The sequence below is a fragment of the Cucumis sativus genome, chromosome 4 (assembly GCF_000004075.3).
Source record: "Cucumis sativus cultivar 9930 chromosome 4, Cucumber_9930_V3, whole genome shotgun sequence".
NCBI classification, from domain to species: Eukaryota; Viridiplantae; Streptophyta; class Magnoliopsida; order Cucurbitales; family Cucurbitaceae; genus Cucumis; species Cucumis sativus.
The window spans coordinates 14,949,859-15,012,003 of NC_026658.2; the positions used below are offsets into that span (position 1 = coordinate 14,949,859).

The 62,145-nt window shown below is 31.4% G+C and overlaps 7 protein-coding genes, 1 long non-coding RNA gene and 1 other non-coding gene across 9 annotated transcripts in view; 3 read left to right on the forward strand and 6 right to left on the reverse strand.

Moving 5' to 3' along the window:
- LOC101209447 (uracil phosphoribosyltransferase) overlaps positions 1-4,053 on the forward strand; it is a 4,081-nt gene extending 28 nt beyond the window's left edge. The window contains exons 1-12 of the mRNA XM_004142004.3: positions 1-215; positions 309-404; positions 568-646; positions 1,445-1,503; positions 1,746-1,823; positions 2,005-2,086; positions 2,210-2,258; positions 2,500-2,561; positions 3,106-3,173; positions 3,452-3,507; positions 3,598-3,645; positions 3,749-4,053. The exon at positions 1-215 is cut by the window's left edge and continues 28 nt beyond it. Of these exons, the coding sequence (XP_004142052.1) occupies positions 75-215; positions 309-404; positions 568-646; positions 1,445-1,503; positions 1,746-1,823; positions 2,005-2,086; positions 2,210-2,258; positions 2,500-2,561; positions 3,106-3,173; positions 3,452-3,507; positions 3,598-3,645; positions 3,749-3,800 (870 nt within the window). The 5' untranslated portion in view covers positions 1-74 and the 3' untranslated portion in view covers positions 3,801-4,053. The remainder of the gene's footprint in view (positions 216-308; positions 405-567; positions 647-1,444; positions 1,504-1,745; positions 1,824-2,004; positions 2,087-2,209; positions 2,259-2,499; positions 2,562-3,105; positions 3,174-3,451; positions 3,508-3,597; positions 3,646-3,748) is intronic.
- An 11,253-nt stretch (positions 4,054-15,306) lies between these two features.
- Positions 15,307-15,380, reverse strand: TRNAV-CAC. The gene has a single exon. It is a non-coding gene; the product is annotated as a tRNA-Val (tRNA).
- A 945-nt stretch (positions 15,381-16,325) lies between these two features.
- On the reverse strand, positions 16,326-18,416 carry LOC105435369 (glycine-rich protein DOT1). Its single transcript, XM_011656070.1, has 2 exons — positions 18,158-18,416; positions 16,326-16,570 (listed from the first exon to the last, which is right to left on the reverse strand). The coding sequence occupies exons 1-2, from the start codon at positions 18,414-18,416 to the stop codon at positions 16,326-16,328; spliced, it is 504 nt and encodes a 167-aa protein (XP_011654372.1).
- A 2,488-nt stretch (positions 18,417-20,904) lies between these two features.
- Positions 20,905-22,845, forward strand: LOC101221626 (protein NRT1/ PTR FAMILY 2.8). Its single transcript, XM_004142138.2, has 3 exons — positions 20,905-20,995; positions 21,067-21,284; positions 21,391-22,845. Exons 1-3 carry the CDS (start codon positions 20,905-20,907, stop codon positions 22,798-22,800), a joined length of 1,719 nt encoding a protein of 572 aa, XP_004142186.1. The 3' UTR covers positions 22,801-22,845.
- A 3,230-nt stretch (positions 22,846-26,075) lies between these two features.
- LOC101221385 (protein MIZU-KUSSEI 1) lies at positions 26,076-27,207 on the forward strand. The gene has a single exon (XM_004142137.3). It carries the CDS (start codon positions 26,196-26,198, stop codon positions 26,940-26,942), a length of 747 nt encoding a protein of 248 aa, XP_004142185.2. The 5' UTR covers positions 26,076-26,195; the 3' UTR covers positions 26,943-27,207.
- A 6,476-nt stretch (positions 27,208-33,683) lies between these two features.
- Positions 33,684-36,795, reverse strand: LOC101209201 (proteasome subunit alpha type-4). The gene is made up of 2 exons (XM_004142003.3): positions 36,604-36,795; positions 33,684-34,712 (listed from the first exon to the last, which is right to left on the reverse strand). Exon 2 carries the CDS (start codon positions 34,699-34,701, stop codon positions 33,952-33,954), a length of 750 nt encoding a protein of 249 aa, XP_004142051.3. The 5' UTR covers positions 34,702-34,712; positions 36,604-36,795; the 3' UTR covers positions 33,684-33,951.
- A 1,525-nt stretch (positions 36,796-38,320) lies between these two features.
- LOC116403283 lies at positions 38,321-39,442 on the reverse strand. Its single transcript, XR_004215963.1, has 2 exons — positions 38,999-39,442; positions 38,321-38,824 (listed from the first exon to the last, which is right to left on the reverse strand). It is a non-coding gene; the product is annotated as an uncharacterized LOC116403283 (long non-coding RNA).
- A 715-nt stretch (positions 39,443-40,157) lies between these two features.
- On the reverse strand, positions 40,158-43,570 carry LOC101208711 (mitochondrial substrate carrier family protein B). Its single transcript, XM_004142002.3, has 7 exons — positions 43,093-43,570; positions 42,604-42,780; positions 42,344-42,490; positions 41,512-41,613; positions 41,356-41,426; positions 41,177-41,244; positions 40,158-40,905 (listed from the first exon to the last, which is right to left on the reverse strand). Exons 1-7 carry the CDS (start codon positions 43,333-43,335, stop codon positions 40,664-40,666), a joined length of 1,050 nt encoding a protein of 349 aa, XP_004142050.1. The 5' UTR covers positions 43,336-43,570; the 3' UTR covers positions 40,158-40,663.
- A 9,041-nt stretch (positions 43,571-52,611) lies between these two features.
- Positions 52,612-57,603, reverse strand: LOC101221147 (BEL1-like homeodomain protein 9). The gene is made up of 4 exons (XM_004142136.3): positions 56,737-57,603; positions 54,470-54,801; positions 54,332-54,392; positions 52,612-53,354 (listed from the first exon to the last, which is right to left on the reverse strand). The coding sequence occupies exons 1-4, from the start codon at positions 57,271-57,273 to the stop codon at positions 52,899-52,901; spliced, it is 1,386 nt and encodes a 461-aa protein (XP_004142184.1). The 5' UTR covers positions 57,274-57,603; the 3' UTR covers positions 52,612-52,898.
- Positions 57,604-62,145: the final 4,542 nt, after the last annotated feature.

Here is a 62,145-nt window from a genome sequence, read left to right on the forward strand (position 1 = left end):
AGTACCTCAGTATTATGCATCTTTCCTAAGATTGCGCGGAATCGAATCATTATTCATTATCATTACTTCCACCAATGGCTTCCTGCCCCATAAATCTTCCTCACCGGTGTTCTCCCGGAACGCCGCCCCTCGGCCCCACTTCTTCCCTCCTAAACCCTAATTCTCTTCTTAAATTACTTCCTCTTTCTCCTTCTTCTCTTCTCTATTCCAATAAGGTAACCCCTATTTCCTCTCTCTTCCACTTCCCCTTTTTTGTTTTCCCCATAACTTGTCCTCTTATTTCTCTCCAATCTTTGTTTTACCACTAGCTATCCTCTTCCAGAATCCGCCACCGCAGCCTTGTTGCCATGAACAACGCTCACATGGCCACCGAGGCCAAGCCTGTTTCACAGGATAGAATGCTCGTTAGTACTTTCTCCCTTGTTCTTATCTTATTTTGTAGTCTTTCTCCCTTACAATTTGGTTAACGTATACTTTTAGATTGCTTGCTGATTTGGATCTTTTGGAAGGATTTACATTTTTTTTTTAATTTAGTCCATTAATTTAGTGTAATCAATGGATTAATAGGTTTATGTGCCGCCTCATCCGTTGATCAAACACTGGGTTTCAGTTTTGAGGAATGAACAAACTCCTTGCCCCATTTTTAGTGAGTACTGATGCAGTTCTTGAAGATATTTTCTTATCTTACTGTTTTGTGTATTTTTTATTGCCAATACGCCTCGCAGGTTGGATTTTTTTCTTCTTAATGTCTGTTTTTACGGAATTCAACCATGAAGATATTAAATAAGTTCTGCTGTTGTTATGAAGCTTTTGGCATTTGGGAGTGATTCTAAGACAACCAAAATCACTTTTGTCATTTTTAAAATTATTATTTGAAAAGTCTTTTTAATCATTCAAAATCAATTCTAATAGCATGAAAAACGTGTTTAAAAGTGTGAAATTGATTTTGATCGATTGATACTTGAAAGTTTGTTTCAAGGTGATTTTGAACATTGGCTGAAGTAATCTTAACCATTTAAAAATAAACCCTGTGCAGTGCTTAGTTGGGACTTGGAAGTTGTAAGCATCAGATTTCAGGGAATAAGTTCAAATCGTAAACATAACAAAGAGATTGCCATTTTAGTTATTCTGGTTGTGCTGTTGTTATAATTTAATTCTGTTGGGGCACTAGGTCTGTATAGCCTCTGCTCTGTCCGCAATTCTTGAGTTAATTAAATTATTCTTCTTTCATTTCTTTGATAAAGTTGTCGATAAATACGTTCATTGATGAGCCATGACAAAACCTCGAGAGGTGAACCTCTCAGTTGAAAAACTTTAGAATTAGGATGATAGACTTAGTTGAGTTGTGTGTTTTGAGTTGCGGAGGGCAGTTTTCTGCATAGAACTTTCTCCTTTTGCCTATGCCATCAAGAACTTGAGGAGATTTATGGTTTATTTACTGCAGAAAATGCAATGGCAGAGTTAGGGAGGCTACTTATTTATGAAGCTTCAAGGGATTGGTTGGTTAGTTCTTGTACAACTTTTAATATTAAGTTTTAGCCTTTCTTAGTAAAGTGAAATACTGACACGTAATTGTTTTTTTTAATGAAAACAACTACTTTAATTGTTTAGTAGTTCTATTTTTCGTATGCATGTAATTATAAAGCTATTCTGTTGGAAGAATCACAAATCTTCAACTTTTATTAACGTCAGTTTTTGCTTATATTTTTAGTTCACTTACATAGTTGTGTTTATATCCATATCAGCCTACTGTAACAGGGGAGATACAGTCACCCATGGGTGTTGCTTCAGTTGAGTTTGTTGATCCAAGAGAACCTGTGGCAGTAAGGCTTTTTTTCTACTCTCCTTCTGGCCTATTAGTTAGTGTTTATACTTACAGTTTTTTGCCACCACCCTCACCATTAAAAGGAAAGAAAATGACTGCAATACAGTTTTGCTATTATATTTCGTTGGAATTTCTTGCATTATAACCCAGAGTTGTTCGTTTTAATTTTTCCTTTTCAGATAATTCCCATCCTTAGAGCTGGTCTAGCTCTTGCAGAATATGCATCGTCTGTATTGCCTGCAACAAAATTGTACCATCTTGGTAAGGGAAGTAAGATAATGCAGATTGCAGAGTGATGTTCTGAACAGGAATGATATTTAGTGACATTGATATGAACTCACTTTTCATCCCTTTTTAATTTCATCTTTTTCTTTCAAATTAAAGGGATAAGCAGGGACGAGGAGACTCTTCAACCAACTGTATATCTTAATAAGTAAGATTTCTATGCCACTGAAGATGCTACTCTCTTATTGGCACCTGTTTGTTGTATTTTTCTCTCGTATTTTTTCTCTTACTTTATATTGTTATCTCTGTTATATGACCCCAAGATGAAGCCGTGTAAACTTTTCCTTGCTTCACTAATAAAGCTGTAGATGAATAATGCCGTGACCTCATTAACTATGACAAGAGTCTCTATTTAACTTTTCACTACTTCATGTATATTGTTTTGACAGATTACCTGAAAATTTTCCTGAAGGTTGTAGAATCTTTGTGGTCGATCCCATGCTTGCAACTGGTTAGTATTCTACTACTTAATGGAACTCCTTTTTTCTTTTTCATTCTTCCTATAATTTAGGTTGCTTAGTTTAGTTGATGTCTACCCCACTTATTCCACTAGATAAGTACTTGAGCAACCAAAATTTGTATTGTAAAGCTTATTGGACTGTATGGGTTGTTGCCATTCAGTCTAGTTCCATAGCTCTGAAAGCAACGTGGATTTACAGCTATGTAACCATGGGCCAGTTCGTGGTTATTTCTTCTTTGTTTTGGTTTTAATGCAAGTGCTTCAATTGATCAGAAAGTAATTCTGATATCTTTATAATTGTACTTTTCATCTTTTTTCTGTTGACCCAGTGTTCCTTGTTCCCTTGTCCTTACCTTCTGTTCGTACCTGTCAATTTACCTCACCTAGAGGCAATATTTGAGAATGCTATAGCAATCTGTTTAGGTTGTAAGTGTCGAGTTAAATATTATTGTGAATCATTATTTAATATATCGGTGAATTGACAAGTTCTTTCCTTTACTTTAATATGTTTTTCTGCGGATCATCATAATTTCAGGTGGCACAATTGTGGCAGCTCTTGATCTCCTAAAGGAACGTGGAATTGGCAACAAGCAAATAAAAGTGGTACTGGAATTAGCAGCAGATCTTTTGCTTATGTCATGTTTCTAGGAACTAGTAACTATCTTAACTGTGACTGGTGTGCACACAAAGTTCCATCTGTCATGGGCTTGCACTGCAGCTGCAGTCACCAAGGAATATTGTATATCCTCGATGATGGCTATCTAAATGAATCTCACGAAATCTCACATTCAGCTTTTAGTTCTCTCATTGTGATTATCTGAACTCTGAAGTTCTGAAGTCTAACTATTATATTGTACTATATTGGGATTGTCATATCACAGATATCTGCTGTTGCTGCCCCTCCCGCCCTTCAAAAGCTCAGCGAGAAGTTTCCAGGGTAATCGATCACCCATCCTTCTTGATTCAATCAATCACACAAAGTCAAAAGTCTTCTATTGATCCTTTGATATGTTTTGTGATCTTGTAGGCTACATATATACACCGGCATTATTGACCCGACAGTTAATGAAAAAGGGTTTGTTATTATTACCACTTGAATGAATCTGATGTTTGGGAGTTCAAAAGTAGGTTGAAATCCTTCTACTCGGTATTGAGGTCAACTAATTGGATCCTTGCAGGTTTATAATTCCTGGACTTGGAGATGCTGGAGATCGCAGCTTCGGGACATGAAATTTGTTTTGTCGAGCTTCAGTAATTCTCATCTCTTATTTTGACTTGGTAAAAATCAAGTTGATTATTAGGCGATTGTAAGATTGCGTCTAAGCATTGATAATTTTTTAAAGTTGCGTCAATGAAAGGAAGTATAGTAGAATTAGGCAAAAGCTATGTTCTCTGGATTGTGTATTGTACTTGTTCAATTCTTCGCCTTTGATATCTTACCCTATAATAAAAGATGAGTTCAATTAATGAGTTTCTAACTGCATGTCTGGGCCCAATTGATTTTAGTTTTATTTTCCCTTTTTTCCTTTATTTTAAATAATATGGCAGTTTATTTATAATGTTTTAAATGATTCTGAAATCTACACAAAACTATTGAATTGAAGGCCGGTTTCTGAAAATTAATTTAATTTTGTGAATTCTGTTTGTCTCTTTGCCTTTGGGACTGTGATAGATTAGATTCAAGTCTTCTTTATAGGCATTCGTTAATAGAGTGTTTTGTAATTTTAACATTAGAACTCCTTGTATGTAATATGTGGGTGGGGGTTGATTTTTTTTCAAGTTTCTTTTGTACATTTTTTCATCTTACTTAATGAAAACTTGGTTTATTAATCTAAGTACTTGTTGATTATTACAGAGACTATTAATGGAGAGCTTAATTTGTTTACAAATAAAAGAAATAGGATCTAGTTTCTTGAACGTATTCTTTACAAATCATATGCTTCTTTGCCGTGGTCAATATCTAGTTGAACCTCCACTGCACCCCCCACCACCATCACCACCTCCGCCATCATTTGCCGTTGAAACCTGAATCACCACCGGTGTCAACAGCTCTATCTGTGACGAAGGTGCTTGTATTCGTATTGTTCCTTTCATTAGTGACTACTATGTCAATTTGGCCCTCACCATTGAAGATGTGTCCCTGGATTTTAATTTTGCTATTATAAGCTCTTCTCAGGATAATAATACTTAACACAACCATAGCAATAAAGACGGAAGCCGAGACAAGGGGTAAGATGATGAATGCTGGTTGAACCATATTGTATTATTGTCTCTGAATTATGGAATATCTCTAGTTTAACATCAACTGTTGATTGTAATTGTAATTTATAGGGACGAGAAATATTGGAAATATTTGAATTGTTAAATTGAGAAGCCACATGGTTTGACCTTTCAAAAACTTGTACCTTTTGGCTACAACCTTTGACTGTGTTTTAACATTGAGCGATTTGGGTGTTTTGCTCTGTTTTTTACATAATGAGATGAGATTAGACCCATTCCAAGTTTGTGCTTTGGAGAAAAACCTGACTTGGTTTGTAGTAATAATATACGCGCTTATGATTATCATAATTTTGTTGGTTTGATATTCAAGAAGTTTGATTTCTACGGCTGTTTTGGTATATGGTCTTTTTGTTATTATAATGAACAATTTTCATTCCCACTGTTATGAGAAAAAAAAAAATATTTGGTATATGGTCTTACAAAGATAACATAATGATTCTTATTTGTACTAAACGATCTTTGGAGTTCACCAAATAGATGATCCTCCCCCTCCAAAATCAGAAAACCCTCCACCTCCACCTCCAAAATCAGAAAACCCTCCACCTCCACCTCCACCTCCACCTCCATCACCACCTCCACCTCCACCTCCGCCCCGATCATTAGAACTTGTTCCTCCACCTCCATAACTAAAACCTCCTCCATCCACATGAGAACTCACGCCAACTCCATGATCAGAAACCCCTCCACCTCCTCTATCACCATCACCACAATCTGTCTCATGAATACTTGCTTCACTGCCACCTCCTCCGCCGCCTCCAGTAAGGCCACCGTTTCCATCTCCAACTTCAAGACTATTCCTGCCACTTCCGCCGTTGACTGTATCTCCTACAGTGCTAAAAGTCCAATCCCAACCCCAACCTCCATAACTACTGCCGGAAAACATATTGCTGTCTGTTGTACTCGTATTTCCACCTTCAACATAAATTCCATTTTTATCTTTTCCCGTAGACATTACTTTCCTCTTCCGCCGAAGTAAACACAACAAAAATACAACAATATTAGACATTATAAAAACCCCAACAACAATGGGAAATATGATGTATGCTGTTCTAACCATTATCGATCTCTAAGATAATATTAGAAGACTTGGGGGATGGTTGGTTGTTGAAGGAAGCTCCAAATATATACTTCAGTACTGTTTGAAAATCTTGGTTTAATTTTCTTAATTTTGTACACAATCTTTGACCCTTCTGTTTCAGTTTTGACCTTTCTTTCTAATAAAAAAAATTGTGCTGTAAATTATAAATTTAAGTTTAATTTTCTTAATTTTGTAGTCACATTTGTTTTTCCTTTTGTTAAATTACAAATTCAATTCTGTGTTTATTACATCCATGATTTTTTAAAAATTATAAATTTGGTCGACTTTCTATTTTTCTTTCTTAGATTTATAAATCTATTTAATACAAAATTGAAAGTGAATTGGATTACTGTGTTTGTTAATATATATTTAAATGCAGTGTGTTACTGTGTTTGTTGATTGCACCGTCAAAATTAACAATTACGTGTTAAAAGAAAATTGTATCTCTTCATATTCCATTAAATATAATCTCTGGTTAGGTTTTCAATAATGGGAATATATATATATATAACTTCTATATTGTGAGAAAATGGAAATTCCAAATCATTAGTTGACAAAACTAAGGTTGACAGATTTGGGAATGAAAGACTAATTCAAAAACCATTAGATAATGAGTGAGTCAACTCTAGACCACAGTCTCTCTTAATGGGTTGTTTTGGTAATCTGTTAAGTTTCTTTTTTCGATTTCCCCAAAGAATTTAGGCAGACCAAACACCCCCCCCAAATAAAAAGAGAAAAACCTCTACCTTCACCATGACTAGTGCCAACCTTCTTCATGATCTCACGTTTGGAAAAATAAAAGGATTTCTCGATATTAATATGATAAATGAGTTACTCTTGAATTTGATTCTTATCAACATATTTGTTCTTTTTGTATAGGATTTTAGAAATTTTAGAAATGGTAATATTTTGAATTATAAGGATAAATTTAAATTAGGTTGCCCAAATATTATATGCTTAATTTTTAGAATTAGCAAATCATGATAAGAGAATCAGAAAATATTTCAAAAATCCCAAACAAAGAACAAAAAAAACTTTATTGTTTGACTTTGCAATTTTACAACTGAGTTTTTGGACAAAAAATAAAAATAAATAAAGATTTTAGTCTTTTTAAAACAACTTCCAAACATAGCGTAAGAGAAATGAGAGTTTTCCATTCTTAGGCAATTCTTTCTAAATTTTGCTGTCATGGTCAATATAAACATAAGTTAAGTAACATAAAATTACTTTTTATAACTATAAGATTGTTTTGATATGGTCAAGTTTATTATGTCATAAATGAGAAGTTTAGAAATTTTGATTAATAATTGAATTAAATAATAATTGACTCGACCGAACAATAGATGCACGTTAGAAAAAGTAGGGCGTTATATGTTATTACATCCCTCTTTATCTATGAATTTTGATCGTTGACCCATCACCATATTATATTTTCTATGATATTGTTCTAAAGGATTGCAGTAAAGCTAAATATACTAAAATTTAATTTAAAGTTAGCAAAAAAAAAAAAAAAAAGAACATTCAAAACAAAGTGGAAAGTAAAAATAAATATTTGGATCCCTTTTGTTGTTTATATGACATTGGTTTGGGATCAATTATGTGTAAAACAATTGGTTTGAGGTTGGCTCAAGAACTGACAAAATTAAACCGACTATCACCCCTAATTCTTACCCTTAAAATCAATTTTTAAAAATTAATTATATCTCAAAATTTTCTCACATACAAATATATTTATAACTTTTATAATTTTGTAATTTACTATTTAATCTTGATATTACAATATATTTTATATTTATGGATATTTTCAAACGCACCGAACAAAATTAAAAACTATTTACAAAATTGTTAATCAAGTTGTTGGATATAATCACACCTATATCGACTTTTAGGTCAAAATGTGAGAAAGTTTAGGGGTGTGAAAAGTGTTTGCAAACTGCAAAGAAACAATACTTGGATAATGTGATCAATTTTATACATATAACTGACTACTAGTGAATAGGTCAATCTCCTCTGATGCTGCTGAAGATGAGTATATGTAGATTCGGGCTGTCCACTAGAAACAGCTCACCTTCCTTTCACCCACCGTTGCACAACTCTCACAACTACTTCTTTTGCAATTAATCCATTGTTGTTCAATGTAACGACAGGTTGGAGAGATCAAACTTCACACGCAGAACGACATAGTCAATATCAACTCCTCAATCACAGTGACGTGCATAACCACATGGTTTTCTTTTTCAACCAGGGCGCCAAAAAGAAAGAAAATATCCACAAACACGGAAAAACCACCAAAGAAAAGGAAACCAGGGCAAGACAACAACCAAAGAAGGCAAAACTCCCATATAGTGAAGAACTTACAGAAAGTTGGAGACAACATAACCCAACACGAAGGATAAAAAAGAACATTGAATATGATAAAAAATATAACAAATACTCTCCACTCATAAAGGAGAGATCGCTTCCTAACACATAACAGCCACTGTATCGAATGAAGGCGATTAGTCGCCACCCCCACACCCACCTCCACCACCCCCACCTCCATCGCCTCCACATCCCCCGCCGTCGCCAGGACCCGCACCTCCACCTCCATAATTGGCTTCTATATCAGGACGGGGGCCTTCGGCACCTCCAGTGCTCTTTGAGCTGAGACAAGTCATGACAGTGCTAACGATAAAAATGGAAACACTAACCACTATGACTATAATAAGTGGCGTAGGAAACGACATTTTTGGTATGAACTTGAAGCTTTCATTTTGTTACGAACTTTCATCCTTTTTCTTTTTTATAGTGAAACAAAGCGACACACAATGAGAGAGATTGGATAACTGTGGAGTTGAAATTCAAATGGTTGCATTTCACACGTAAACGGGATTGTTTTTTTTTTCAAAAAAAAAAGAAAAGAAGAAGATATATATATTCAACATATAATTTAATCATTTCGACTTATAGGAAGTCATTATTTTTAAATTTCTGACATTTGGACCTTCAGTTTTCCAAGTTTTCTAATTAAATTAATAAGTTAAGCTAAATACCTATCTAATCATCCCTCATTTTCAGTATATGTATATATTTTTTAATTTGATCTCTCATATAATATTTTGAAATGATAATTTCGATCCTCTATGTACGAAATCTTATGAATCATGTCCTTTCGTAACTTTTCTTTTCTCTTACATGTTATGCTAATTTCTAAGAAAACTATTATTTTATCAACCTATTTAGACTGATAAACTTACAACTTGAATATATAAAGTCTGGTTGATTTATATGTCTAGCTGGTGTTCTATAATAGTGAAACGTTGGATTATATTGTGTGAATTGCAGTATTATACAGTGGAGTTGTCCACATAATAAAACAATAACGAAAATTATAGCAAATATCCCAATAAGAAAATAAGCCAAAAATATAACACAAGTTTAAAATATTAAATGTTACTAATCAACTTGTAAAATTTGTTAGAATTTCAAATTTAACCTAACAGTGCACATGTTTTCATCTTGATGGCAGCTAACAGCTATCAGCCTTTGTATGTTGAGTAAAGTGGAGAAATCTAAAGAATTCATATGATTGGCACTCTCATTCCATCAATCCGCACATACCCATTTGCCACTGTTAAAACTTTAATTTTTGTTCCTTTTAATTAAATTGGCTTCATAAACCAAACACTTTCTCTTGTTTGTGGCACGCAACCCAGCATATACAACCCCATTCCTTTGTCCCCTCCTGCAACTTCGCTAGAATACCTCTTTCCCCGTCTTTACCTCCAACCAAATCGGGTTGTACACACAAAGGAACCGCTTCTCACTATCGAAATTGGCCCTCAAGAGACCTTTCACTTTCCCTTTTCCATTTGAATGGAATAGACAACAGAAGAGATCGAGGAGGATGGCAAAGGATGTGATGAAGATGAGGGAGGAGAGAGAACAAGAGAAAAGGGAAGAGAGAAACCACAAATATCTACAAAATGACAAATGTTTTGACAAAGGGGTTAATTGCAACAATTTAAATATGTGAAGGGTATAATTGATCAAATTCAAAGTTCGCTGTGATGGTTACCAACTCCATGGTTTATGAATGGTTATTTCAATTTCTTCTTCTTTCTTTCTCTCTTCTTATTATTTTATCTTTGGGTAATTCATTTTTTTCTCTTTGTTGTCTCTAAACTTTTAAAAGTGTGTTTTAATTCTAAAATTTTTTAAACAAATTTTATATTGTTCATTGTAGTTAGAATTCGGTTAGCTCTTTAATGAATTAATGAATTACACTCTAGATTTATTTATTGTATTAATTAAATTAATAAATAATAAATAATAAAAAATATTGTTAATTTACTCCATGAATCTTACATGCTAACATAAAAATATAATTAGCACATTTAAATTAAATAAATTCAGATTAAAAATTAATGTTTTATTTTTTTCTTTAAAGCTTAAATTTCTCACATCTTCTTTTGACTCCTCCACCAATTATTTATTTATCTATTTTTCACATTAAAATCTTGAACCAAATCCAAAAAACAATATCGAGTAGAATAAAAAAAACTAAATAGAACTAATATCATCCAAAAAAAACAATATTGAGTAGAATAAAAAAACTAAATAAGTTTGATATCATCCATGACAAGGTAAAATAAACTAAACAAATAAAAATATGTAATGTTTATTTAAAATAAGCCGTATGAAATTGTAAACAAATATCCGCACACTAAATTATAAAAGCCCAAAAAGGAAGAAGAAATAATGGAGAAGAGGATTAAAAAGCACCCCTATGAATCACAAAATATCTCAAACTTGAGGTACTAAAAAATTTATATGTTGATGAATTATTGCATCAAACATATATGAGTCGAAAAAGTGAGGTAGAATGACAATGTACCAAAATGGTTACAAACAAAATCTAAAATCAAAATTTTAGTTTTGATACATATTTATGAAAAATTATAAAAAAAATAATTTTGAATTAATAAATAAATATTTTTATTATTTTCAAATAAGTAAACATATCTATTATTTATACTATATTTATATTAATCATTTTTTTGTGATTGGTGGATTTTTGTACGATATAATGTATTTATATTAAGTCATGGAAATGTGGAAATATACATATATTGATAGAGATTTTAAAATATAATTTTAACTTAAAATTTTGATTTTTATTTTCAAGGCTAAGAAATTTGGTGCAAAAATTGGATGAATGGAAATATTTTTAAATTATTTTATAAGTTTACGTGCATTTATGAAACTTTTTAATAGTTCAAACATATTTTTTAAACAAAACTTTAATGGATATTTTTGAACAATTTCCAAAAGTTTAAGGATATTTTTGAAAGTTTGAAAGTTTAGAGGTATTTTTTACGGGATATTTTTTTTGTAATTTAGCTTATTATAAATGGTATAAACTTTTGCTAAAATAATTTGATGTTTAATGTAGGGAATATTTCTTTTATTTTATTATTAAAAAACAAAAATAAAACTATAAACAATAAATAGCAAGTTTTAGCTTTTAATTTTCTTTTTCTAATCCAAAAATAGGAAATATAAATAATTATTTTCAAAAATAGGAAATATAAATAATTATATATAAAATAGATATTTTTAAATATAGAAAAAGATAGGAATCAAAATATTTACAAAATATATTTATATATACTATGAGTAAAATTTTGGTATATTTTGTATTTCAAAATTATTTATTTATCTTTGTCATTTCATAAAAAATTCTACATAAAAACATATTAAGGTTTCCAAGTTCTTAACAAATAGAAAAAGGAAAAACATAAAATAAAAACGTTATCGAAGAGGCTAACTACCACTACGGCTGCAAGGGGATCTACAAGATTGACATTTCTGAACTTCCTCTTCCGCCATACTTTCAATCAACCGAAATCCACCGCCAAGATTTACACAGCCCACTCTGCCAATTACTCCGCCCCGAAAGTAATTGCTTATTATTCCACCAATATGATTTCCGTCTTCATCAACCACGACGTAAGAATTTCCGCTGCCACAGCCTCTGCCGTTCACCCGATTCACATATTGTCTCCATCGATAATATAAAGTTACAATAAAAGAAACCAAAATTACAAACACACCCACATACACCAACACTTCAAAAACTATCGGAAACACTGTGAACATTATGCCAACGGCGTCGTGCACATCATCTCTATCAATTATCACCTCTGATCACCTGCTGCAATATTATTATTGATTCAATTCATGTTTCTTCTTCTCTCCCTTTTTAAAACAAATGAAACGTTTTTAGATTTTAACGTTCATTTTTTTTTTTTTTGGTTTAAAAAATTACATGTATATTGTGTGATTAGTTGACGTGGGAAATTTAATGAGTTTGACTGTTTAAATATAATATATATTATTGGTGTTACTCGGTCTAATAATTAACTAATGAGAAAAATGTTTGTTTCAACATAATTGATAATGTAATATATACAAGATGCTTGTGAGAAAATGTTGATATGGTCATCGAATTAATATAACTTTGGTAAAGTTCATGGAAGGAGAGGTTTCAAAACCACGATATGTTGTGTATTATTCATTCAAATGCTGACGTTGTTGATGCGGGAAAACAACCTAACTATTACCAGCAGAAAAATAACAGAGAAATTGATAACTAACCTGAACAAACTTCAAATCAAAGAAAACAAATCACGACGACAAATAAATTTCACCATGTACAAAATTATATAATCACATTAACAATCTCTTCTCTCCACCCTAATTACATAAGAATTCTCTCAAAGTAGTATACAGTATAAGCTACACATTGAGCTAGTATATCAGATATCAAACCTTTATTGATAATAATGAGATGATTTATAACCAAATGCATAAGCTTTCTTCTATAATATTCTTTCTTGAACCTCAACAATATTCTTTAATATTTTTTGTCAAATCAGTGTAAGAATCACTAAATTGATTTCGTAGAAATCGCTTCATTCTGTGAAGTTATAAAGGAGAGCACAGAAAGAAGCGGTAAGATTATCCAATTGGTATGTAGTCGAAAACCTAATACTTTGAAAGGTACACTATACATTGAATCACATTTTGGAAAATTTATTCATTTTGACATTTTCTAAAATTTTTACCTTCAATCATTTCCTAAGTTTGCTTTTCTAATAATTCTTTTTTGTTTCCTTGGTATATAATAAAATTAGATTTTAAAGTTACTTTTATACTAATTCCATTTCTTTTTTAATTTTACTTTTAATACAATGTTATTGATAACTGATTTGATTTTATATTATATATTTAACTCTTTTTAGCAAGATACTACCAGAAGAGATTAATAATTGCATTTAGACATCTCCACTACGTTGAGAGTTCTTGGCATATTCATTATATATATTATATTTAAAATTACTTTTAGTTTCTAATTTCAAATCTTTTAGTTTTGTTTATCTATTATTGTTGATGGATAATGAATGAATAAATCAAGTAACAATTTCTTTTGGCATGAGGTTACATGGGTTTTTATTTCAACAAAAAGGAACATAAACATGTATTGATCAGTATTTTTTTTTCTTCTTATTAACAATGAACTAATTATAAAAGATAAATAAGAAAAAAAATAGTAACAAAAAATAAACAAAAAAATCTCAATGACCCTCCATATACATTTCTCAAAAATAGATTTATTCACTTGTTAATGTGTTGCATCAACTTTATTATTCAACTTGAAAATAGATTTTTGAAGTAGGAGAGATTCAAGATTTTTATTTGATACGTGCTGTAATTTAGAATTCAGAAACGTATATGTCTTATTCTCATTGAGTCAAAGCAATGTTACATATTTATATAGAGAATAAACTAAACCCTAGAGACTAAGTAAAATTACAATAAAGGACATATGTATATATATATATATCATAACACGTGCATCCTTGCAACTTGAACATAAACACAAATATATCTTGAGATACTTTGGAGATTAGAAAGAACAATGATTTGAGAGAATAAAAATGATGAGATAATGAAGTAAGTGTTAGGTGGAAAAAATGGTGAAATTTTTCTGTTTTGTAGTAGTCGAAAACGATAGTTACAAAACTTGCCATTTGAATTCTAAAACTCTTAAATGAAAAAGGAGGTCTCGGTATCAACCGTTTAAAAGACACAAATTCTGCTTTGTTGTGTAAATGACTGTGGAGGTTTTATAACGAAAGCAACCCTCTTTGGAAGCGTATTATTTTGGCTAAATACAAACAATCCTTCTTGGGAGACATCCCGACAAAAGGAAAATATAGCAGTAGTAAGGCCCCTTGGGTTTCCATCTCTAAATTTACCGACCTCGCGGGACTGTGGACTAGTAGATCCAATCACTTCTCAAATTATCCCCCGAGCTCTGTTGCGCTGAATTTAAACGCTTTCGACTAGTCCTTTGTTTTGGATTTATTGTTGGGTCTATGGACTTTTCTCTAATCCTTTTTACCTCTTGTTTCTTGTAATCATTTTCCTATATTAATGAAACAGGAATGAAGGTGCTCTAGGGGTATCCACATTTGAGACACCTGACCCATTTGTATCTCTACCTTTTTAAAAAAAAGTAAAATAGAAAAGGGACAAAAGTGTTTAGAAAAAATTTTCCAAGGTCAATCAATCTTTTGATATGTTATAGAATATTATAAAAAGAAAAAAACAAATGAAACAACAAACAGAAATTGTCAAACAACTTTTTATTTTCAAGATTGAAACATAAACACTTAAAAAAACATATTTTTAGTTCCAAATCTTAAGAAGTTCAGAAATGGAGAAAAATGGAAAACCAAAAAGTTATGAAAGGGCTCCATAACGACCACTGCAGCTGCAAGACCTACAAGATTGTCATTTCATAACTTCCTCCTCCGCCGTACTTTCAATCAACTGAAGTCCGCCACCTCTGGCCAGAAAGTTATCGGTTCCACAAATATTATGAAATCTATGATCTTGATCAACCACTATGAAAAATTTTTCGCCGCCGGAACCTCTGCCGTTCATCTGATTCACATACTGTCTCCATCGATTATACAAATTAACATTGAAAATTTTCGTACTAGAAAAAACAGCATGAGAGACAATGTGAAAGGGTAACTTATAAAACATCTGGACAAGATTATCAACAACCACACTTCAAAACTATAGCCCAATACCAAATTTAAAGTGTTTTATATTAGAATATCTAAAACTAAACAGATGTCAACTAGTGCAATTATTGATATATCTCCCTAACTTAAAAATGTTTTTTATTTTCTATTACGTTTCAAATCCAACATTTTTTGTTTATTCCCACCACCCCCACTTTTACAATCGTCTCCGGTGTCCCTTTTCGTTATAGGTATCTTCACATATGTTAAAAAAAATAAAACAAAAAATGAAACCGATTGTCTGAGCCCGGGTTCGAACCGGGGACCTCTAGTGTGTGAGACTAGCGTGATAACCAACTACACCACCCAGACATTTTGATTATTTCCTTTATTTGTTTCAATTTCAATGCTCTTCTCTCTTAACCTCCTATCTAGTAAATGTTAATGTAGCAAATTTTGGATTCTACTAGTGTCTATTATTAGAATATGAAATTTTGTAAATATTTTTAACACTTTGATTATTTATTATAATTTCTTTTTAATATATGTGTGTGAAAATATGAATTTTAGTTATTTATGAGTAGAAGGTATGTGTAGGGCTTACTTGATGGGTAAGGTACTTAATAGTTATTTTAAAAATAATGTTAATATGTGGATGAAAATATGAGCTTTTCTAGTTTTCAAAGCATTAATTTTAATTATGTTTGATCATATTTTGTATATGTTAGTTTTATTTGTGTGTTATATATTATTATTTTTAGTTAGATTTGTGTGGGTTGAATTTATTAGACTTGGAGGATTTTTGTTTTGCTTCCAACCCACTCAATTAGGTTGCAATATATGCTGGGGCCGAAGATATAAATAATTGATTTTGGGAAACTGAAACTTCCAAGTATTTGCTCTTTAATACTTTCCAAAGAGATACATTTTGAGAATTCCATTCCTTAGATCTTTTTTTAAAAAAAAAGTTGTGGTCATCACTCATCAGTCAACCTCATATTTGGGAGTTTTTTCTCCATTCAAATTAGATCATATTTTCTAGAATATCCATTTATAATGGATAACAATATTTTTAAAAAATTATAAATATAAAAAAGTCCATCTATTATTAATAGATATACATAAAAGAAAAGAGAAAATAGTAAATAGTGTTGAAAACAAATTGGGAGTTATCCAAGCTCTCCAAACAATATATGCAACCGGCAATTTGTCTACCAGATTACTAACACAAATTCATTAAAATTTTATGAGATTAAAACCCCCTAATTAATTCTGTTTAATACATATATACAATCAAATGAACATCACCAGCCAGATCTACCCTCCGCCACCTCCCCCACCTCCGCCTCCACCTCCACCATCTCCTCCCCCACCGCCGCCTCCACCACTGCCACCTCCGCCATCATAACCGCCACCTCCACCATCATAGCCACCACCTCCACCACCGTCTTCTCCACCATCGTCTCCTCCACCTGGGCCATCAGCGCCTCCGAAATGAGCACCATCTCCGGTAGAACTGCCACCACCAGTCCACCGGCAAAGTAAACTCAGCACCGCGAAAACTACACAAATTGAAAGAAAAACTACCGGAATAATAATAAATGCAGCATCGACCATCTTTTTCTTTTTTAGAATATAGTTTCCTTTTTCCTATGAATATGTTGAAGCTTTACAAATGTTAAACTCCTTTCATTTATATAATAAATCCTGCATTGAATGAAAAAAGATTGGGATATTATATTTTGAAACATAGATATTATATTTTACGTCTCAGTTGTTTGAATTTTACACGTAAAAGAAATCAATTTTGAAACATTCAAACCCTTTGAATATTATATTTTCTGAAAGGTTTGACCTTTAATGACTTCCTTACGAAGGTAATCATCAACCAAAAAAGTTGCCACCATCGACACTGCCCTCACCGGGATTACGGCCACCAGGTTTCTCTTGATAATTACAAAAATAACACAATATATGACTATGAACATATTGTAATGGGAGTTAGAAATTATACTCAGAAGTAAGAGTATAATTGCCCGAACTGGAAAATCCCCCTTTGTTTTTCCCATGGACTTCTAGTTCTAGAATATAGTTATTTTTCGTTTTTTTTTTTCCTTTTTTTTTTATAGTACAAATGCATGCAGGTTGGGGATCGAATAATAAACTCCACTAGAGAGAGGAATTTTCTTTTAAGAAAATTTTTCTTCCCAAAAATGTTTCTACCTATCCCAAGTCAGGTTATTTATTTGTTTATTAACCAGAAACAAGAGAAGATGGATTAGTCGTGCCCCAGAATATTTTAACCTTGCTATATTTGTAGCACATTCGTCATCAGCCCAAAATATCATTGATGATCAAAACAAGATCAGTACAAAGGGAGAAAGGAGAGCTAGATAAATGCTCTCCCAATTCAAGGCAGTGGTGGATATATCGTTAATATATATATATATATATATATATATATATATTGACCTGGTACACTAATTAGTAATTAGCATCAAGAGAAATATGTTCCAAAAGGGCTAGCCGGCTTAGATTTTTACTTTGACAACTTACAATTGTTGCGCTAGACGGCTTAGCTGACTCTCATACTATACTAGAAGTGAATGTAATATTATAAGTCACAAATATACACACATTTATAGATTATGTTAATGAGTTTAAGTTTAATTTGACAACAAACAATTAATTTATATTTTATAAAGTTTGAATAAATATTTTGAATAAAAAATTTATTAAAAGAGAAATTGCATGCAAAAATCATTTGGAAAAAAATAGTTAGACATTTTGTTAATATAAGTTATGTAGAAGTTACTAGCGAATAATCTTTTAAATTTATTATTTTTACGATTTTGAGAATGTAGTAACATAATCCTATTATCATTTTTTTTATTTTCGTAAATACCTCTTATTAAAATTAAAAATGGATTATAGGAAAGAAATGTATAAGCCCCAGATTCAACCAATAACTTTCTAACACAAATTTTATTATTTGGACTTTAATAAATATACACAAATTTATTTGAATAAAAAGAATTACTAACACAAATTCATTCAATTGTATAGGGAGAGATTACAACCTGATTAACCGTTTAATTAAATTACATATATACGGCCACAATTGACAGGAAAAAAAAAAGGTCATCAACAGGCAGAGCTAGAGCCACCTCCACCTCCGGCGCCACCACCACAACCGTGTCCTCCACCTCCAGAATGGGCTACGGCCACGTGGTGAGCATGACCGCCGGCATGATGATGGAATCCTCCAGCATGGGCAGCGCCGCCGAAATGAGCATGTCCTCCGCCGCTGGAACTGGCCCCAGATGTCCAGCAAATAAAACTCAACACCGTGAACAATACAACAACGGAAACAAAAACCAATGGGACTATAACAAACGGGTCAGCCATTTTTTTTTGTAATGGTATGGAGTATGGACCCTTTTGTTTTTTAGAATATAATAATATTTTTTTTTTTTTGCTTTCCCTAAGAAGGTTTATTTTAATTTGCATGAATATGGATTTGCTTTCGTTTATTTATATAATAAATGAAACGCGACGTTAGACCTTAGAAAGAGAGATTGGTAGAACGCGTTTCAGTTATTTGAATTTTACACGTCAATGGAATATTCATTTTGGAACATTCAACGCTTCGGATATTTTGTAAAAGTTTGAACCATACTTTTCCTGGGAGCAAAATAATAATAATATAGATTTTTCAATAAACATGAGAGAGAGAGAGAGAGAGAGAGAGATACAATGGTTGAGGCGCGTGACATTTAATTTTGGGTCCTCTAATGTATACGAGACTAAAGTGACAAATCTTGACATTTAATTTTCTAAGAAAGTAATATGTAAAATCATTCTAAACATTTTTAAAAAATAGAGACAAAGAATAAATCTAAATAAAAACAATCGTAGAGATGAAAGATGGTCCTTCAACTTTTCTCTAGCATAGAACATCACGTCAAATAGTATTAAACTCCATTTTGTCAACAACAGAAAAATGTACATGCCAAAATAACTATTAATTTTATAACTATTTTTATCTTTTAATATTCTTTAGAGAATAATAAGTTGAATCGTCTAAAAAAAATAAATAGAAATATTTGACAGAGGCTCATATCAAGAACAAACAGTTTGTAGACTAGCATATGATAACCAACTATATTACCCTAAAAACTATTTTTGTCCCTAAAATTTATTCCTTTAGGATTTGTACTTTCACCCTCATACTATACAGAAATGGAGTGGGGAAAACTTCATGTTTGATCCAAGGGTTATTATAACCCTAAACTACTCCTTTTCTAGTTTCTTCTCGGTCACTATTTCTCACTCTTCCAAGAGTTATTATATATTTTACAAATTTTAATTATGTCACCATAAAAATTATCTAATGAATTTTGTCTATATATATCTTTAAAGATTTAGTTTAATTAAAAAATTAGATAAAAACATGCATATCATTAAAAAATTAAAAGATTGTAAGATCATTCATGAAAATTAACATGCCAATAGATATTATTTAACTATATTGACCATCAAATTAATTTTTATATTTTAAATTGAAACAAGTTTAAAGTTAAATGATATTTTTCTAGAACAAATTTAAAAGTTTGAAAAGGAAAATAACAATTTTCCAAAATTTTAAACAACGTTAATAATATCTCTATTATATTAGAATCAAAATTATTAAAATTTAAATAACCAAAACTTACCATCTTAGTAAAATATACCAAGTTTAAAAGTTTAAACATAAATTTTGAAAAACCTAAATAGTATAAATAAAAATATGTGCATTTAATTAATTAAAATAAGATTTAAACATCTGTAGTCTCGTTTTCACTTTTTTATGGCAAATTATTGTTTTTCATAAAGAAAAAAAAAAATATCATTATTTGAGTTTTTTTAGCATGTGTGTTTGTTGATCCTTTATCCGTCCAATTCTCGATACGAGCGCTAATCAGTGGGTCATGCGAGTGAAAAATCCAATTTGAAGCTAAATTTATTAAATGAACATTACTAATTAATCAGATTTGATAAAATTAGTTAAAGAGAAACGTACATTCATGTACAGTATATATGTAAAAAAGATAATAATAAAAATACATATTATAATAGTTTCCACCTCAAACAAAGATTATAATAACATACAATAACATGTATCCCAAACACATATTATAATAACACAAATTATAATAATTAACACTCTAAGCGCGAACTATTATAATTTCCAAACTATTACAAGTCACTCATTGTCTCAAACGCTCTTTAATTTTCTTAAAAAAATAAAAATAATAATATATTGAATCATTCTAATTCTTTTTATAAAAAAAAAATAAAGAAAAATGAAAAAGGAAATGTAACTTAGGGATCTCTAACATTAGGCTATTTGAGTAGTGTGATAATCAACTAGAGTGCAGTACTACTCAAACAATTGTTATTTTATTTTGAAGTATAACAAAAACAAAACAAACCTAAATAAAATGTTTGAGCTTGGATTCAGACCTAGCATGATAAGCTACACCACCCAACCTTTTTAGGTCAAAATCACTTCTTACAACATAATGTTGAGTTTATACAATTTTAGTTTGGAAAAGAAAAAGAAATTGGAATGCTATTGTTAGAACGAATGACATATGTTGTGTTCATATGGAAAACAGAAATTGAATCGTTTTTTCACTTGGCAGCTGGCAAAGAGAGATGGTATACACAAAGGCACTAAAAATAGCAAAATTACAACAAAACAAACAAAACCATCTTTTCCATTTAGTGAACAAACTTTCGAGTATCTAAATGGGAAACACAAACATTTTATATAAAGCTTTGAAACAAAAAAGAAGAATTTTAAGAGAGAAATAAAAGAAGAAGGAAAAAGAAAAAGAGAGGAGAAAAATTCATGGAGAATGGGAATCTTCTTCATGCTTCTTTGGATGCTTCTCGGAACAAGGAAACTCGCGGAGGATGGCGAGCCGTGAGATTCATCCTTGGTAAATGTTTATTAATTATTTGAATCATAATCGATTAACCACGTTTTGTAAACTTCTTGGTAATTTTGTAGGAAATGAAACGTTTGAGAAACTTGCATCGATGAGTTTGATAGGTAATTTGGTACTGTATTTGCACACAATGTATAATTTGGACAATGTGGCTTCGGCTTATGTGTTTCAAATCTGGGGTGGTACCACCAATTTTGCTCCTCTTGCTGGGGCTTTCCTTGCCGATGCTTATTTGGGAAGGTTTTACACTCTCCTCTTTGGCTCGGTCGCCTCTCTTTTGGTACTTTTCTATCACATAGTTTTCTATTACATGTTGTTTGTGAGTGATTTTAAAATTATTAGGTTCTAAATGTTGTGATTTACATATATATTATGATTGAATTTAGGGGATGGGAGTGCTGACCTTAGGTGCTGGGTTGCCTCAAATGAGACCCCCACCCTGCATCAGTGGTGAATCCAACTGCCCGCAGCCTCTCCCATGGCAACTCGGCTTCCTCTACCTCGGCCTTGGGCTCATCGTCATCGGAGCCGGTGGTATACGACCTTGCAACATCTCCTTCGGTGCTGACCAATTTGACACCAACACCGAAAAGGGCAGAGCCAAACTCGAAAGCTTCTTAAACTGGTGGTACTTCCTCTTCTCCATCTCCCTCGTCATAGCTCTAACCATCGTCGTATATGTCCAAACCAACATTAGTTGGACTCTTGGCTTCGGCATTCCAACCGCCTGCTTTGTCTTCTCCATCTTCATCTTCCTCTTGGGCCATCGTTATTACATCTGCAAAGCACCTCAAGGAAGTGTCTTTGCAGACATGGCAAAAGTCGTCGTGGCAACATGTCGAAAATGGCAAATCCCAAAAACAACTCAATTTGATCAATTACATAACCCTCCAATGAATTCTAGTAAGTTAGCACACACGAACAGGTTTTTGATATTCGACAAAGCGGCGACAGTGGTTGATTCGTCTGTGGAATTAGATGAAGAAGGGAAATCAAAGAATGAATGGAGATTATGTAGTGTTCATCAAGTTGAGCAATTTAAATGTGTTGTTGGAATATTCCCTGTTTGGTTAGCTGGAATTCCATGCTTTATGTCAATGCAACAAATGAGTTCATTTGGGATTTTACAAGCCATTCAAATGAACAGATCTATAGGACCTCATTTCCAAATCCCACCAGCTTGGATGAGTTTAACTCCCATGATTGCTCTGTCAATTTGGATCTACATTTACGAGAAATACGTCGAACATATGAAGAAAAAAACTCAAAGCAACAAACGTTTCTCCATGAAAACAAGGATCGAAATCGGGATCGTGATGTCGGTTTTATGTATGGTGGTGGCGGGAGTTCTGGAGAAGTTTCGGCGGGACGCAGCGGTAGAAAATAAGTCATTTATTTCACCGTTACATGTTTGGGTGCTAATACCTGAGTTTGCTCTGTCGGGATTGACAGAGGCTTTTGGGGCGATTGCGGTTATGGAGTTATTGACGACGCACTTGCCGGAGAGCTTGAGGACGGTAGCCGGAGCGATATTTTTCTTCAGTTTGTCATTGGCGAGCTACCTGAGCTCTGTTTTGACGGGGATAGTGAGAGGAGTAGAAAGAGAATGGCTTGGAGGAAATGATTTGAATAAAAATAGGCTTGATTACTTCTTCTCTGTAGTTGGTGTAATTGCAGCTTTGAATTTCTTCTATTTTAGATTCTTTGCTGTTGCTTTTTTACCAAAACCTGATGTTGATCCAAGCCATAAGGCACATCAAATGCAGTTAGAGGATGCAGAATTGGGTCGTAGATAATACATGGTATAGTTGCAAATTTACTCATTAGATTCAAAATAATTAAGTATATACAACATTTTTTAAATTTTGCAAATATAGCAAAATTTGTCAAATTCTATCAATGATACAAGTCTATCACTCACCGATAGATCATGTTGTAAATATTGGTCTATCACTAATAGACCATAAGAGTCTATTAATAATAAGTTTGTTATATTTGCAATTTTTTTAAATGTTGCTATATCCTTAATTATTATTCCTCAAATGGTCATCTATTACAATTACCTTAGTTTTTAGCTATGGTATGTTTATATAATATATTTATATATATATATATATATATATATATATATATAATTCATTTATTCTTTTCTATTGCACTTTTTTTCTTTAAGTTTTTCTTTTTTCTTTTTACATTTAATTGCATTCTAGGTACTTTATCTCTTTTATCGATTCGAAGATGATTGACACGTCAACTTAAGTTGAGTCGGGTTGATAAAAATCACTAATCTTGCTAAATTAATTATATCTTCAACCAACTCTTCTATTATATATATTGACAAGATGAGCAACCCTAATAATAAAACTAATGACTTTAGTGGCTTCCTTCAACAATAAGTGTCATCTCTCTAATAACTAACTATGGAAATCACTTCCGTAAGCTAATTTTGACGATATATAGTTCACCTCGAACAACGATCAATGTAACGCCAACCATCAATTATGTTCATAATCTCCAACAACAAACTTAATGGCCAAATGGGCCAAACTCCATTAGTAAAAGTATTCTAAACACACAATTGATAGTTTAATAGTTAATTTTTAAAGTAATTTGAGTACAAAAAAAAGTAATCAAAACAAACTTGTGTTTAGAAATAGGTTGGAGAAAAAATAATGCATGCGTAGCTTGTTAGCTTAATTATATGAGAAAATGATGAATTTTAATCAATCAAAATACAGACAAGGATTAAAAATATTGATAGGTCAAACCTTCTCATCTATAACATATATCAAATGTATCAATATGTACACATGATTGTTGCATATATATGATCAATTATGTCCAAATATCTAAGAAAAAAAGATCGTCATCGTTATATAAAGGAACGAAACATAAGCTATAGAATTTGAAAGGGTTATATCCATTTCTGATGGAACCTTTTAGGTCATTGGAAAGCTTGAGGTTTGTGCTCAGTCTAAGATATATTGGTGTAAAAGACAAAGAGAAGACGCGTTTTGAGTTTTAGATCCAAGATTGGCCCTCTCGTATATAATTTAACAGATTAAATTGTTTGCCCTTTGAGTGTTTGAAAGGGCTTGTTTTACTGATCTTTTATAAAAATATGTTCTACTATACTGTTTTATTTAATTTAATTTAATTTTCTTTTTTACTCTAATTAATGTATATATGTTTTTGAAGAAATGTTGATGATAGGTTTGGTAAATTGTCCATAACGATTAAAGAATATGTATTTAACATCTTCAAAAACTGAACAGTTTAATTTACTTTACATAAACAAGGTTTGGTTGGATTATTATCAAAGATTCAAATACTGATCATGCTTCTTGGTCCAAGGTACGTCTTCAACCTATTGAAGCAATAACATGTAGTTGAACTTAACTATAGTAATTAATTAAATTTCAGACTTTGAAGGAATTTAATAATAACAATTTTTTAAACTTTAATTTGATGGGAAAAAATTACAAATAACGGACAACAATGAAGTAAGTTAATACGTTAACAATTAGGTTGAGGTGCTGATATCTCAATCTCTTTTTTTGTTTTTTTTGGAGAATGTTCAAGTCCTCTGCAATGTATGTGCAATGTATGTTGTATCTCTTTATATATATCAACCACGGGTAGTACATGTATTGCCTATGATATGTCTTCTCCAAGATACAACAACCTAACTAAAATACTATGTAGTTCAAATCATATTACATTAAAAAGTCGAACTCAAAGCTGTATGACTAAGAACCCTCCTCTCTTTCTAAATTACTATCTAGAAGAGCTAAAACAGAAAAAGTAAAAGAGAAAATATATATAGAATGTTTGTTTCTTTATTGGTGTGGATAGAGGGAAAAGAAGAGTAGTTTTTAATAGTGAAATTTTACCAATATTTATTATACACAATAAATACTATTTAAAAACTCATTACATTTTCTTATTTATAAAACATGATATCATTTTGAACATTTAATTTTCTCAATTAAAATCTTAAGGCTAATTGAAATATTAAAAAGTAACAACAAACTAGAAGATGATTAAAAAGAAAGCCAAAATTGTTAAGTGGCTTCAAATTTTAAGGTTAGTTTCACTATTTCTAGTATTAACATTGATTAAGTTATATCCCCAAATAAATAAAACAACCATATTTTTGTGACATAGAAAAATAAAAAGAAAACCTTGACCACTGTTGATAATAACTATGCAAGGCAATGTTTAATGTTATTTTTTCTCATTACTCCACGTTGATTTTTTTAAAAATTAACTTTTTAATGTAAAAATGCTTTTTGGATAGATTTAAGTTATTTGTATATATGTACCCTTGAACTTGGACTTGGCTTCTTTTTCAATATAGCTCTTCCAACCAGAAGCTAAATTAATTGTGCATGCATGATAGAAAGTTGTAAAATTGTACTGAGGGAGTAAAATTTATCAATTTAATGATGTAGTTAATGTTTTTTAAAAAAATTCTAACCTTTAAAATTGTTTAAAAAGAACTTTTTGTTAGAGTGGTTCTCTTTAACATTAATATAAAAGTAGAGTGTGCCAATTATGGTTGAAAATATGAAAGTTATTATATGTGGTCTTTTTAATATAAAATGATCCCATTCCAAGATGCATATCACTTTCTTTCAAATTTGCTGGTTCAAAGATTTATATACTTGCTTGTTTTTTCTTGGTACAAAAATATGGTGAAAATAGAAAAAGGAACATCTAAACTCTAAAAAGATTACTATTCAAAACACTTTGATCATGGTAGTCAGTGGTGAGCATCCATCAATTTTTTTTTGAATTGATTCAATTTTTATGTCTATCATTATATCCATAAGCTTAGGGTAGTTCATGGTTTGAATGGTTACAATTTTGAAAAGGTAGAGAAATGAAGATAGTTTTTCATTAAATTTAAATGTACAAATCTGACAGTAATCAAAATTGTCGACGTGGACCATTCATGAGCTGACAAGTATAGGTTACTATCTGGCAACTAAAATTTAATCCCAACGGCTATTTCAGTTCCCGCGTCAGATATATAAATATATATATTTCCACACAGACTGTATTTCTGTTTTCTTTTTTCTTCGTTAAAATTCCCACCTCTTTCCCAGAAAACCCCTCTCCGATCAAACCCCTTTATATAAAAAAACTCCTAAAATTCCCTCTTTCTCATCCTAATCTCCCAATCCCAATGGCCAAGATCGACGCCCTTCGTCGGTTTCTCCTCCCCTGTTTCTTTCCCCCCACCGCCGCCACCGCCGCCGCCTCCTCCGCTGTTCCCAAGAAACGTCTAAGCACCTCGCTTCGCGACGACCTCGAAACCACCACCGCCACCCTCAATGAAGATCCAACCCATGGCCAAGATTCTCCCGCCACCACTCCCGACAGCGTCACACCCAAATTCGCTGTCTCTGCCTCCATTGTAGCCCCACCCCGTCCTTCGAAAACCATGGTCATCGGAACCATCTTCGGCCATCGGAGAGGACACGTTTGGTTCTGTGTCCAACATGACCGTCTCCGTAACAAACCGTTTCTCCTACTCGAGTTTCCGATTCTGACTCACCAACTCGTGAATGAAATGCGATTCGGACTGGTTCGAATCGCTCTCGAGTGTAACCGGGTGGAACTGGGGTTCTGCCCACTTCGTTCGATTCCTATTTGGGCAATGTCATGTAATGGGCGAAAACTGGGGTTCGCGGCTAAGAAAAAAGCCGGTGAACCGGTCCGGTCCATGTTGAAGACAATGCAATCGACAACGGTGGGAGCCGGAGTAATGCCATCCGGTTTTGGGTCGGGTTCAGAGGAGGTTATGTACATGAGAGCTAATTATGAACACGTGGTCGGAAGTGCTGACTCGGAATCATTTCATCTTATTAACCCGGACGAGTGCCCGGGTCAAGAACTCAGTATATTCTTGCTCAGATCTCGAAATGGGTAATTAATAACAATAGTACCTTTTAATTTATTCATCAACTTCATTTCTGTAAAATAAGATTTTTTTTTTTTTTTCCTCTTGTTTTTAGAACCCAAGAGAGGATTCTTTTTATATTTTTTTCTCTTTTAATTTTCTGATTTTTAATGTTAGGAAGATATAGATGAAAACTCTGGGTTTTCTTGTTATGGATATTCAATGTGCAAATTTTTTTTACCAAGAAAGATTTATTCTTTATGTGAATGGATAAAGATTTGTTGGTTTGGATTCATCTTGTGTGCATAATTTATCAATTATTTTATTTAATCATTTCTGATATTATTTACATAAACAAGGTCGAATTAGAAAAGATTTATTTTTCTTATTTTTTAAATCTAAATGAAAACTGAAGAAAATGAACCAGGAAGGGGAGATTCTACCTTATTGCTTTAATAAATAATCACCGAATTTATATAATAATAATATGATATAAAGGAATCATTTTGGGGGCTCATTATAGTAATATATATTATTAAACAAAATTCTAAAAAACACAGTCACAGCTATTATTGGAAGTAAAGCATTTAATGTTACAAATAAATAAAAGTGTACCCAAAGTAGAATAAGTAGTTAAAACCCAACTTCGTGCATTTATTAATTAAATAAATAGTTTGATATATAATGAGAGGCAGTGTGTAGTAATACTGTTTGTGGCACCAATCATGAATCAACCATCATGCTTTGTTCGAAATAAAATAAAAAAAATCTAGCCTGTCCAAGTCATATCAAGATTTAAAAATGTCTATTAGTAATATATTTATATTTTAGTTTTTAATTTATTTTGCATATTTTTTCATACATTTTCGATATAAAAAAATATTGAGTCATCGATCGTTTGTATCGATGTTAAAAAAAAGACATAAATAATAAATAAGCTAAATATATTATTTATGCATGCATGTAGAACAATTGAAAAGTGAATAAAAAAGGTTAAAAAATATCCATTGCAGATACTACATATGTATCATTGAGTCATCAAAGTGTATATCAACCATAAAATTTTATTTTTTATATTGTAAATCTTTAAGATAGTTTTGTTATTTAACAATAAATCTCATTTTCCATTTTAGTTATAAATTTTAATACATATAAACAAATAATACACATACAGCATGACTTTCCAAAGTTGTTGTTAGTCTAACGTAGTTGTAATTACATTTCTTATATAAAATAAAAATGGATGCATGTTAATCAATGAATAGATTAAAATAAATTTTGGTTTAATTAGAAGGGTGTGTGTATATATATATATGGTAAAATTGCATATGATTCCAGCAAAATAATGATTAAAAGAAATCAATGGAGACCATATCTTTGTTTATAAGATTAATATTATAGGAAAAGGGATGAAGGTTGTAATTAGTAGATAAAGAAGAATATAAAGTATATATTAACTAAAAAGATGGATTAAAGCAAACACACTAATCAGTAATCACTAATGTTACCTTCCAGGAACGTGGGGAATGATTTCGTCTCTAATTTCCTTTTTTTCCTCTCTCTCTCTCTCTCTCTAAATTGGAATATATTAATATTCCATTAAAAATTGGGGGATATACTTTCCACTAAACGTAAACATCAACCTTTCCTATATAATTAATCACACTCTAAAACACTTTTTTATTTTCTACTACATATAATAATAATCTAACCCACAACCTTAACCCTAAAATATATAACAATTTATAGATATATATCCACAATCTTCAAGTTGTGTATTAAATTAAAATCCTAAATGGATAATTAATTATATATCAATTTAAACTTTCAAATTTCGTCATCTATGTCATGTTTTAAATTTCTCTAAACTAATATTTGTGTAAAATTTATAATATAAATCCATTTGAATTTTTAAATTTTCGTAAAAACTTTTTTATGATTATCTTAAGAAATTACTCATACATTAATTTTAAATGTATATACATTTTTTTTTTTACAAAATGGAAGATTGTCGTAGGATGTATTCAAAGAAAATTGGGTTTGAAAGTCTAAATTTATTAATTTGTTTAAATTTAAGGATTTAATTGGTACAATTATAAGTTTTACCTATAGGGTTTTTTTCCAAATGAAATGTTAATAGTATAAATTAGTACAATTACGTAAGTTCATAATTTAAATTGATAAACCCCTAAAACTTAAGGGTATAAATTAATATTTTCTTTTAATATCTTTTTAAGAAAGATGTAACACAAGAACTTTTAAAGAGGTTATCCAACTTAGTATTATACTCTTTTTCAAATAAGATTAACTCCTAAGTTTTAATTGCCAGTATGATTGCATCCAATGTTACTCTATAATTATTAGTAAACAATTTTCCATTATTTTTTGTAATTGGTGAGAAAATAACGTTGTTTAAGAAGTTCAATATATATGATATCATCTCTTTTAGACATCTTTTTCCAAACTCTAAAAGACCTGAAAGAGAACGTCAAAGAAGCTAAGTTATGGCCAATTTTGTTCTCCATCTCTAAAGACCTAACCGAGAATGAAAGACACATTAAAAGAATCAACCGAGACCAAGTGCCTTTTTAACCCCAAAAACAAGTCATCCTCATACAATTAATTCAAAGTGACTTAAGTTCAAACTTTATAACTTTAAATGCTTACCGACTTAAACATTGAGTGATTCTAAACTTGATAAATTTGTTTTTTTATTTTCAAAATTATTTTCAAAGATTAAAAATTTGAAACCCGAGTGTAGACTTTTTTTTGTTGTTGTTGTTGTTGGATACAATTGATGTAGGAGGATTAGATTGAGTTATGTACCATTTAGGGCATTGGCCAATTTGATGTTTACTTTTAATTAACATTTTTTTTATAATTACAGAACCAAAATTTGAATTGTTATATATATAGATATATTTGTACAATATTAAATTAAAGTGGAACCATAAATATATAGCAGGTTAATTAAAATAAGTTAATTGGTGGTGAAATGGAGTTTAAAGTCATAATTGAAAATGGGAACTATAATAATGGAGACAAAATAATAGAGCACATTGAAATAAGACTCTTTAATTGATTAGCCAATAGAAATTAGATATATAGTCTTAATAGAACCTTACATTCTAATATTCTCTCTTATCTAATTAAGCATCGATGATGAGACTTAAGTACGTGTAATGCCTCCTAAATTAGTTTATTTAACTCTAAACAATAATATATATATATATATATATATATACACACACGTGGAAGGAAGCATTACACAACACAAAAGTCCTCATACCATATATATATATATATATACATACTATTTCATTAAACAAAATTATACATCTTAAATTGTGTTGAACTTCTTTTGTAAAATACAATAGTAATAAATAATTGATTTGTATTTAAAAAATGAATAAAAACGTTATAACAAAATGAATCCAAATATTTAAATAGAAGTCTATTATAAACTATAATATTTATAACCATTCTTATCCTATAATTAAATTTATACCATCAAATTAATTAATGAGAAGAGAGACAAATATATCCCCTAGTAGCCCTAAATATATAGGAATTAGGATAAGATACTGGCCAAATTATGTATATAAATATTAATTTGTTTAAACTTTTAAAAAAGAGAGAGAGGAGAATAAGAGAATAATTAAAGAGATATGATGCATAAAGAAAAAGAACAAAGTAAATTGATGAACCCAAACTCCTCGGTGGGATATGAATAGATATTGCCTTTTTTATTTTTTATTTACTTTTAATGGTTCCATACACTACATCAAAATATTTATAAAAATACAGTAAAATATCACCATTTATTGAATAAACGACGATAAACTAAGTTAAAGTATTATGGTACGTGTCTATCTACTTTATAAATAGATATAAATATTATACTACTAAGATTTGTGTTTATATTTTTATTGATAGACATAAATAGTAGTCTATCAAATATAAATGGTGATATTTGATATTTTTAGAAGTTTTATTATTTAAAATAATTAAATAATTTTGTACTCATATTAAAGAAAGCAATGTGATTTAGTAGGACTCTCTTTCGAGAGTATGCATGTTCCCTTCCCTCTTTCTTAATTTTGAGAGGCTATAGCCTGTGGACATTGTTTTAGTCATTCAATTGAATCAATGAACAAATCTATTCACATATTGTTTGTCATCTCATGTTACACTCCATATACAACTAGCTTACCAACATCAATGACAATGTTGAAATATTACATCAATAACTACATCATTAAAAATATGATTTGTTAGGACATTGATTGGCTGCAGTTTAATTCATACAATCTCATTTATTACTAAACAAAAATAAATAACCATTTAAAATGAAAATTTCTTACTATGCGGTATTTTTAATTGGGTAACTAGCTAGTGAGCTACATAAAGATAAATGCATACAACTAACACCAAGTAGATTCTTTTTTATCGTTGAAGTTTATCATATGGGCGTGCATATATATCACTAGCTAACACCTGTCACGATGATCACTTACCTCGTTCATAATCTTCCGATCATTTGAACTTCAGCCAATTCATGTTCTACTAGGCACTCTGAAGCAATAAAATTGTTAGTAAATATCATTAAATTCAAAGTCATCGGAATGTTTAGTTTGATTGGAACTCTACAAAGCTAACACTTTTAATGAACCAAACTCCTATACTGTTAATCAGGAAGAGATAATCTGCATCCCAAGGACTAGAGAAACACATAATCAGGGGAATATGTAAGCAAAATAGCTCAAAATGAATCAAAATCAAGAGCTTTGGCCAATAATTTGTTGTCTTTTTTGTTATTGGCTTTGTTCCCTCAAACCCTCCCATGATTAATATTTTGAACTCCCTAAACCTCAGGATGCAGATTACCAGATCCTAACTCAATCATTATACACCTCCATGAAAAAAAAAATGAAGATTTTGAGAAGAATAATAATGATGACAAAATGTGGGAAGTAGTAGAGAAGAAGAGAGAAAAGTATAAGGTCTTGTTGTATTATGATGAGAATTTATAAGGGTTTTTAAGACCATCGATTCCCCTTTAAGAATCTTTGGGGTTTAACATATATTTATTGCAATGTGTATTAAAGTGGATTCCCATGATAAGGTGGTGGCCATTGAAACAGAATGATGATTTGTTTTTGTTGTATTGCTGCCCAAAGTGAGTCATATGGGCCATTCTAATTTTCTTTACACAATCATTGTTCTTCCCTTGACTGCTTTTTCAAAAAGATCAGTATCTCTCTCATCCTTCTTTTTCCCGAAAGAATTTTGTTTACTTTCCTTTTTCTATTTAGCTTTCGCTAATCAGCATAGTTCAAATGATATAAAACTTAAACTAAAGTTTAGAGGCAGTCGAATGATCCTTTACTGACATCAAATTCGGGTGGATTACCAAAATATATTCACGTAAACAGAAAAAATGTGTCTTCTAGTCTCGTTCTCTATATCTCTCCTTGTCTCTCACTCTTTATATCTCTTGCTCGATCTTGCTCTCTCATAGTTGATTCCTTGCATGGTTTTTCAACGTCATCTTTACCAATGAGAAGGAAAGATAAAAAGAATAAAAGGCAGGCCATAGATTGTTCTAGTACTCTAAATTTAATAACTAACTCAATATTTGAAACGTTGGATCCTCTTACTAAAGTTTATGGTCTAAATTGATATTAAATATTAGTATATGGTATAGAAGGCAACTCCACATATTTAAAGGTATAAACTTCCCCTAATATTTCTTTAGTAGAGAAAGAGATGCTAAGTATTATACTAAGGGTATGATATTGTTGGATCTCTCCAATGAAGCAAAGATGCGACTTAGTGAGTACCTATTCTAGGAAATTAAAATGAGTGACATAGAAGCTCATTAATTTATATGGAGAACCCATAAAAATGGCTTTAATGAACATGTCTTCTACTTTTTTTCTCTTGTTTTTTTCAATGATTAAAGCAAACTAAAGAATTGCTTACGAAATTATATCCTAAATATAGATTAGATGGTCACCATCAGCTTTTGTTTACATAGTATAAAAGACCATTTCATTATTCTATTCTCTTATGCCCATTGAAAAAGTAGCACCAAATTTGCCTCCTCTTTATCTGATTGCTTCCCTGTTCTTCCTCTGTTATGCGCTTTCCATCATTGCTCAGAAGCCAAAAGACAGGGCCTCTGTCCCTTTCTCAAAATCATCAACCACATTCATGGTACATAAAAAACACTTGAACATAATAGCTTTAAAAATTTGTGATCGTATTTCGGCCCACCAAATTCACAAGTTGGTGTTGATTGGCATGTTTTCACCAACTTAGACAATAAGTTTGTCTAAACATATCTACACCCTAAACAGAAACTTCCTAAATGCAATAAGTTAACCATAGGATTCATAACTCTAACCCAAGCTCCAAACAACTTTAATGTATAACTATGAGTTGGATATGTTTTGAGCCAGGTAAAAGTCACTTCGAGCCAGGGGATCAGATGCTCTTCAATACGGCTTGCTAAGTTAGCATCCAATTCACGATTAAATGCTTCATGACACCTTGAAAGAATATATCTAATTGAAGCAAGTTCTGATCGAACAGATGGAAGATTATTGCTGTTTAAACACAAGTATTCCCCTTTCTTCTAGTTCTCTCTCTTTATTTCCATGCTAAGGATGGAACAGGTCCTCCCTTCAGATTCGTTTACAACAATGGAGCTTCTCCACATGATAACGACAGTCCTTGAGAGAGATAGAAGGGACTAACATCAAGCACTAGATAAGAATCATAAGATCAAATTCAGTGACATAGAAGGTTCCTTATAATGTGATAAAATAACTCAACTTCATAATTGTGCAGCACTAGTAAAGATGGTTGCATAAAAGACTAAGAAAATTGTAAATGGTAAAGATAATCTAAAATCCAAACAACATATCCAACGACCACTATTCAGTTCAAGTAATATGGAAATCATGTTGGGCCATGCACGATGAAGTTGTTCGACATCTAAATGAGACATAGAGTCTAGGATGAGGTGTTTTATTTAGGAAGCCTCAGCAGCTGGTTGAGTCAAACCAGACTTCACCAACAACCTGCTAACAGACTCGGGTGAGCAAACTTGGTACTTGACCTTTCCAGCAGAGAGGAAAACCTCAGCTAATTCGAGCTTTTCAGATGTAAGACTTGTGCTGTCCATGGTTTTGCTAAGCACCTTAAGTGCAAGCTGTATGGCCTCTTCTCTAGTGATATCATCCTTGTAATCCTGTTTAAGCATTGACTGTGCTGCCTGGTTGTTGGCACCAATGGCAGCAGCCTTCCAACCACCATAGTTTCCACTTGGGTCGCTCATGTATAGTTGAAAGCCATAGTTTTTATCCCATCCTGCAAAAAGAAAAGAGACGCCAAAGGGCCGTAGACCACCAAATTGGGTGTATCCTTGCTTTGAATCGCAGAGAGATTGAACCAGTTGCTCAACAGGCATTGGCTCTTGGTACGCATAAGTGTATCGTTGGGCTTGAACCCTTGCAGTGTTGATCAATATGTTGGCATCGGACATAATTCCAGCCACAGCACATGCAACATGGTCATCAAGTTTGTACATCTTCTCAGTGGAAGTTGAGGTCTGGAGGAGTTTGGATGTAACCTTCTTTTCACCTACCAAGACAACCCCATCTGTAGATAATATTCCAATTGCAGAGCCTGCATTTCCAATTGCCTCCATTGCATATTCAACTTGGTAAAGACGGCCTTCAGGAGAGAAAATTGTCGTTCGGCTATCATATCTTCGAGACATTTTTTGATGTACTGTTGTACAGAGGGAGAAAAAGAACAGAGTTAAGCATAGCTGTTCCAGAGGGATGATGGTTTTAATCTAATTAGCATGGACAAGGTGCTGGGAGGAAAACATGGCACGGCATGGAATGAATATGATGACACATCACATTTTCAAAAAGTTAATGCAAATTTCACAAACCACCTCTGTTCGACAATGCTTTTTACATTTGATTTGTACCCTCAAATTTTTAATAGAACAATTACACCACTATCACCACATAAGTTGAGCGAGACTCACTTGATAACCATATGGTTATAGATTTTTTTAATTTAAGCTTCTAAACACTACTTCCACACATAAGTAAGCTTATAAACACTACTTTCACACATAAGTAAGCTTATAAACACTACTTCCACACATAAGTAAGCTTATAAACACTACTTCCACCTATAAGTTTCTTGGTTTTGTTATTCATTATCTACCAATGTTTTCAAATGCCAAGCGAAGTCTTGAAAACTAAGAAAAAAATTAGTTTTACTTTTGGAATTTGACGAACAATCCAAATGTTTCTTTACGAAAGATGAAAATGATAGTAAGAAAATTAGGAGTAAATCAATGCAAATTTCAAAAACTAAAAACTAAAACCGGCATTGTTGTCTTGGCCTCAATAATTCGGCCCCTTCAGCTTGCCTTTCAATTTAAAACTGTCTACAAGCAAGCAGATGCACGCACAATGAGTCTCCAGCTTCCTAAAATATTAGGATTCCATGCATTTAATATAATAATAAGTAGATGGAGTTAGAGGAGAAGACCAAATGAGGGGTGTAGGAAAATCAAAATGTCTTCAAAGGAGATAAAGACAGAAAGGAAGGGAGAGGGAGAAATTATGTTAGAGAGGAAGGGCTTGAAAAAGAAAAAAGAAAATGCAAGGGGTAAACTCAGAAACAAAGAGGGATAACTTCTAAAGAGATAAATACTTAGATAGAGAAATCTTTAGTTCTCCATAATTTCCCTCTCTACATCTCTCTCTATACTTCAATTTTCTACCACAGTTTCTCTTGCTCAACACATTTCCTTATCTTCATATCTCTAACTCACACAGTTCTTTATTTCTGAATGTCTATTTCCCTTTACCTACACCCCTCCCTCCTCATCTCTTTCTCTCTACTTCTACGTCTCCTCTCCAGTCTCCACCACATTTTTTCTTTCTCAATTAACACATTTTGACATCCCTATGCCAACATTATGTCCTCCTCATTTTAGCCTCACATCTTACCAAAGCATGAAACCATAGCACTTTCTAAAGATCAAGAACTATCTGGGCACATGGACATGCTGTGCTGACAAGTAGAACTTTGTAATCAACAGTCGTAATAAAACAGACCAATTTCTTCACCAATGAAAATTAGATGGTGTAGTTGCTCGAGGTGAAAACTTATTGGCGCAATTGTAGCAAACCCCAATGAACAGGTAATTTATTCGATTTTTTCAAAATAAAAAAGAAGTGTATACCACTTCTCTGGTTTGTTTCATGTGTCCCCAATGAGATGCAATACAGCTGAGCTAACCATATCTTGATCTCTTCATCTATTTTGAGGTGTTTTTATAGTAAACATTATTCAGTAGTTTCTTCTTCTAACCTAACTACGGAATAAAGTCAAAAGAGAGGAAATGAAGGATAACCAATTTATAGGATAAGAAAAATAGAAACCCCAGACCTAATGTACCATTACCAGTAATTAAAACTTTCGACAGCCTTTGAACTGGGCATGATCGGAAGGAATGGATCGGAAATTAAATATCTAAAAATATAAAGAGTAAAAGAAAGCTTGGAATCGAAACAATAAAACCGACTCACTAATTAAAAATCGAAAATCAGTAGTAAAACAGTCGACGGACTTAGAGATGAGAAATGAATACCTGAGGGGTAGAATCAAAGAGAAAAGAGGTGATTTCGTGGGAATGGTAGAAGTAATGGAAGAAATGGTGATGATTTAAGAGATGTGAACCTTCATTTACAGAGTAGGTTTCCTTTTTCTCCAAGCCAAGTTTTTCCCCTTGCGAATGAAGTTGACGATGAACCAAAGTTTGGATTTTCTTTTTTTAATTGAAATTGAGGTTTATTTTTAAATAGGGTAAAATAAACTTAAATATTTATAAAATATAACCAAATATTGCATTCTATTACCAAATATAATAAAGTTGATTTTCATAAATATAACAAAACAACCAAATATTTAAGGCTAGGGTAACAAAAATGAAAAACGCATTAAGCTTATAAAATATTTTCACTAATTCTATATTTTTTTTTCATATTTAGAACTATTCATCTATATTATTTCTTCTTATATGGAATTTATTTCTTCTTCTATGAAATTTATTCATCTTCTCTTCTAGATTTTCTTTTGCTTTCATTTATCTTCCTTTTATTTCTTTCTTCATCGTCTCTTTCTTTCTTCCAGCTCCTCTCTTCTAGAATATTAAGATCGTTTAAATATCACTTTGATATGATCTAAAATGCTACTTACCTAGTCAACACGATTGTTTAGCATCGTCACAAAATCATTTAAATTTGAAATATTTTTTCCATGGTCTAAAAATAACTACATGATCATGTAGATATGATCTGAACGTCCGCTTATCATAGTTAACATAGTTGTTTAACATGGTCAACACGATCATTTAAATTTTAAGCTCTTTTTTTATCATTTAAAAAAAAAAGTATATCATCGTGTAGATATGATTTAAATGATCGATTATCATAGTCAACTATTCTGAAACAATGAGCCAAACTCCCCACCAGTACATGGGCCTAAAGAAAGGGCGGAACCATCAGAAGAAGAAATTGTTAGGAGCAACAAATGTCTATTGGCAAAAGATTATGATCTAAAGTCTTGGGCTTACAAATTGTCATTGTTTTGACAATATTGTCATTGATCGCCTTACCATCTAAAGTCGACACCCCATAAATCCAACAAACATAGGTTGTCGACATAGAGGAACATTGTTGCATATGGTAAGAGGATGAGTAGGAGAGGAGAGGCCCGCAACCATTCCCCATATATAAGACCACACTCATAACAAAAATCTGGTGACCTAGCTCTAATAATAAATTTCACATCAACATTGGTCGAGACAAATTTCGTCACTCAAATTTGTGTCAAATAATAAACCGAGTCACACACCAAGAATTAGCCTTAGTGGCAAGTTCGAATCGATCGTAGAAAGCACATACAATATTAAACAAATTGAAATTGTGCAAGAAACAACGGCAAAGAAGGAAAGTAACTAAGAAGATCCTATGTTAAAAGACTCTAGTTTGGGTTACGACGATTTCTCCCTTATCCAAAGAATTCATTCATTGAACTATCATTACTTAGCAATATGTAATCTTTACCTAACTAATTGTTCTAACCCAAGATGATTTAGCATGCAACATTGAATTTCCCAAAAAGCATTAAATTCTAGAGATCCTCAAGTGAAATGTCTAATTTCTCAACATTTAATTGACATTCAATAAGTTCAATCCTAGGTTGATTAGAATCACTTCACATCAAAATCAAAATAGATTTGCATGATAACCTAACCTACTCCTCACTAATTCTTATCTAATTGTCTCAAGTCAAAGAATTCAGTGTAAGCATAACCAATTCCCAATGTCCAACTTATAATAAAATATCAAAACATTCAGAACTCAACCAAAGATTACAATACAGCTAAGTTTAAGTTCACATAAATTATAATGAACAAAGGGAGAATGTAAAAACTCAAGCTAGAAACGAGTACATAGCCTCTCATCCTCACCATCATTGGTCAGATTGAAAACAGCATCAAAAAGTAAAGAAAATTGGGGAAAAAACTGGTGTAAAATGGTTGGAAAACAAGTTATGTCACTGCTGGCGGCTAAAGTACATATTTATAATAATGCCATGATGTCTTCATGCGCAGGATGAAAGTTCGGAGCACCACAATGCCCAAGGGCAGCGCCACGACACTAGGGTATTTTCCAAAGACAGTAACTCTCTACCTTACAACGCCACGCGAGGCTCCGTGAGGCGTCCCAAAGCTACAAGGCAAAAAGCCTTTTGCACTTCCCAACGCTTCAGTTTACTCTGGTTTGTCTTGGTTGAGTCGTATGACTCTGTAATGGCCCAAATTAGTTCCAAAATGACATCAATCTCAAATTATACCACGAATTGCTCAAAATCTATTACACAAATCAAGTAATATCATAAAATCACGTATGGAAATCGAATTAAGCGAAAATGAATAGCGATATTTCATACGCTATCAAAACCTCGTTAAGGCTACCAACCTGAATGCAAACACCTTGACAAAGAGGTTTAGTTATATCGATGGCAATATGTACCTGCAATACAGGCCCAATCCGTTGTCTCTCATCGTCACCCTCAATTTCGAAAACAGTTTCCACTTGAGATATGAGTAATCTCGCCATCGTGGTGTTCATACAGCCAATTGGAACATTTTTAATTGCACCCAAAACGGCGAAGATGAAAATATGAGATCGGACAATTGATCATTTTCAGGAGGTGCCGTTAAGACCAAGAACGTGAAGCAAGAATGAGGTTCTTCTCTAATTTGGTGTCGGCGTGAACTTTCCAAACAGCCTTCATGTCAAACAGAAAACCCTCAAAACTAGCTCACCGGCTAAAAATGAGTTTTCCTAATGAAACCGTCTAGCGTCGAGAGGTTAAACTATCTCTCTCAATTTTTACCACTCGAGTTTCATCGGTTGTTATAGTGATATCCATCCAAACTTCAAACAAAGGCAACTAGACCATAGTCATTTATTGATTTTTCAGTTAGATATAGTTTTTAAATTAAGTTAGTAATCATTTATCCAAAACAAATAAAGTATTCAAACAAAGTTAATTGTCAATAAATGTTAGAAATATTAGAATAAACTAAAATTTGTATTGAGGTGTAAATAAATCGGGTTGAATTAGGATACATTTTCAACCAAACTCATATTTTTTAGTTTGTTGAATTGACAACTTGAATTATATTCTCAACTCTTAACATATAGGTTGGATTGTCCGATTGTATTTTTTTTTTCATTCCTAAAGTTTATAAAGTTTAAAAGCATTCAACATTATTATTAAATAGACATCCAAAAACTGAAACATCATCGATTCAAATTTTCGAACATGTCCAAACCTAATCTATAAATATTAAATAAATAAATATATATATATATATATATATATAATACAAATATATATATTATTAATTTGAGTATGTGTTTGACTGAATTTTTCAACCCAACCAAGACCCAACCCAATTCAAACTCTTACCAACCTGAAGATCAGACTAAACAAAAGCTTTGAATACCAACCTGAAGATCAGACTAAACAAAAGCTTTGAAATTCGGAATTACACACTAGGATCTTCAAATGCTTGAATTCAAATCTCCAATATCGAAATTCAAATACTCATATAGACTAAACAAAAGCTTCAAATACTCGTATAGACTAAACAAAAGCTTTGAAATTTGGAAGTACATGAATAGACCGAGTTAAATTTTAAAGCAATTAAAGATATATATATATATACAAGGATCTTCAAATGCTTGAATTCAAATCTCTAATATCGAAATTCAAATACTCATCTAGTCCTGAATAAAGGTGATGTATAACAAGAAATAGATCTGAGAGATTCCACGGGCAACTCGAAGATATTAACAGCAGACACAATTCTATGCAGCTCTTCAAGCTTTAAATGGTATTCGGAATGGCATTGGGTTAAACTTTTCCTGTACAAGATAAAATACGAGTAATATCCTGGCAGTAACAAGCAGAAAATTTACTGCCCCAAAATTTCTCATGGATAAAAAGGAAAAAAGAATCGAGGCTCTAGGATATTCTTGTCACCAGTAACCTATGTCTACGACTACTAGCTGGAAATAATACAGTGACTCAAAATAAGCACTTGAATGGAAGAATCGAACATTCATGAGCAGCTATGAATGGGAGGAAATTTGTGATAGAACTGTTTTTAGAGTCTCGTAAGTCATGAAGACAATGCCTACGCTTGGGACGACCTTGTAGTACTCCGGTAGAATCCCTCGGTACAAACCTTTAAAACCTTCTGTCTTCACAATGTGTTTAAATGTTCCGTACAGGCCAGTGTTATAAATACGAGCCTGACCGGCAGCACCTTCCAATTGCTTTCTTCGTCTCACAAGATCCAAAGGGAATGTTACTGGAATAAATTGTGAAATACAATTAAAGTGTGAAGAAAGACAAATAGGCCTACTAGTAATTCTTTTAATAAAACAAAATAGCAATCGTGTTAAGCACATCAGTTAAACAGTTTGTGTAGAGTAGACCGTACTGTTGCAAACAAAAATGATGAACTGGAAACAAAAACATTCTTCAGTTTGATTCAAATTGTAAATTCATCTCAAAATTTTGATACGATACTAAATCAGCAATGAGAAGGAATAAGTCAAAGTTCATGAAGCCACAATTACCTGTTGATGATGCTATGCCTGAAAGACTACCGCAAGCAAGACTGACCATAACAGGGGAGTCGTTAGGCCTGGAGTCAAATTGAATGACCATTTCATCATGCCAAAACACATAAATATAGAACCCAAAAGAACATAACCTCTATATATAACCTAACCTAACCTAACCACAAAGTTCTTACCTTCGAGATTGCCAGAATGATCTCAAGCTTTCATACACTGAAAAACTGATGGCTATGCTTGGTCCAACACCCTGTATCACACACAGATTCATTAGGTCCTTGTGTCAAATGGATGAGCAAATATGTAGGAATTTGTAAAACTAGCAAAATGCATACCAACAAGGTTGCTCCAAGCCCTTTATACATGCCTAAGAAACCTTCTTCTCGGCAAATGGTATGGAATGCGTGCCCAATGCCTCTGTAATAAATTGTATTTGTCTGTGGAAATTAAATAAGAGTTACTAAAGAGAAGGAAAAAAAGAGGTAACACGTGGTTAGAAACTATAACTACAACAAATTTTGCTAAGTAATAGCCTCTTTATTTTGTATATAAACGAACATCTCAAAAAGAAATTAGAAAGTTAAGAAATATTGTTCCCTCAACGATAGGCAAAAGCCAAACTAATAGAAAAGTCAAACAAACCAGAAAACAAATCACACCCCCAAAACGACTTGGCTACCCCACTCCCTTCATTAAAGAGAGAATTTATATAGGTTCTGTTGATGTGAGCGACAGAGGCCTCCTACAGTTTCTTTGGTTAAAAGGATTAATAGAACCTATGAAAAGTAAAAATCTCGCCTTCAACAGACTTTAGGAAATATTTTAATTCAGGCTCTTGGTTGATGTGATTTCTTTACTTTTCTTTTACTGACTAATAACCTGACAAATAACTGGATGTTTTTATTTGTATAACTGCAGCTGATGATTCTCCCCAACCTCAGCCACAACAAACATACACACAAAGAAAGAAATAAGAGAAAAATATCTTTTAGGTCTCTAGGTTTCGAAATGGACCAAATGGTACATATTTAGACCTCAAGTTATGAGTTTGGCTTCAATTCAAATTTTACAATTTTACACTGAGATTGTGTTTTATTTCAATTTGGTCCAGAGGAATTTGTTCCACAACTAGAAACATTGGCAACAACAACATTAGCAAAAGTTTACCTGTGCTGCTAGTCTGGTTCTAACAAGGTCCAGTGGGTATGTAACAGAGGCAGATGTTATTCCAGCCAAACCACCACCAAAAAAATGCACAAGAAGATCTGCGCTGGCATTGGCCTGGTATCTTTCCCTAACAAATGAGTGCAGAAACTGCAAATAGGAGGGAAAAAGACAAGAGATGGTTATAAAATATTATTTGAATGCTCCCTGCCACTATTTACCAACAAAATTACTTAAACAATATCATAGATTCCATTGCTTACCTTCTTGTATTGTTCATAAGCATAGAAATTGACAGAAGAATAAGGTAGTCGGTGAACTATTGTGACCAGATTGCCTTTCCAAAATGCCCGGAATCCCTCTTCATTGATGATACGCGAAGCTTCACGCCAAATGCTGGCTTTCTTCATCGCAGCAATATCAGAGTGCATCCCTTGCACCTGGTAAAGTTGGTTCCAACACAATTAATTAAAAGTCAGCGCAAGAGAAGCAGGGTAACCAATCAAAAGAAACCCAGCATTCACACAATGGTGTAACCAAGGCTAGTTAAGCCAAGACAAGATTTGAACACCTAATCATTCCTCACCCTCATCCCTCTATATTAACGTAACCAGAAGCAAAACATACGCAATAAAAGAAAAAGAAAAAGAAAAAGAAAAAGAATCCAGGTCAACCCATAATTGAGATTAAAAATTAAAAAGCTTATGGAAATCGAGATAAAAAAGCGGGTAAAGAAGAAAGAAAGAAAGAACCTGAAAGAGGATAGTAAGGCGAGCAAGAGGGGCGGTACATGTCTTGCTAAAGGCACCGGCAATACCACCGGCTAGAAGCTGCTGGAGCGTGCCAATCTGGGGTTGCTGGTGCTGGTTCAAGGAGGGTTTGTTCTGGCCTTGTTGGTGAAAATATTTCCTGGCCCCGCCGTCGTGAGCGTGAGCAGAATTAAGAGGCTGCTGTCCTCCTTCGACCACAACACCAACTCGAGCTTCCATATTCATTTGCTGTTGTTCTTTCAAAAGCGTCCTGGAAGCTGGGAGAACAATGGGTGTGATCTTGATCTCACATCCGTTTTAAAGAGAATGGAAATCAACAAAAGAAAAAGAGGAGGAATGTGAAATAGAGAAAAACCCTAGAAGAAGGAAACCTAAGAAGAACAGGGAGTTGTGGAATACGGAAATATTGACCTGATGGGTTTATTGGTGGTTTTACAAATAACACACTTTCCTTCCAATCAATTTCGGCCGACTTTTCTTTTTTCTTTTCTCTTTCTCTTTCTCTTTTTAAACAAAACTTTTATAAATAAATAAAATATGGTTAAATATTTCACTTTCTATCCCCAAACTTTACTACAATTAACCATTTTGTCCCTAAACCCTAAACCCTCCAATATATGAATTAAAAATTGGTTATTTCATTTAAATGAAGTAAAAAGTTAATTCTTCACTTTAATTTAAAAACAAAATAACAAATGAGTTGGGTTGATTTTATATTTATTAGAGAAAGAAAAAAATTATCAAATGAGCAAAGATATCAACCTTACTTCCAAATTCCAAAGCAATGTTTGATAAATGATGGACTTGATAGACAAACTTCAGTCCCAGTAGATTTGGGCTCGATTTAACCAAATTTGAAAATCCATCAACCTTAGCTCTATGATGGGTTGGGTTTGATAAATAAAATGGACTTAAACCTACTTTTAAACTTGGTTGAAATTTAATTTAAAAATATTGCGCAAATAAGTAAATAACTTACTACTTCATTTTACAAATCTCATTAACAATTCATTCGCATGCATGATCATAAGATAGAATAAGACACATGTATCACGAGTACTTTTTAAGTTGCCAAACTCGCCCGTCTTCTCAAACAAACAAATTCAAACTGCAAAGGACTGCACTATGTTGTAAAGACCCAATGTTGTTTTAGACTTGGACCTCACAAAACGTGAATCATTTTAGGATGTAGACTTTCAATTGCACCAACTCATAATCACAGAGAAATTTTTTCTGGACTTGTAGACACATATATTTCCTTAAGTCTTAATAAAAGAAAATTATAATTTTTACTTGATTTGCAAATACAATAAATTGTACTAAATCCTTGTTAATTAACAATAAATAGAATAATAGACTCATTGGATAATGGATGTTTACTATAATTTGATGATATTTTAGAAAGGACAAAAGCAAGGATTGACAAATAAATAAATGTTTGATAAATATAATAAGAAATGAAAAGATAACAACTATGCTTGGAATAGAAGTACAAAGAGAGAAGATAAGGGGAAGTTTACACATATGAAAATAAGATTCTAAAAACTAAATGTAAGCTTCTTAGAAATACCTCTGATCTCTTTCAACATTACGAAATTTTCTAAGAAAATGCCTCACGCTTAATATTTTAAGACATAATCTAAATTCACAGGATTTTTTTAACTCGAGATCATCCATATTGATTAAAAGCAAAGGTCCTCCTGAAAAAAACTTTTTTCGCTAAGAACGGATCTTCATAATTAGGAGTTCATTTTTCTCGATGATCCTTTTGAAATGAAAGTATCCTTTTTAGCATCAAATCTCTCGAAAGCTTCGATGGTGCATTTTCTTATTGTATGCTCGCATTAGTCTTCTTTGTTAAAGTTGTCAATGCAGTTGCCAATCGTTTTTCTTCAACGAAATTCAACTGCTCGTAATGACCTCGTATCCATTCAGCTTCATCTAACTTAGCTTCCATGAGAACTTTCAATGAAGGTATCTCAACTTCTAAAGGTAGGACATTTTCCATACCATAAACAAAAAAAAAAAATGTGTTTTTCCTGTTGAAGTACGAACTGGTGTGCGATATCTATGTAGCGCAAACAGAAAAATTTCATGCCAATCTTTGTATGTTGTCATTTTCTCAATGATTCTTTTAGTATTTTGTTGGCTTCCTCAACTGCCACATCCATCTTAGGTCAGTATGGAATCGAAATTTTGTGATTAATCTTGAATTGCTCACAAAGTTTGTCCATCATTTTGGTATTAAGGTTCTTAGCATTATCCGTAATAATACTCTATGGGAGACCATAACGACATTTAAACTCTTTCTTGATAAACTTGAGCATCACTCATCTTGTAACGTTGCAATAAGATGTCGCCTCTATCCATTTAGTGAAGTAATCAATGGCGACAAGAATAAAATGATGACCATTTGAGGCTTTAGGATCAATGGGTCCAATAAAACATCCATTCCTCACAAAGAAAATGGTCAGGGCGCTGACAAGACATGCAATGGAGATGATGCTACGTAGATCTTATCCATATAAATTTGACACTTTACGATTCCCTTGCATATTTTATACAGCCTACTGATTTCACCATTGTCCAATAATAACCAGATCTAAGTATTTGTCTAGCCATCATATGTCCATTAGCATGTGTTCCATATATTCCTTCATGAATTTATGTCATAATTTGTTTTGCTTCTTCCACATCAACCCACCGAAGGAGCACCATATCATGGTTTCTTTTATAAAGAACTTCACCACTTAAAGAAAAAGTTCATGGCCAACCTTTATTGTGCGCTTGTCATTCTCTAAAGCTCCATATGAATATTCTCTACAATTTTTGTACTACTTGATGTCAAAATACAACGGTTTGTTATCATTCTCAATATTCATGCAATATGTCGGCGCATCTCGCTTAGTAATTTGGATTGGAGAAAGTTCACACTCAAGATTAAGATTAAACATCACTGCCAAAGTGACTAATGGTATGGTTTTTTTTATTGGCCATGTGTTTCTTTCAGTTTGTTGCACGAAGAAAAAAGAAATAGACCTAGCAAGTGTATTGTTATGGTATGTTCTTTAAAGATAGATATAAATAGCGTACATTTTAAAATAATAAACGTATTCTGCATCTATATTGTTTATTTATTTTTTTAAAATAGCTGTAACTACCATTAAAATATACATTCTAAAATAAAAAAATAAGAAATATTAATAAATGTATTCTTCATACCAAATTTGTGCTGAATTTTTGAAATCTAATCTAAAATAGATATTATGTATTTACTTAACAATATAATTTCAAACTGTTATTTAAAATATATATTATGTATTATTTAATTATAAATTACTGAAATTGTTAATAAATGGTTTATGATATAACCCACTGAAAATATGGAAGATATATATTTGTCATTATTATTATAGGGGAAGTTGTTGCAATCTCGTCCAGAAACAAAAATTTCATATTTAGTTAGAATTTACTAAAGTTGAAGGTTGTTTTCAAATGTGTGATATATATCCTACCTTTGAATCCATTAAAATACTTTGAATCTACAAATTATCTTAAAATAAAAGGTAGAGTCGAGATTAATATAATTAAACCATGCCTATGACAAGTTGTTCTTGGAACTACACTCTATTTTTTACTATATGAACTACACTATAATCAAGAGCATATCCCAACTTATTCCATATAATAAGGATATTTTTAATAATCACTAAAAGAAATTCGGGTTTTTTTTCACACAAAACTGCATTAGAAATTAGGATGTCGGTAGAGGTCTTTTCCTCCGACGCACAAACCATAACGCCGAGGGAGGGGACGTATGCCGAGCACCCATGTGGACGTTGGGAATGCCGCAAGTACTTTCCACGTGCTAAAATAAACGTTGGGAAAACAAAAAGAAAACTCGACGTGTACAGTGTTGCGTCAGAGATTCCTAGAGATAAGTCGACCTCAACCGTCATGTGTCGGAAAAGGTCGAATAATTAAATTGTACCATTTGCCTTCTTCTGATGCAATGTCAGAGACGTCGGGAACAGTATGACCATTCCCAATGCCATTAGTCACGGCGTCGGCAATGGTCATACTTTTTTCAACGTTTTTGGTCTGTGTCGGAAGGTCCTTTGTCTTAAAATCCATTGCATTTTGTGATTTACAGAATTGAAAGAGAAAGGAAGAGAAACCAAGAAGTTCTTTCGGTCAGTTTCTGTCGTTTGTCGTCGTCTTCCACCGCTCGCCTTCATATTTCGGTAAGTATTAGTTTGATATTAGTTTATTTTATTTATATTTGAATTGGATTTAAGGAATAAGATTTTTGAATTAGTTTTTAGTATTTAGATCTGAATTTGAATTATGTCTTAGGAATAAGATTTTGAATTAGATTTTGGTATTTGAATTTTAATTGTTTTTTAGATTTAGGAATTAATATATATATTTAAGGGGGTTGAATTGAAATTTTGAAAGAGGGAGGGGTTGAATCAATTGAAATGAAACTGTGGAGGTTGAATTGAAAACAGAAGGGGGTTTAATTGAAAATTACAGAGGGAAGTTGAATAGAAAATTAAATTGGAAATGTTCGCAGTTCTTCGACCACATCTTCACACTCTACGACAATCGAACAAGCTAATACAATTTTCATTGAGAAAGACTCGAGCTTTAAGAAGTTAAGCGCATGATTGAAGAGCAGAGAAGAATGTCCGAGCTGTAGGCCCAACAAATGGAAGAAATGAAGAAGATGATTGAAGAAATGACTCGGGCACAGAGAGGACCGTGAGTCGAGAACTTGCGGTAGGTATTTTTTAACTTTAATGTTGTTTACTTCATATTATTATTGATATTAGCATTATATATATCTAATTTACTTTTTTTTTTTCGTTGACCTGTTGAATTATGGCGTCCGCGAAAAAATTTACCTTAAATTTTTTTCATGTAATTTTATCTTAACAAATTTGAATGTACGACAATGAAACGTTTATTTAATTATAATACAATTTCCATTTGCCATTATATTCAACTATTAATTTCCGTTGTTCAGTTTTAATTGAATTAAATCAGATTGGAATTGAATAGAAACTGAAACGAGAAAAAAAATTAAATTTATTATCGCGCACTGTTTGCATCGAAAAATAAGCCTTTCTCTAACGTCATTTTGTAAACGTCGGGGAAAGCTCGTGTGACGCTAAGTTGTGTGTCGGCATAATGAACGTCGGGAAAAGGGCATTCCCAAAGTGTTGCACTTAGTGCATCGAGAATAGTTATCCTGACACGGATGTTCCGATGTGTATCCTGACGTTGAGGAAAACATCGGGAGACCATCTCCCGACCTCTTTTATAACCTTCCCCAACGCACTCCGAAGTCGGGGGAACTATGACTTGTGTTGTAGTGAATGTTAAATTCCAACACATTGCTTAGGTGCCAACGTATAATATTCCCGTTCAAAATAACCAATATGTTAGATTTACAATAATTGAACACACAAATACAAAATAGACAAATACTTCGTAAGGCAACTACGGTTACAAACTATACATAATGTATCTTGATCCTAAATGATAATATATGACATGAATTTCCGATTATGACAACTTGAATGTATCTAATTTGAAAAGAATGATACTTGAATTTAATACGAATAATCTACAATAGAGTATAATTGCAAAGTCAATATACTTAGGTGTCTGTAAAATATATGAAAGACACTGTATTTCGATGAACATAAGCACATATTTTTTCCATACAACCAAGCAAATCTAACAATAACATAAAACACTTCGAAGAATTAACAATTTCATAACAAACTCCAGGACTTAAAAATGATAACTAAGAACTAAGGAAAATGCTAAAATGGAAACTTAACGTTGTATGTGTTCTTTACCAGACCTACAATTGTGATCTCTTTGACCACACCTGCTGCAACGAATAGTAGTTTTTTTTCTTTAAAAATGAAGTAAACCTCTTTTTTAGGTCTCCTAACTGGATGCTTAATGTGGGGTGGAAGAACTCCATCGTTGCCACCTCGGTATATATTGCTAATTTCACTACCAATATAACGTGTTCCCTTATTGTACAAGTTTATCAAATTTGAAACATAGAAGAACTTATCAGTATATATATGCAAATGATTATTCCCTGCAAATAGTGAAACAAAAAATAAAATTTGACTGGAGTACACGTAAATTACAGTGTGTTTCTAGGTACTAACCAATTTTAAATTTTGCAAAAAAGAAATTATAGTGTATTAGTGATTAAGTAAACTTGGTTTGTTTCAAGTCAGTGCATTCGAGAATGTTGACAACATAGCATATGAGGCCTCCAGAGTACCCCTAAATGGAATTCAAATGAGACTTGGAAAGATTTGAATTTTTGCAGTCATCCCAATAATCGGTCAAACGAAACAAACCGTGAATATATTTGTCATTATTATAGGGGAGGATGCTGCAATCTTGTTCAGCAACAAAATCGCAGATTTAATTAGAATTTATTAAGGTAGAAGGTTGTTCGTAAAAAATACAATGTTTTTGTGAGATCTACGATATCCACCCTCATGTTTGAGCCATTAAAATATATTGTACTTTGAATCTATGAATGAGATTAACAAAATTAAATTAATGGGTTCGTTTAGCTGTTGCCATTTTTCTTATTACTGTTTCTTTTTGTCAGTTTTCACGTTGCTATCTACGATTTTGCTATTTCTACGGTTAACTCCAGAACGAAAACGGAAACAAAGTGTATTTGAATAGGATTCGGGTTGTGAGGGTGATAATAGGAACTTTTGGGCTCGAATTGTGGGGCTTTTCTGTTGGGTTTCCATCCTCTTAAACTAGAGTTGGGCTGTTCTTTGATGTGCATCCAATTTAGTGTATTTTATAGGATTCCCCTAAGTGCATTTGTGGGTTAAAATATATAAGAAATTTAGTTATTTGTATAGTTATTCCTTTTTTCTTTGGGTTATTTTGCCATTTTTCAGTTGAAACTTAAAATTAGAGGTGAAATTGGGTTGGGTTGGGTGGAGTGATTTTTTTTTCAAACTATTCCGACTCAAAAGTAACATGGTTTTGTATTGTAGAATAGAAACCGACTCAACATCATATGAAAGGTAGGATATAAAAATTAGGAACTCAATTGTTAAACCTCTAATATTAAATTCTAAAACCCACAATCTACTTGACAACATTCCAAAAAAAAGTGTTAGGTTTAGATTACTTTTTGATCGAAGACCAAAAGATGAAACTAAGTTTTGAACACTTCACAAACAAGATAATCAAATTTATATGAATGTTTAAGTATGCAACTCTAGATCAAGAATTGTAAAGGTCGATGATGAATCTTTGTCATCAACACAGAGAAAAATTTTCATTCCAAAATCAACATCCAAAAATTGTCTTTTACAACCTAATTGTTATGCTTAAATACCCTCACAATAAAACTTTAATGCAACCTAATAAAATTACGACAAAATTAGGCATAATTAAATGTTATAAGAAAAAAAGATAAAATTGGAAACAATAAAGAAGCTATACTTAAATTAATAAATAATATACTAATTATAATAACTTAGAATCCTAGTCGCTTCATATCATTCTCTCCTCGTCAAAAGAGTCGTCTTCAAATCTAAATTGTCGTCTTAGTAGATGATCTATATAGTTATGAGATGTTAGAGATACATAATTAAATTTACCTTCAACCATTAGCTTAAGCTTTTAGATAAATTGATGGTTTAATTTGACGACCATATTGAAGAGTTCATGACAAGTTTGGAGCAACATTTTTAGGGCAATATCTTTGTTTTGTACCTCAAAATTCACATATGTACAACATTGCTCCTTCATTAATTCTATCATTCTTTCTCAATGGAAATGATTGGTTTCGTTAAAAGAAGACACATTCCCCCTTTCATTGATATAAACATTGTATATCGTATATAATTGAAATAACTCTCATATACATATACATATAATGATGAAAAGGCTTAATCACATTCATTTATTACCATATACAACCGCATATTTCTTAAGTGCACAAACATAACCATTTTTACAATATACCATCTCATTCAACACTACGTCTTTTATGTTCAAACTAATGTACTTCATATATATATATATACATATATATATACTTTCAAAAGATAAACTATGATATATATATTTATTACAACAGTTTTTACAATGTACTATGTTATATACTATAATATATAAAATGTATATTTTCAATTTTAGTATATTTATCAACGCACAAAATTAAATAAATCATAATATATTTTCCAAAATATATATATATATATATAGAATCTCTAAAAAGAAATGAAAGTTGGTAAAATAAGGTCGACAAGGAGTACAAGACTAGAATAACATAAAAATAGGAATAATTTTTTTAAAAAAAATCCACACATACATACAATGATAATGCACCATTAAAGACGGGAAAATTTTGAATTTCAAGGTGAAGGAAAAAAAAAAAACCAAATTTGATACAAGTAAAAAATAAATATGTATTAGTTCATATCAACCCATTCCAAACCTAAATGGACAATAACACACCTAAGTCAAATTCAAAGTTATGTCAAGAAAATGATTTTTCATATTTTTCTTTCCATATTTCTAGAAAATGATGAAGTGTTATAGATTTTTTGACCTTGACTTGTACGTAATATTGTAACTTATTAGGTTATTCATGAAAATAATGATCAATTTAACTAATACATTCTTATCAATTTGGCCTATTGAATAATTAGGCCATTGATGCAGAAAACTCTAATAACTTCCAATCATTTCAATGTTAGCCTTGGTTAGAAACTTAAAGGATTATTTCACTTAATTATGTGTTAGAAATGTCCTTCAATTAAAAAAAGTGTCCTAAATTGAAGTTAGATGGGCTAAGAAGTGAACTATAAAAAGTCTTCTGATATAGAATATTTTTATCAATATTATGTTGGACATATGCATATTTAAAATTTATTTCAATTCATAATAGAAATCTTTTTTTTCTTTAATTATAAACTTGGAGGAGGGAAAACTTATTATAATTAAGATCAAATCTATAATATTTTTTTTACAATTTTGAATTAAAATTGGAAATAAGTATTTATATTTAAGGTGTAATTTTGATGAAATTAGAAGGTTTAGTGCTACATAAAATTTATATAACTTTAACAACCTTATAAACTTATTAAAAGAAGTTCTAATCTGATCCCATTATTTCTTCTCAAACTAAAGAGTGGGGCAAAAAAATCAATCTCCTCATCAACTTGAGAAGCTAATGGATAATTACCAACTTTAAATGACAATTACAATCCACTTAAGATGACACGTGAATAACCGTGATCTATTTGTCGAACTCGAGTTTAGAAATTCAGAATCTCTTTAAATGAACAAGCCAAAGAACACAAAGAAAACAATAATCTAATTCACATCAAACAATAATCCTTCAATTCCCAAAACCACAAACTCTGTAATGTTTTCTTTCCCCATCAGCTGCATGTGGTTAATTACAATATACAAAGTTGGTAATATATAAACACTTTATATAATATATACACATACACATACACGTTGCCTATAGGCAGATTCAGAGCTTTATGACAAAGTAATATTCAATATTACAAAGAAACACAAATGTGACATAACTCCAATTTCACCTCGGATTATATAAATTAATTCTTACAAAGTAGCTCAAAATTTGTCAGTATATTTATATATATTATGTCTGAATTAAATAACCCTAGCTAGCTGCCCATGATGTTCAAAATTGAACATCGTTAGCCAACATCCACATATATTATGATTTGCATCAATCAAAACCACTCATTTACAAACCCTTCACCGTTGGCTTCTAAGCCAAGGTTAAAATGATGAGCTGCATTGATGGGAAATGGCTCCGTGAGAGCGATACCGCCAGGGTGGTTCTGGTGGAGGCCGAGAGTTAAGGAAATGTTGCCGGGGGCGGCGTGAGGGTGGTGGGTGGGAAAGAAATTGGTGTTGGACAAATCTAGAGAAGGATGGTGGTGGTGGTTTGAAGAAGATGCATTATTGTTGTGGTGAGGTTTTAGTAAGGATTCATTTGTGGAGGAAAGAGGATCGTTGTTGTTGTTGATGTTGTTTAAGGCACTATTATTTTCAATATTGTTGTTATTGTTGTTCTTGTCTTCCTTTTGCTGAGATTTTTGAGCTTGCCTTGTTTCTAACATATGGATTTCTTCAACCATTGGTTTCCAAAGTCTCACTCTTGCATTGATGAACCAGTTTGATACCTGAACATATACATACAACTCCTAGGGGTGAGCAGAAGTCAAACAACCCATCCAAACAATTGAAACCAGCGGAAACCGAAGAAAGCTGGCTGGTTTTTTCTTCAATCCGTCCGTGATCTTGGGTTTCTTTTTCAGAATTTAGAACATATGATTTTGAAACGATTAAAATCACTACTCTATGATGATGAAAAAACAAAACGTGATAAAAAGTATGGGTGTTTTAGGCCTTCTTTTGTTGCCATTTAGATTTAGTTTCTTTGTTTTGTTATCTATTTTCATTCATAACAATGTTTTCAAAATTCAAGTCAAATTTTGAAAATTAAACCCTAATTTTGTAAATATTTGGTTTTTTATTTTTAGTTTTTGAAGCCGATAATGATACCCTTACACCTCCAACTTTCTTTCCATTCATCTAACTTTTACTATTATTTTAAAAATCAAACCAAGTTTTGAATACTCAAAATAGTAGTATTGAAACTTTTTATTTTTTAGAATTTGGTTATGAAATCAACTACTTTTTTACTTGAGCAAAATTATTATAAATACTGGGGAGAAAATAGACTCAAAGGAAACCTAAAATCTAAAAATGTACTTCTAAAAAACTTATAATATTTGTTTTTATTAATTAATTAGAATTCAAATGAAATATGAAAGACAACAAAATTGGTTCAGAACAAAAAATGAATTTGTTATCAAACATGAACTTAGTAATTTTAAAATCACTTCCAATTATGGTCTCGATCAACCCACAAACATCCACACCATAGCATGCACTGTACACCCTGAATTGATATTGCCGTCGATTAAATTTTCTAATGAAAACGAAGTAAAAATCTCACTCTTTAAATAAATTTAAATTTCAAGTGGATAAGTATTTATTATTTACTTAAGATTATATTAAATTTCAACTACTAATCTCAATAACCACAATGGAAATTTAGATATATATCGAAAATTTTATCTTACACTAGACACACCTGACTTCTCGAGAGTCCAGTCTGGTTGGCCAACATGAGCTTATCTGTATCCGTAGGATAACTGTAACGTAAAAAATCAATTAATAGGTTAAAGATTAATTAATAAATTCATTCATATTTTTTTAACACATCTCTTACGGATGAAGGAAGTGCTCAAAGAGCCAAGCTCGGAGGATGGTGACGGCGCTCTCGGGGAGGCCTCTCTGCGGGCGCCAGACAGGTTGGTGATCAAGAAATCCGGGACTGTGGTTGTGAATAGATCTTTGAGAATAAGGGTTTGGTTGCTGCTGCTGTTGCTTGTTGAATTGGAGCTGGTCGGCTATGGCATTTTTTAAGAATCTGAAGTGCTTAAACATGGCTTTTATGGCTAAGTTTGCATAGGGAGCTGCATTGCCAAGCCCTGCAGCGTACTCAAATGTCGTAACCACTGCTTGCATTTGCTGATAGTATAGCTTATATCTTCTATAAACCTGTACAAATTAAATGAGAAGGAACATTTTAGGCTTTAGAATCTAGGGCAGATTTTATATTCAATTTTCATACTTTTGTAGTTGAAAATATTCATATTATAGTAAAAAATTTGAAAGCTTGGTTTGTTTTTATTCACGTAGATTCAACATGTCTTTAAAATTAGTAAATCAAATAATTTACGCAATAAGTATTTAGACTTTTTCTTCTCTCTTTTATAGAATTAAATTAATTTTGTGAAAACTTTAATACTAATTGGGTGAGGAATGTTTTTCATATTGAAATTCATGTTTTTCATATTGAAACTCATTTTAATAAATAAAAGTTGAATATCAAATTTAATCTCTGCAGTTTGAAAAAGTTATTCGAATTTAATCGGATTATAAATGGAGTTTTTATAAACCATAAAAATAATTATCAAATTTTATCAAACCATGACATAACTAAATTCTAACTTTTTAAAGAAGTATATGATTAAATTTAGAACTAAACCTAAATGAAGCCCACAAAAATAAATCCATTGCTTTTCATTCCTTTCATTAAAGAACTACACCATTTTTCAGGCACAATTATTCAAAGATAAAATCTAAAAAAAGAAATCCTTCAAATATGACCTTTACCAAGTTGCAACATGCAAAAAAGGGATAACTAAACAGAACCAAAGTAACCTTGTTTTAAGAACATTTCCCTTTTTTTAGTCAATTTTCATAACTTCAGGTCTTTAATGTACTCTTTCTACGTATGACTTCCATAATCAACCATAGTCTTATGTTCAAAAAGTAAAAAACACACACACACCCAAACCAATTCATTGCAAAAAAAATTCAAAAAAAGAATCAGGGCTAAATTTTATAATTTGTTTAAAAAACGAACTTATGCATAAACATAGTTCAATAGTTTATAAGACCTCAAATTAATTATACGATTCAAATCTTCACTAGCACAATCAATAACATAATATTTTAAAAATTAAAGGAAAGACATATAGAAACATATAAATTGATAAGAAGGGTAGGCCTTAAACACTTTTTGGTGGGAATATCATCATAAACGCATAGAAAATCCCTTTCAAATTGATTCCCACCCCCCTCCCCCCTCCCCCTCCCCCCTTTATCTAAAATCACTTTAGACGACAAACATATATATTTATCCTCTATTAAACTTGGTTTTAACAATTATTCAACTCTATTGTGTGGTGGATCAGACACCTTAAATAAGAAACAATGGATGTTTGTGCATATATTCCCTTTCATTAACTTTATCAAAAAAGACAGATTTTGTTTGTCATCAAACACCACCCATTTGATGATCCCCAGCTCCTTAGTACAAAAAGAATCTAATGCACATAAAATAATTAGCTAGAGAGAGATTATTACAAAATTTAACTAATTAATTAATTATAACCCTCATTAATTTAATAACCAATCAGAATATTTATAACATACTCCATCTCGGTTTAATCAATACCCAACATCAAAATTATACTATAAAAGAAGAAGAAAAAAACCCAACTTTTGACATGTTTAATAGTAAATAATCATGATTCCATTTTTTTATATTATTATTTTTGTAGAATTAAACAAATTGAATACTAGGCTATAGCTTTAACAGAATTGTTGGAGAGTTCATTAATATAAATTTAATCCGTTTTAGTCCAATCAAAATCCATCACGTCAATCGGTGAAAGTCCATTTGTAATAAGTAAAAAATAAAAGATTAAAAGAAAAATATTTTATCTACCAATATAGAAATGATTAAAAAATGCATGTACACAATACAATAACAAAATACACGAAATTATCAAATTAAAAGCCTTTCTTAGATCTTAAATTTAATTGATAAAAAAAAAGTTCTACTATTTTTTTTTTATAAAAAAAAAGAAAAAACCCACATCGGAAAAATCAAAAGAACATATGGAAATTGGAAAAGAAAAATACCTCGTGAAGCATGGTAATAAGCCTAGATTTTGTGGTGTGGGTTTCATCAGCCGCGGGGGCGATGGGAATATCACCTTCCAAGGAGTCAAAAACGGCGGAATCCGGCAGGAGCTTGTCGTCGGAGATGTTAGGGGCGGCGTAATCAAATAAATCATGGAGGAGTTGCTGAGCTGGCTTGAAGAATTTAGAGGTTTTTAAAAGGGAAGTGGAACGAAAGGAGGCGTAACGGTGTTGGAGGTTAAGGTCAAGGGATAAGGGTGGTGGTTGTTGGTCGGAGGGGAGAGGAGGGAGGGCGGAGGAAGGGTAATTATGATGAAAAAGTTGAAAATTAGAGGAGGGGTTTTGATGAAAATCATCAAAATCGGGTGAAAAAAAAGAAGAAGGATCATGATATAAAGGGAAGAAATTATTATGATGATGATGATGATGATTATGATGAATTTGATTAGTAGAAATAGTATTACCAATTCCAATTCTAAGCTTGTCTCTCCGGCTTTGTTGTGGGACATGGCCGTAAACTTCAAAACCCTCCGCCATAGCTTAAGCTTAGCCAAAACTCTCCAAAAAAAAAAAAAAAAAAAGAATAAAAATATGGAATTGAATAAAAATATAAAATTAGGAGGGAGGGGGGTTTGTAATAATTAGAGGAAGATGGAGGAGAGGAAGAGATGAGAAACGATAGTAAGTGAAATAGAAAAATAAAAATAATTGGGTGAAGGAAGAAAGGGGAGGGGGGGTTAGGTTGCAAAGTTGAGAAGTGATTGGGGATTGGAGGCGTGGGATTCTCTCTATCACTTTCTGTAAGAAAATAAAAACATCCACACACACACACACACTAACTCATAAAATACTTTTACAAGTTACCCACAAAAAAAGAAAAAAATAATAAACTCTTTTTTTGGATTATGATAGGGTTTCTGAAGAGCTGAGGGGAGGGGGAAAGGAGGCAACCGGCTATTTCCGGTTAAGATTTTGATGTGAGTCTGACTGTGTGACTGTGACTGTGAGTGTTGATGGCAGCAACCGACTATTATTATTTTTTTTTTTAACAAATTACTGTAAACAATCAAACTTATTAAATTATTTCTAACATATAACCAATATAATATTAACATCAATACTTCTATCAATGTACAGTATATTAGAGTATATATAGTATATTAAAGTACGTGGTTCAAACCATCTAAAATTTTATTATATATATATAGTAAAAATTTTAATTTATTATATATTTTTTTTGAATTTTTTTTATGGAAGAAGTCAAAGTGAGTAATCATATTTAATATTTTCATCCTAATATGAATACAAGCTACATCCATTTTGTTAAAAAAAATTATATATTTGAAACTTGTGATCGGGAGAAAGCTAGATTTTAATCATAAAGTTAAGATTTAGTTTTTATGATTGGATAGAACATTATAATATAATGAAAGTTTTATTGAGTAAATAACCTAAATTTTATTAAATTATATGGATTAAATTTTGTTTTTTAATATTTATAGAAAAAAAAGATAACTTTATTAATCTAGAGTTTGAATAATATGTTTATTTCGATCCTGAGTTTTCAATAACGTAGGTATTTTTTTAGTCTTCAAATCTTTTAAAATGAATGTATTTGGTGTGTAATTGAATTTCAAGACATACCTTTGCATAATTTGAATATTTAAAAGTAATTAAGTTCAAAAGTTTCCTAATGAATTTTCTTATAAATAATCATCACATTTTAAATAAAAATGATGATGTAAAAAAAGTTAAACATCACTTTCCTACTAAAATTGTGCTTTAAAATTACTGGATATACTTTAAAGTTATATTTTGAAAATTGATAGATCATTAAATGTACATTTAATTTCTCTGCAACCGTCTAATTAAAAGTAAAAGTTTAGTTTTTAATTTTAGAACATAATTGTGGCTTATGCAAAAAAAAAAAAACCATCAACATTTTCTAAATGTGTAAAATTATCAAATTTAAAAGTAATGACTCTCCGATAACTCTGTGATTACCATCTGATATTACTAAATTTTTCATATTCATGAGCTATTTTTTCTAAATATTTTGTGATTTGATGCAATTTTCCAACATAATTTACAAATTGTAGCTAGATTGAATGAATATATAGTTTTAATACGTCTTTTCAAATATGTTTGACATTATATAGATAAATCATAAAATTAGTTATATTGTTACCTAATTAAATAGACAATTAATTAAGTATTATCAACTTTATCTATAATTTATAATACCTTATATATACAATACATGTTAATATGACATCATGTATTTCTAAATTTGTCATCTTTATTTAATATTACTTTTTATTTTAAAATTTAAAATTCAAAATAAATATAAATATAAATATAATGAAAGATAAATTTGTTGTATATTTAGAAGTTATATATATGGTTTGAGTCATAAAATTGGAGAAAAGAATTCAGAACATATTTTTCTGAAAGGTAGAAAAGATTGACAAATAAAATTTTATTTTACTTGATTCTATTTGTGTAGTAAGCATAAATATTTTGTGAAAGGTTATGTTTTTGAAAATTTACCTTCTCAAAAACTAAAATGAAGATTATGTAGATTAAAGAACAATTTAAAGATAAAACTTAACTAGTAAAATGGAAACTAAAAAAACGTAGAGGTTTAAAAAAGAAGGCATGCAAAGTAATTTAATTTTGGTAGTTTTAAACTGGAAGTGTGTGGTGGATTTTTGGGTGTTTGGCTTCTGATGACGCACGTGAGGACTGGTAGATTAATAAATCTATTGTTTCTTTCTTCTTCTTTCTTTCTTCTTCTTCTTCTTCTTCTTATTCTTCTTCTTATTTTTTACAAAAAAGAAAGAAAAACCATTTGTCTCCAACTTATCCTTTCGTTCTCACTGTACCACCAGAATCTAATTCACTCCAAATTCCCCTTTTGGTTTTAGTTTCTATTTCTATTTCATCTTTTCTTTAAGCTCTTTTTTTTTTTCTTTTTTTGTATTTTCCTTTTTACACAACTTAAATTATGTATTCTTTTTGTTCATTCAATGGACTTTAATTTTTTTTTAATTTTATCACATATATATATTTAAGGCTTGTTTACATTATGTGCTTACTTAAACACTTTCTAAATTTTAAATTTCATGTTAAATTTTTTCACTTTTTAACTTAGTGAATAACTAAAAAGTATCTCCAAATATTTCCACTCTAATATTTACTAGAAAGTTAATATAATAAAAACATCGTCAATTTTCATGATTGATTTTAAAAAAAATATTTAACAACATTTAAAATTGAATTATAAATAAAAAGTTTAAAAATATAATTGAAACTTACCCACATTTGTAGATATATTTTATATAACTAAACCATCAAAGGTTTAAACATTGATGCTAAATGGGTTCAATTATAGAAATAGGTTTCTAACCATTGTTTTCTATTAATTCAAGTATTACTAATTATTGTGAATCTCGGTGCATTTATATTACTAGTGACTCAAGCATGTGTTAATGTACAATATTTAGGCACAATCTTTGTCTTCATAGGGCCAAACCTCCCCATGTCTTGCTCTATGCCCAGTCATCCCTTCATACACAACTTAGACATCATACCATCTCTACGGAGATAAGTTGCCTTAACTAAATAAAACTATGTTTTGATGGTCAATTCTATAAATTGGTCTTGAAATATAAACAAACAAAACCTATAGATTCATGTTAAACTCTATGGGTCGGTCTTCATACGTAGTCAAATAAGTATTTATTTTTTCACCTATAATATAGTCATAAAGTAATTGATTCAAAATATATGTTAGGTAATACGAGATTTATCTCAAAATTTGTAGGCAAAAACAAAAGCAACTCATCTATTTTTCAAATATTATGAAATCTAACGATTTTTTTAATGCAAGATCTTCAACTATAAAAACCCTCTTCTTCTATTTTATCCGGTTGTTATTAAAGAAAAAAATTCATCTTTATTTTAAATGCGTTAGAAAAGAAAAATTCTAGATTTAGGTTTTATTCATCCACCACCATATTTGTAATCACAAAAATTGTGTCTAATAATTTAGTTTTCCCTTTTTCTTTTACTAAATTAGTTTCATCCCAAAATTTCGATTATGATTTTCATACATTTTAAATAAGAAACACTCAATTTTTTTTGCCAAAATTTAAAAATAATAGCAAAAACTACTCATCTTAATTTTTTTAAAAACCAAACATGAGAAAAACTAAACAACAAAACATAAAGATTCAAAGATGATGAAAGTATATAAAATATATATAGAGAGAGAGATGGATTTGATATTGTTTGAAGCTTATATTAAAAATTTAAAATATGGAAGATTGTGGTTTGTTAGATGGAATAAATATAAAAAAGAAAAGACCAAGACAATAAATGACAAAATTAAAAATAGAAACGTACAAAGCCCTCGATACAAACTACCCCTCTTCCCCCCATCAACTCATTTGACCATTTTTATTTTTCATACAAAATGATGAAAATTAAAAGTTTATTTATTTATTCATTATACATATATGTGACTTCTACATTTTTGTAATTACTATTTGAATGAGACTGAGAGAGCATATACTTTGCTAAAAGGGAAGAAACAAAGAAAGAAAAAACAAACTAAATTCCTTTTTATTAAAACAAACAAACGACAGGACAGCCAATTATTTAATATATGAAGATTTTTTTATAAAAAAATTAAATTTATTTTCATCGAATAAAAATTAAATAATATAAAAAAAACAAGGAATTTAAATTTCATCATTAAAACCTATGATTCAAATGACCTCTCAAAATGTACTAATTTGAGGCACAATAAATTTTTTTGGCCCCATGTTGTCTATAGCAATAACAGAGCATCGTACTACAACTATTATTATTATTATTATTATTATTATTTTCTCCCTCTTAGTTTTCCTTTTTCTTTCTTCTTTTTTCTTTTTTGGACTCATGCTGTCAATTTTATTCTCGTAAATAGTAATAATAAAGAAAAAAAAAACAATAATTGAACTATTTCACAATTATGCATTACTCACAAGTTTGTCTTTATTTTAAATTATGTCACGTTATCTGTAGAAATAAAGTGTACTAATTATTTGGTGAGTTCATCCTTCCTTTAAACTGTAATTACACACAACACAATTTTAGTTTAATCTATCCCATCCCATGCTTGTTGCTTTCCTGATCTTCTTCATTAACCCAATATTCTTCTTACAAACCAGCATTTCTACAAATGAATTGAAAACACCCCAAAATATTTAAGGAGATGGAAAACTGAATTTTGAAAGTTGTAAGCAAACATGATGATATAATTATAGTTGCTATCAATGATAGCTTTCAATTTGAGAAAATAAAAAAGAAGCACTTGTAATGGTAGAAAATATAAAATTATGATTAATAGTAGCTATTGGTAAT

What these genes read in the sequence shown, in the direction of transcription:
- LOC101209201 (XM_004142003.3), bottom strand. Translation starts at nt 34,701, where the DNA reads ATGTCTCGAAGATATGATAGCCGAACGACAATTTTCTCTCCTGAAGGC.
- LOC101221147 (XM_004142136.3), bottom strand. Translation starts at nt 57,273, where the DNA reads ATGGCGGAGGGTTTTGAAGTTTACGGCCATGTCCCACAACAAAGCCGG. An exon ending in TTATTACCATGCTTCACGAG is followed by an intron (nt 54,802 to 56,736) that starts GTATTTTTCTTT and finishes TAATTTGTACAG; the next exon opens with GTTTATAGAAGATATAAGCT. An exon ending in CTGGACTCTCGAGAAGTCAG is followed by an intron (nt 53,355 to 54,331) that starts GTGTGTCTAGTG and finishes GTATATGTTCAG; the next exon opens with GTATCAAACTGGTTCATCAA.
- LOC101208711 (XM_004142002.3), bottom strand. Translation starts at nt 43,335, where the DNA reads ATGAATATGGAAGCTCGAGTTGGTGTTGTGGTCGAAGGAGGACAGCAG. An exon ending in GCCTTACTATCCTCTTTCAG is followed by an intron (nt 42,781 to 43,092) that starts GTTCTTTCTTTC and finishes CAACTTTACCAG; the next exon opens with GTGCAAGGGATGCACTCTGA. An exon ending in CTTATGAACAATACAAGAAG is followed by an intron (nt 42,491 to 42,603) that starts GTAAGCAATGGA and finishes TCCTATTTGCAG; the next exon opens with TTTCTGCACTCATTTGTTAG.
- LOC101221385 (XM_004142137.3), top strand. Translation starts at nt 26,196, where the DNA reads ATGGCCAAGATCGACGCCCTTCGTCGGTTTCTCCTCCCCTGTTTCTTT.
- LOC105435369 (XM_011656070.1), bottom strand. Translation starts at nt 18,416, where the DNA reads ATGGCTGACCCGTTTGTTATAGTCCCATTGGTTTTTGTTTCCGTTGTT. An exon ending in AGGTGGCTCTAGCTCTGCCT is followed by an intron (nt 16,571 to 18,157) that starts GTTGATGACCTT and finishes CAATTTGTGTAG; the next exon opens with TTTTCGCGGTGCTGAGTTTA.
- LOC101221626 (XM_004142138.2), top strand. Translation starts at nt 20,905, where the DNA reads ATGGAGAATGGGAATCTTCTTCATGCTTCTTTGGATGCTTCTCGGAAC. An exon ending in AGCCGTGAGATTCATCCTTG is followed by an intron (nt 20,996 to 21,066) that starts GTAAATGTTTAT and finishes GTAATTTTGTAG; the next exon opens with GAAATGAAACGTTTGAGAAA. An exon ending in GCTCGGTCGCCTCTCTTTTG is followed by an intron (nt 21,285 to 21,390) that starts GTACTTTTCTAT and finishes GATTGAATTTAG; the next exon opens with GGGATGGGAGTGCTGACCTT.